Source organism: Paroedura picta, chromosome 2 (genome assembly GCF_049243985.1).
Source record: "Paroedura picta isolate Pp20150507F chromosome 2, Ppicta_v3.0, whole genome shotgun sequence".
NCBI classification, from domain to species: domain Eukaryota; kingdom Metazoa; phylum Chordata; class Lepidosauria; order Squamata; family Gekkonidae; genus Paroedura; species Paroedura picta.
The window spans coordinates 166,064,761-166,135,517 of NC_135370.1; the positions used below are offsets into that span (position 1 = coordinate 166,064,761).

General features: G+C 45.9%; 3 protein-coding genes across 10 annotated transcripts in view; 2 read left to right on the forward strand and 1 right to left on the reverse strand.

Moving 5' to 3' along the window:
- Positions 1 to 1,327: 1,327 nt before the first annotated feature.
- Positions 1,328 to 28,855, forward strand: SLC25A47 (solute carrier family 25 member 47). Of its 2 annotated transcripts, none has more exons than XM_077323678.1 (6): positions 1,328 to 1,517; positions 16,995 to 17,038; positions 18,804 to 18,875; positions 20,324 to 20,506; positions 22,286 to 22,562; positions 27,624 to 28,855. In XM_077323678.1, exons 1-6 carry the CDS (start codon positions 1,490 to 1,492, stop codon positions 27,902 to 27,904), a joined length of 885 nt encoding a protein of 294 aa, XP_077179793.1. In that variant the 5' UTR covers positions 1,328 to 1,489; the 3' UTR covers positions 27,905 to 28,855. The 2 variants fall into 2 exon arrangements, with proteins under 2 accessions (XP_077179793.1, XP_077179792.1); XM_077323677.1 differs by lacking the exon at positions 1,328 to 1,517 and adding an exon at positions 6,031 to 6,088.
- A 5,756-nt stretch (positions 28,856 to 34,611) lies between these two features.
- WARS1 (tryptophanyl-tRNA synthetase 1) lies at positions 34,612 to 55,524 on the reverse strand. The gene is made up of 11 exons (XM_077323687.1): positions 55,392 to 55,524; positions 53,720 to 53,925; positions 52,866 to 53,073; positions 52,050 to 52,158; positions 50,237 to 50,356; positions 48,124 to 48,306; positions 45,469 to 45,569; positions 42,600 to 42,712; positions 40,658 to 40,831; positions 37,089 to 37,229; positions 34,612 to 35,096 (listed from the first exon to the last, which is right to left on the reverse strand). Exons 2-11 carry the CDS (start codon positions 53,831 to 53,833, stop codon positions 34,938 to 34,940), a joined length of 1,422 nt encoding a protein of 473 aa, XP_077179802.1. The 5' UTR covers positions 53,834 to 53,925; positions 55,392 to 55,524; the 3' UTR covers positions 34,612 to 34,937.
- Positions 55,525 to 55,585: 61 nt separating this feature from the next.
- Positions 55,586 to 70,757, forward strand: part of WDR25 (WD repeat domain 25) — a 131,848-nt gene continuing 116,676 nt past the window's right edge. For 2 of the 7 annotated variants that reach the window (XM_077323679.1, XM_077323686.1), the window contains exons 1-2: positions 55,586 to 55,770; positions 57,708 to 58,466. In XM_077323679.1, the coding sequence (XP_077179794.1) occupies positions 57,768 to 58,466 (699 nt within the window). In that variant the 5' untranslated portion in view covers positions 55,586 to 55,770; positions 57,708 to 57,767. Of the gene's footprint in view, positions 55,771 to 56,727; positions 56,811 to 57,692; positions 58,467 to 70,757 lie in introns of all 7 variants that reach the window. The other 5 variants (XM_077323681.1, XM_077323684.1, XM_077323680.1 and 2 more) reach the window with 5 other exon arrangements.

The window sequence follows — 70,757 nt, forward strand, 5'->3', positions numbered from 1 at the left end:
CCTGGCAACTGGTGCAGGTGTTAATTGCACCCCGTTCAGGCATGGGAGGCACGCTTCCTGGTCCTGCCCTCTTCTGCCCAGCCACAGGACCTCAGTCTTGGAGGGGTTGAGTTTCAGGTGACTCTGCCTGAGCCATCCAGCTACCGCTTCCAAAAAGCTGGCAAATGTATCCGGGGTGGAGTCCGGCCGGCCGTCCATTAGGAAGTAGAGCTGGGTGTCATCCGCATATTGGTGGCAACCCAGCCCATAGCCCCAGACCAGCTGGGCTAGAGGGCGCATATAGATGTTAAAAAGTGTGGGAGAGAGTATCGCCCCCTGCGGAACCCCACAAGGGAGCTCACAAGGGCTCGACATACTCTCCCCCATCGCAACCCTCTGCGTCCGGTTCTGGAGGAAGGAGACCAGCCATTGAAGCGCAGTCCCCCTTATTCCAGCTCCGGCGAGGCGGTGTACCAATAACTCGTGGTCGTCCACATCAAATGCGGCCGACAGGTCTAGAAGCACGAGAATGGCGGAGCCGCCCCGATCCAGCTGGCGCCGGATATCATCCATGAGGGCGACCAGCACAGTCTCCACCCCGTGGCCAGGGCGGAAGCCAGACTGGTATGGGTCGAGGGCCGAAGTTTCATCCAAGAAACCTAGGAGTTGGTCCGCTGCGGCCCGCTCTATCACCTTACCCAAAAACGCCAAATGCGAAACTGGGCGGTAACTGGCGGGGTTACGCGGGTCCAATTATGGCTTTTTCAGTAAGGGGCGTACCACTGCTTCCTTGAGCCCCTTGGGAAACTCTCCAGATGTTAAGGAGAGGTTGACAATCTCCCTCAAGGGGCCTCCTATCCTCTGGTTGCCCGATTTGAGCAACCAGGACGGGCAGGGATCCAAGGGGCATATGTTGGGATATTGAGGAAGGCCATGTGTGGTTGTGATAGCTATAAACTCCCCCTTAAGATGGGAAGAGGTCTGGCTCCTAAAACATTGGCCTGGTACAGCATGGCTTCTCTTAAGTCCCTATGAATATTTTTGGCCACTTCAACTGTAGGGCAGTTCAGCCTCGTCAGTACCTGCTGAATCAAGAGGTTTTGCCTAAGGTAGCCATGCAACTTTATGCCCATTAAAAAACGTTCCCAGTACAATCTGACCCCAGCCATGTTCAACTTTGCCACTCTTTTGTTTCCTGTGCTTTGTGGGGCAAAAGACACAGAGGTGGAAGCTTCTATACCCTGTTATGGCTCTGTTCTTCCTTGCTGAGTTATACATTGACAACATTCTTCGGGTGGATTCAGCCCGCAGCCCAAGCAAACCAGCTCTGCTCCAGATGCTCTGAAACACATCTTTGGTGTACGGTGCAGAACTCAAGCGCTGCTCAGACCCTGCCCTGCCTGCTCACCGGACACCTCTCTTTCCTGGAAAGACGGGGTCTCGCCACCCTTCTTGCCCTGCAGCTAAAGCATTTCCATCGGGACAAGCAAAGGCAGCTGGCCCTTGGCAGATGGATTTCATTGCTGGAGCGATTGGAGGTAAAAATAAATAAATAACCCGGCCAGGGTCCTGATGAAAAGGGACAGCTGTGTGTTTCTTTGCGATTGACTTTCAGGCCGATGCCAATGCCAGAAATGGTCAGGCTGGAGCGGAGAGGGCCTCTGACGTGCAAAAGGCACCTTTGGATGGAAAGAAATGCAGGTGTGTAGCTAGCGGAGGAGAATAGCTAGTTCTTCATAGAGCATCTGATGCTTTAAGGATATTCTGATCATGCTAAAGGCAACCAGCAGAAGAGGAAGGGTTGATCCCATACATTGTGAACCAGTAACAGCTACAGCAAAATCTTGAGTAGAAATGTACGGCCAAAGACATCCCTGGTTATGACCCCTCTCAGTTCTTTTACTCTTAGTTTGCACCTCCTTTGTTCTAAAGCAGGGGTCCCCAACCTTTTGGCACATGGGGGCTGCATTAGTGTGCCCAGTGCCTAAAGAGGGCCACATCTTAAACCAAAAGGTAACAAATTATTAGCCTACTTATTTAGATCAAAAGTAAACATTGAAAGGTAAATGAAGAAATGTTAACTTTAATGCAATCCATTTTGGAACAATATTTTACTGTGGGATCCTTTTATGTAGCTACACATGCTTATCTAGTCAGTGTGATTTTTGTGGCTGTTTCCTGTTAGCCAAGGCATTGATGTCCAAGTCAAGGTGGGTGACGGACACTCTTAAAATGTCATGTAAATGTTCATCGGTAAGCCTTGACCTACACTTCAATCGCACAATTTTCATCTTGGAAAAGATTTGTTCACAGATATATGTGGTGCCAAAGACTGTGAACATGCCTACAGCAAATTTCTTTAGGTTGATAAATATATCAGAAGGATGAGAATAGAAATCTAACAGACTATTTTCTTTGTAGATGTCTCTGAGATGATCACTGGCTTGCAAATCAATTAATTCCATATGAAAAAAGTTAGTTACAGCTTCTGGTGCTACTTCAAATGGATTCTGAAACATTCTTATTTTCTTTCCATGCTTATGGCAATCTGTGAATCTGTTCTAAAATTCCACCTGCAATAGGTTTAGTGTTTTGATGCATCTTTCAACATTGAATTGTAAATTCTCATCCTTCTCAGATTTTAGTCCATTGATTGCAGCATGAGAAGGTTGAAAAGTTAGCTTCACTAACTTGCTTTACAAAATTGTTTAGTCTTGCTTCAAAAGCTTTCAGTTCAGTATACATGTCACACACAAGCTTTCCTTTCCCCTGCAACATTAGATTCAATGTGTTCAGATGCTCTGTGATATCTGTTAAGAAATCCAAATCAAAAATCCATTCAGGGTCAGAAAGTGACCTTTTCCTTTCTCCTTAAGAAAGACATCAGTTTCATAATGAAGGCTGAAAAAACATCTGAGGACTTTGCCTCTATTAAGCCACCTGACTTCTGCATCGTACAATACATCCCCACATTCTGCATCTATCTAACATTTGGAAACTGATGATGCTCAAGGCCATGATCCCTGATGTAATTAATACTGCATATAACAATACACATCACACTTTTCCACTGAAGAATCTTACTACACAAGGCTTGCTGATAGATGATGCAGTGAAACTGCATGGGAAGTGTACTGTTTAATTTCAACACCTCTTCATTGATTTTTACAACTGCACTAGTGTTACTTCCCATCATATTTCTTGCACCATCAGTAGTGATGCTTTTCAGACCAAGATTTTCTACTGATTCACACACCTTCAAGATAATGTTTTTTTTGAAGTTGTGGTGCCTTTCAAACTCTGCGATATATACAACTCTTCTGTAATTCTGTAAATACAAACTTGATTTCATTCTAGCATAAGCTTCTGTGGATGGCATGTCAATTGAGGTCTATGCCACTTTCCCCATGGCTTACCAACTTCAAGGTGGGGCCTGGAGATTTCCTGGAATTACAGCTGATCTCCAGATCATAGAGAACTGTTCCCTGGAGAATATGGCTGGTTTGGAGAGGCGGACTCCATAACATTAGACCGTACTGAGAGAGCACCTCTCCTCAAACCCTGCCCTTCCCAGGCTCCACGCCCAAATCTCTGGGAATTCCCCAGTTGGACTCTGCCAACTGTGCTTTCTCCCTAATAGTAGTGAAAAATACCTTACAGCTCCATTCTTCCCTATCCAGAGAGCCAGTTTGGTGTAGCAAAGAGCCAGCTTGGTGTAGTGGTTAGGAGTGCCAACTTCTAATCTGGCAAGCCAGGTTTGATTCCCGGCTCCTCCAATTGCAGACAGCTGAGTGACCTTGGGCTTGCCACAGCACTGATAAAAGCTGTTCTGACCAGGCAGTAATATAAAGGCTCTCTCAGCCTCACCTCCCTCACAGGGTGTCTGTTGTGGGGAGAGGAAGGGAAGGTGATTGTAAGTTGCTTTGAGACTCTTTCTGGTAGTTAAAAGCGGCATATAAGAACCAACTCTTCTTCTTCTTACTTGGAGGTAGGTTAGGTAGACAGCGACTAGCCCAAAGCTTCCATGGTAGAGCAAGAGTTCAAACCTGGTTCTCCCAGATCCTCGTTCCTATGCTCTAAACACCACACCATACTGGCTGCCTATATATGCATGGAGATATGGGCAACAGTTTTGAACAGTGTGGTCAAAGGCCTCTGAAATCCAGAAGGTGAGATGTAATTCTGTTAAATAATGTTAACTCCCAAAATTCATTTTAATTTCATTAAATGTATATGTGTATGTGTATGTATCACTTTCCTCCCCAATCAGGGACCCAAAGCACCTTTCCACATCACTACTCCCCTTAATCTTATAGAATCATAGAATCATAGAATCATAGAGTTGGAAGGGGCCATACAGGCCATCTAGTCCAACCCCCTGCTCAACGCATAACAATCTTATGAGGTTAGGTTCAGGTGTGTAGCAGCGTTGGACTGAAGCAACAGGACAGTGTTTGAGCCCAGTGGCACCTACATGGCTAACCAAGGTGATGAAGGTTAATTCTGAGAATAAGCTTTCGTGGGCATGTATCTGGTGAAGTGTGCCTGCACACGGAAGCTTATACTCAGAATTAAACTTTGTTGGTCTTATAAGTGCGACTGGATGCAAACCTTGTGAGGGTGAATTAGGATGAGATACTGTGATGGGCCAAAGGTCAACTGGCAGGTCTCCATGGTTGAGCAAAGGATTTCTAACTGGTCATCCAGGGTCCAAGTCCGACACTCTAGTTCAGCCTTTCTCAACTTTTTTACCACTGAGAAACCAATGAAACATTCTTCAGGCTTCGAGAAACCCCAGAAGTAGCACAGTCGTGCAGAATATGGTTGGGAAGCAGAGCTGTGGACACGTTCACCTGGACCCTTTCCCCTTCCCACCCCCTCCAGGCCCATCATTGGCCATTTGGGGAAGGGGAGGGCGTGGGTTGATATGAACATATATGATCATATCACCCAATAAATGTTTAACAGATTTAAACATATATTAAAAATTATCTCCCACCTATTCAGGAACCCCTTCCAGAGCTGTCAAGAAACACCAGGGGTTCACAAAACCTTGGTTGAGAAAGCTTGCCCTAGCTACACACCTTATATTTGAATTATACCTTATGCATAATCACATCTAAGCTTACCTCTTACCTATGCATTTCTAGGCCCTTTGGTCCTGCTGTTACATCTACTTGCCCCAGGTAACTTCATATATAAGTGTCTGTCTAATGAAGACTTATTACATGCGTTTGAGGAAGTAGCTCGTAGTCCTTGAAAACTGAAGCTAGAATTCTAAAAAAATTGTTAACCTTTAAGGTGTCACAAGACTCCTGTTTATTTTTTCCTCCAGTGTTATGAACACTGTTGAATCTTGCCTGTACTTGTCGTGGGGAGTTGGTAGATATATTGGAATTTTACGATTATTTTTGCAAAGTAAGGTGAGTAATGCTAGGTGGAAGTCTTAATTGAACAGGTATATCTGAATCTATGGGTAAGCAGCTTGGAAGGAAAGGCATTTCTGGCATGGCCAGAAGAACCAGTGCTCATGACAAAGGGAACCCTAATGTGTCTTTAATGTGTTTTCATTAATGTAGCTATTAGTGGCTCAATGGCTGCATGACCTTCAGGGGCTGGGTGATTCCCCCCCCCCCCGCCCCAAAGGGAGGATGCAGGTGTGTTTGTGGAAACAGAGCTCCACTTTTTAGATATTGAAAGAAGAAGAGAAGGAATCCCAAAGTGTCTTACAAGCAGCTTTCCCTTCCTCTTCCCACAACAGGCATCCTGTGAGTTAGGTGCAGCCGAGAGAGCTCTAAGAGAACTTCTCTGCAAGAACAGCTCTAAGAGAGCTGGGACTGGCCCAAGGTCACCCAGCTGGCTGCATGTGGAGGACGGGGGAATCAAACCCAGTTATCCAGATTCTCCTCTTAACCACTACACTAAGCCAGCTCTCTGGAAGGTGGGTTCTAAGGCATTAGGCCCCATTGAAGTCCCTCCCCTCCTCAGCCCTCCCAAATCTATGAGTATTTCCCAACACAGAGCTGGAAGCCCTAAGGGGACAGAGGCAGAACTCTAATGCTTCTGCAGAAGCGAGCAGCCTCCTTGGTGTTTTCAGATTTCTTCACAGGTTCGTGTGTCTATGAGGAATTTAATTCTTTTAAAGTTACATGGATGATGTTCTGGCATAACTCATTTTGCATTGTGGCCTCGATACGTGGATTAACTCTCCGGGTTTTACACTGCCTCGCCGTGCCCATTCAAAGCACACGAGACGGGTGAAGCTTGCCTTGTCTTGCCTAAGTGGAGCTGATAGCTGGCCCTGATATAAATAATTTGGAGGGAGGCCAGGCTCGGCTCCAGTTACACGAAGGATCTCGCAAGGCAGAAGTGTTCAGTGACTATGAAGGTTTGAAGAAATAGGCATGTTGTCATCTTTACTAGAGAGGGTTCAGGGGGCGTAATATAGGGTTGCGGGGGCTGCTGCAGATTCAAATGCATCAGTTGCAGCTCTTCCGGGACTTGCTGTTGGCTAATTGGCATAACTTGTTCCCCTCCCCCCTCCCACACACACACACGCCTGCCAATGAGCCATTAAGCATTGTGGGTCGATTGACACTCACGGGAGAATAACGCTGTGCAGCACTCCTGGGGCTGAACTTCCTGGAATATAATGGAGCGACGACGTATGAATAAATTCCACCCTGCCTCCCCATCCAGCTAAAAGTGCTCCACGTGTGTTTATCTATTTACATTATTTACGGTCTTACTGAGTCTCAAAACGGATTAACTTAATGCAAGTTGTATCTAACAAGCAAGGTAACAGAATCAACGTTATCCGAAAGGGATCCCACAAAGGGAATCATGGGGCATTTAAATACGTCAAAATAAGGGAAACGAATTGAAACCTATGTAGGGTAGAACACAATTTTTAAAATACTGTACTGATATTTATTTAAGTTCAAAGCCCAAGGCTTATAGATTCAAGTGGGTAGCCATGTTGGTCTGCAGTAGCACAACAAAGTTTGAGTCCAATGGTACCTTTAAGACCAAAAAAGATTTATTCAAGTATGAGCTTTGAAGAAGAAGAAGAGTTGGTTCTTATATGCCGCTTTTCCCTACCCGAAGGAGGCTCAAAGTGGCTTACAGTCACCTTCCCTTTCCTCTCCCCACAACAGCCACCTTGTGGGGTGGGTGAGGCTGAGAGAGCCCTGATATCACTGCTCGGTCAGAACAGTTTTATCAGTGCTGTGGCGAGCCCAAGGTCACCCAGCTGGTTTCATGTGGGGGAGCGCAGAATCGAACCCAGCATGCTAGATTAGAAGTCCGCACTCCTAACCATTACACCAAACTGGCTCTTTCATGGGCAGGCACACTTCCTCAGACAAAGGTTTATAGCATAGCCTCAATATAATCAATGCATACATGCATAATAACACCACTACTGACCAGACATGTTTCAGCATTACTTCCTTTATCAGTGGTCAGGCATCAAATAAAACCAGCATATATAAAATATAATACATACAAGAATTGTTATATAAAGTTAGCTCCTTTACATAAAATGATATGATATGAAATTATATGCTCAGGATACTATGGACCTTAGTCAATTCTGTGGAGCAGAAGGCCAAATAAAACTATTTGAGGCTTCTAATGCTTTAAAAGAGCCTCTTGTGGTGCAGGGTGGTAAGGCAGCCGACATGCTGTCTGAAGCTCTGACCATGAGGCGGGGAGTTTGATCCCAGTAGCTGGCTCAAGGTTGACTCAGCCTTCCATCCTTCCGAGGTTGGTAAAATGAGTATCCAGCTTGCTGGGGAGTAAAAGGGTAATGACTGGGGAAGGGAATGGCAAACCACCCTGTACTGAGTCTGCCAAGAAAACACTAGAGGGCGTCACCCCAAGGGTCAGACATGACTCGGTGCTTGCCCTGGTCAAGATAAGCACTTTCAGTGTCTAGTGTTTTGTAGGAGCCAAAGGATCCTCCTTCATCCAAAGGATGCTGCTGAAGTTAAATATACAGCAAGAAGCTGGGCAACTGCAAGATCTTTTTTACCAGCGCTTATGGGGTCCTTTCCCCAGGTAGAAACCCTTTTAAATAAAGATGGCAATTTAACCTAGAAGTTGATCAAAAGGATTTTTATTGAAAGCAAGCTAAAAAGGTCCCTGACAGCAGGCACATACAGGACATACATGTAGATGAACACAAGTAGGTTACATTTGGGTTAAAGAAAGTTAGTTACCATCCTATGAGTTTTCCCTATGAGTCAGCAGCCCGCCTGCAAACTGGCTTCTGTGCAAGGAAGAACCAAACACAAGAACAGAAATGGCTTGTCTCTGCTTCTTTTTATAGCAGATTTTGTAGCTTGGAAGCTAGAGGCAGGGACCGGAGTTCTTGAGACAATGTCTGGCAGGATTCATTGAGCAATGTCAAAGAAACAGGCGGTTCATTCATGGGCGAACCGGGCTTTGATAAAGAAACCCCAATGGCCTTATTGGGGAATCTCCGGAGCTGACATCAGAGAGAAAGGAGGAGCATGGGAAAAAAGAAACCAATGCAAGGAAATAGAATTAACCTAAGCATTTGTAATGATGCCCAGGGCATCATCCTGTTTTGAGCGATTTCATCCAATTGCTTTTGAGCCTCTCTTGAATGGGCTCGGCTAACGTAGAAGAGGAAGCCAGGTAGAGGCATTAGTAATGCAAATGAATGTTCTGGCAAGATAGGTTTCCTATTTGCGTTACAAATCTGTGGAAGGCTTGGAGCCTGCAGTTGGGAACACCCTGCCCGGAAGGTCCAACCAGCTCTTCTGCTGTAGTTTTCCTAGATCAGTTTCCCAGCCACCCTGCAGCGGCTATGATGAGGGCTGCCAACAAACTCTGTGAAAAATGTCCTCTCCTTTCAACAGAGGAATAATGGGATGTTATTTATTTGTGGATGTTAGTTACCGTCTTGCCACGACAAGCTTTAGCTGCCTTGCAGGGATATTGAGCAGATGGTAGTGCAGTAGCAGCTTGGGTTGCCAGCCTCGAGGGGTGCCCAAACTGTGGCTTTCCAGATGTCCATGGACTACAATTCCCATGAGCCTCTGCCAGCATGCAGCTGGCAGAAGCTCATAGGAATTGTAGTGCATGGACATCTGGAGAGTCACAGTTTGAGCACCCCTGGAGAGTCAAGGAATACTACCAGGCAATTTGCAAAGAGCGAATGCAGAAACACAGAAAACCAACAGTGGGGCTCCATGCAGTTCATTAATGCAATCTTCTTCATTCCTTGTTGTGTCCAACTGAAAGAGTGGGCAAGTCTTTCAGTTGGACACTACAAAGAATCAAGAAGATTACATTAATGAACTGTAAGTAGCCACACTGTTGGGTTTTTGTGTCTCTGCATAGACTTTAGGTCAGGGGTGGCCAAACTGTGGCTCTCCAAAGGTCCATGGACTTCAGTTCCCATGAGCCAAGCTGGCAGGGGATCATGGGAAGTGGACCTCTGGAGCGCCACAGTTCGGCCACCCCTGTGTCTAGGCAGAACCTGGAGTTCCCCTGGAATTATAGCTGCCCTCCAGGCCACAGAGATCAGTTTCCTTGGAGGAAATGGCAGCTTCAGAGGGTGGTTGTTATGGAGCGACATACATGCCAAGCTCCTTATCTTCTGTCAAACACCACCCTTTCCAGGGACCATCCCCAAATCTCCAGGGATTTCCAAGCTGGAGTTGGCACCCTTAACACCAGGGTTGCCATCCACCAGGTGGGGCCTGCAGATAGAATCATAGAATCATAGAGTTGGAAGGGGCCATACAGGCCATCTAGTTCAACCCCCTGCTCAACGCAGGATCAGGCCAAATCCAAAGATATGGAGTTACAACTGATCTCTCCACCGTAAAGGCCAGTTCACCCAGAGAAAACAGCCACTTTGTGAACCAGCTTGGCGTAGTGGTTAAGAGTTGCGATCTCTAATCTGGAGAACCAGGTTTGATCCCCCACTCTTCCACATGCAGCCAGCTGGGTGTCCTGCTCCCATCACAGTTCTCTCTTGAGCTCTCTCAGCCCCACCTACCTTGCAGGGTGTTTGTTGTGGGAAGAAGAAGGGTAGATGATTGTAAGCCACTTTGAGACTCCTTCGGGTAGCAAAGAGCAGATTAAAAAAAACAAAAACAACAGATCTTCTTCTTGACTCTATGACAGGAGTGACCAAACTGTAGCTCTCCAAGTATCTCTTTGACATTATATCCCATTGAAGTCCCTCCGCGCCCCTCCCCTCCCCAAACCTTGCCCTCCCAGTGCTCCAGCCCCCAAATCTTCAGGAATTTCCCAATGACGAGTTGGCAACCCTGGCCAGCAGCCCAGCAGTTTTCTGGAGAGGGGACAGAGCAACATTCCTGACTCCAGTGCGTTGGCTCTGCAAACCTCTTTGCAGTGTGAGTCACTTAGGATCCAACCCTGTGTCTTTTGAGACGCCTGTTCTGCTTGGTTGGTTTTGATTTTCGGAAAAACAAAATGCACCCCACCTTGTCCGCGTCAAAACGCTCTGATCTTGTGTGTTTTTCAGTTGTGCAAATATGTTGCCAGTCCAACAGGTTTGCATTAAACAATAAAAAATAAGTAACTGTGATAACAAAAGAACGATTGTGAAATAAACGATCTCTTGGGAACCTTGGAATGTACTCTGGATATCTCCCCCCCCCCCGAGAGAAAAACCTCGTGTTGAGAAGAAAATATCAAAGTTACCGCTGCTGCCTGCATTTGCTGAAACACGATAGCTCTCGATATCCTCTCCGTGGAACATCATGATTATTTTTTTGATATTAAAAGTGGATTTTTTTTGTTTTTAACAATGGCCTTTGCACGTTCTCGTTTTGCAATTCGTTTTTGCTTTCTGACACCCCCCCCCCCGCCTGATTTTGTGTTAGGCCATTCCCCACAGATGGCCCCAGACAGACAGAGAGAAGAAGGGAATGCACGAAGTATTTAATTTCTCCTTGCATAATTGCCCCAGCCTCCCAAGGATCAAATTAGGGGAAGGAGCATCCCGGACAAAAGATGGTGAGCCCCAGTGCTTCTCAAGTACTAGGATGATCATTCTCCCCCACCCCACCCACCCACCCTGGTTTCCATCTGTTGATCGGTTGAGCATTGGCAAGCAAGGACTAAAGTTCGCTGGAGGTCTCCCATCATAAACAACTAAATGAGGAACCTAAGGCATGCCCAACCAGAGTGATTTGCAGGCAATGATGTTTCAAGCGCTAGATATGGCACCCCCCCCATCACATCCAGGACCACAATTATTTTCTAGCTGGAAATGATGCAGATCCTACAGATGGACATCCACCCACCCATTTATGTCTCTAACAGCCTTTCTTGAATGGTTTAAATCAAATTTACTCCTGTTCTCTTCCTCTTTTCTGTGGGAGAGCACATCAGAGTCTGTCACTTGAATCCCTGCTCACTCTGAGCCAGCTTGGTGTAGTGGTTAGGAGTATGGACTTCTAATCTGGCGAGCCGGGTTTGATTCCCCGCTCCTCCTCCCCATGCAGCCAGCTGGGTGACCTTGGGCTTGCCACAGCACTGAGAAAGCTGTTCTGACCGAGCAGGAATATCAGGGCTCTCTCAGCCTCACCCACCTCACAGGGAGTCTGTTGTGGGGAGAGGAAACGAAAGGTGATTGTAAGTTGCTTAGAGACTCTTTTGGGTAGAGAAAAGCGGCACATAAGAACCAACTCTTCTTCTTCTTCTCCCTTAGTATATCAACATTTCAGGACATAAGGATTTTGCCTGAAAGCTGACCTGGCAAGTTCGTCAGGGGCTGCCCAAATCAGAGAGGACGCTCTCACGCTCCATAAATAGACTTGTGAAATCAGCAGCCTCGGCCAGCAGTGCCTTGTTGTGCTAGTTTGCAAGGAGAACCATGCAAGTGCAGCTCTGAATCACACGGTGCAGAAGACAGGCCGTTTAAGAAAGGCACCATTCAGGCATGTGATTCGTGGCTGCTACAGATGGTTCAACAGTGAATGGCCAAGAGCCCATGAAAAGCTCAGAGCATGGCTCCAAGCTTCCTTTGAGCCATCAAGCAGGTTGAAAGGCAAACACCAAGTTGGCGATGATGTAAATAGGGACTGAAAATAGAATGGCCAGTTCTGTACTGCCTCTGTGTACAATTCCCCATCTCCCCAAAAGGATATTCAGTACTGGGGAAAACATGCAGAAGAGAGCGATCAAGATGAGGAGAGGATGAAGAATCTGGGACTTCTCAGTTAAGATTGGTTTGGGGGGTGGACATAATAGAGGCGTATAAAATTATGCATGGGGTAGAGAAAGTGGCTAGTGGTACTAGAATTTATCTGTATATAGCCATAGGCCTTTACAAAATATGACACAAGTGTATAAACAATAAAAGAGATAAAAACAAAATTTTTTTTGTATAAAAACAAAATTTAAAACCACAGAACTATGAAACGGCATGCGAAAATACAGAGATGCAAGAGTAAGGTGACCAGATTGTCCCACACCTCCAGGAATTTTCCAACCTGGACCAGAGACCCCTAAAGTATATAAGCCACTATTTCATTATGGGAATGTACGATTTACAGTCAAAGACTTTGTTTTCTTCTAATGTTCTTTCCAAGGTATATAGTAGTTCCAGATCTAACATGCTGTCAGGGTCTTCGATGTGATCAGGGATCCCTTCCATTGATCCATCCAGTAACTCCAAACTGGGCTGCTTTCTGCATTCATCTCAGCAGGGCATCTCAGGGGAATGTTGGAGCATTAAAACTGGAACTTGAGTGGCATTTGTTAGGGAGTAGGTTCCACCGAGCACTGCAGGACTTGGTCCTGAGTAAACGCGCTCAGAAGCGGACTGTAAATGTACTTCCTTGTTAGCAGAAGAGAAAGGTCATTCATTCAGGTTGTGGCTGTTTGTTTTCCTTCCCTGATTGTGGCAGCAGCTTCAAGCTGCCATCTCCGGAGACTATTTTGGGCCTTGGCAAACCTTATTGCTTGCTATATTCGGGGCATGGAAATCCCTGGCGAATATGAAATGACCTGTCTTTACTGTCACGCTCGCTGCATCCAAGAAAGGTCAACCAGTGTATTCCGTGGACAAGGCTAATTTGTTGTATACCCATTCATTTTGCGTCATTTCAACAATCTCTAGTTGGGATAGGGTTCTATGTCCATGAAGGGCTCTACCTAAAGTCAATAGTGCCAACTAAGAGGGATTTGTTCCCTACACCAGGGGTAGTCAACCTGTGGTCCTCCAGATGTTCATGGACTACAATTCCCATGAGCCCCCTGCCAGCAAACGCTGGCAGGGGGCTCATGGGAATTGTAGTCCATGAACATCTGGAGGACCACAGGTTGACTACCCCTGCGCTACACCATTACGTCATGCCAGAACTCTCTTTAATCTGCTCGTTCCATTCTTGGATGTCTCTGCTTTTGTTCAGTTCTGGCACCCTCTTTTTCAGCATACTTTGGGTGAGCAAAGTATGGGGAAATACAGTGCTTCAAGGGTCACAGTTGGAATCCGTACATTTAGCACATCTATATTGAGTGGAGACAGATGGAGCTAGCAACAAGTGTCTTTTAATTACTTTTCACAACTGAGAAAACGCCTGCCATTAATCACTAACTGTAACATTTTTATTCCCCTTATGGTTTTGTGAATCACAATTGTACCCAAAGGACTGATCTATTATTCTAGCAAGGAATTATCGTGCTGCATATTAGTGGATGTTGTGATGCTGTTTACTAATTTGCTTCTAATATATTCTCTCCTCTTATCTGTACTGTTATAGTCTCTTTTCCATTGTCTGAGGAACTGTGCATGCACATGAAAGCTCATGCCATGAATTAACCTTTGTTGGTCTTAAAGGTGCTTTTGGACTCAAATTTTATATAGTATACCTCTAATGCATGCTATGGGGAAGGCACTGGCAAACCACCCTGTATTAAATCTGCCATGAAAATGCTAGAGGGTGTCACCCCAAGGGTCAGACATGACCCGGTGCTTGCACTGGGGATACCTTTACCTTTACCTAATGCATGCTAAGAACGTAACCCTGACTTGAAGGTCTTCTTTAAACGTCCCTCTTGCTTGTTTTATTTATTTACTGGGGTATTTATACCCAGCTTTTCTCCCCCTGAATGGGAACTCCTTTCTCCTCTCCTCCTTCTTCCTAAGTCATGCAAATTGGATTGACAGCCAGTGCCTGGAAACCAGCAAGGGACCAATGCGGTTTACACTGGGACGATGTCATCTAGCGATTTGGATGTGATGCCTTTAGCCTTCTATTTCGAGTGATTTATTACAGAGCTTCTTAAATATGTTCTCTTGCTGATCATTTGAGGCGAACTCTACCACCTCATTAAAAAAATCATATGGTAGGGAGGATATTTTGGGTTTGAAGTCTTGAGAGCGGAGTAGCTGTGTTGGGTGTTGGCAACCCTAGGCCCAGACAACAAAGTCCTGCTCACTATTACTCACCCACTGTAGCCATGATGAACAGAAACTGACCTTCTGCACATAGCTGGTTCCACATTTTGTTTATTTATTTCGCATATTTATATGTCACTTTTCTCCTGGATGACTGAATACAAAGTGGCTTAGAAACTTGAAAATAGAGCACAGAAGTCTCTCAAAATACTGCATCATAACACCCTTTACTCACACGGCCCTGTTATTCCCAAACTCAAAACTGGGGCAGGAGCAGGAATTGAGCATATGAAAAAGACCACAAAGAACATCACCTCTGAAGTACAGGTTAATGTACATTGCAAATGAAATTGGGCTTCGGTGGAATGACTGCATTGATGGCTGGATAACAAGCAGGATGCAGAAATCTGGAGATGGGAGAGCTAAACCACATCTGATGCTTGTATTCTCCTGTGCTGTAATTACCCTTGGCTTCTTTAATCATCCTGAATTACACTGTAGCAATATTCTGCTTTATGACTTTACATTTGAAGGTGTTCACAGAAGCACTCGTTCACCTTTCCTAGCCTCTGCATAAACTATTAGAAAATATGTTGCATTTTCCTAACATCTTTGAAGTCATGTTTTATTTCATTTCATTTAGAAAATGTCTGTGTTGCCTCTCCAGGGTACCTGGCTGAGTATCAGCTTGATTAATTTGTTTTCACCACCTCGATCTGCAACATACCTGCAAAACTGTGTGTTTATGACTATTCGTTTGTATATTTTTGGATTCTTTTTTTGGTTCATTCATTTTTCCCCCCCTCACAGATATTACATATTTAAATCTTTTAATTTGCTCAGTAGCAAAGACATTCTTAGCAGACAAAATGCAGCATTATTAATTATCATTGTTGCAGTTGTTTCACGCTCCCAACTTCTCCAAGTTGTGAGAAGTTACAGAGAACTCATCTAGGGTGGTTCCTTTAGGAAAAGAGCATATTGCCATTTTTATTTCACTTTCTATATTCTTTATGGATGTAGGCTTGCATCAAACCAGTTTTTCTGCTGCTTGAAAGGGGAACAAGAGTCTCCTTTGGCCACCCCAAAATGCTGTCCTCTACCTGGGAATTCTTGGGGGTGGGGTAATGATCCGCAACAGTGTGCAATGTCACTTCCGTTCACATAACAGGAAGTGATGTCATACACTTAATTGTTTAAATTGTTATATGTTTAAATTGTTATATGATGTATTATTGTTAACCGCCGAGAGCCCGCTTTCTGGGAGCAGCGGTATACAAATCCAACAAACAAACAATCAAACATAGCAGGGGGTTGGACTAGATGGCCTGTATGGCCCCTTCCAACTCTATGATTCTATAGCAGTGACACTCTAGCTATATATATACATACATACATACATACACACACACACACACACACACACACACACACACACACACACACACACACACAATAGCTATATTCAAAACTGTCCTGTCCAGTGAGAGCCCGACTGCCTTGGACTGTGAATCCCTCAGCTCGTCCCCACCATCAGGAATTCCATGGGCGTTTGCTCCAGACAGCGTTGGGCATTGCACTGTGAGTAGCTGCACTGCCCAGCCTCAGGTCTGCAGCATTAGGGCCTGGACTGCCTGCAACTGGCGTGTGCACTGCCAAGCTGTCCTCTGGCCGCTGGGGGAGGGGTTGTTGGGCGCGGGCTGGTCAGAGCATGCAACTCTCAGTACCCGTGTGAGCTTGACGGGGCCCTGTGTGCCCCCATCAAGTATGGCACCCTAAAGATGTCATTGACCACAGACTATAACTGTAACTGGGGACCCTGTAACTGGGGACCATGGGACCTTCCTGGACAAAAGCCCTGCTGGATTGGTCCATAGTAAAGAGGAGAATTAGTTGAGCTTGGATGGAAAAACCTGCCTGGATCCAATCCATAATAAGGAGGACACCAGTGAAGGCCCACTGACATTCCAATGGGGCAGCAGATTCAGAGAACCCACATTGGACTTTGAGGGAATGAAAGAGAGTGAGAGAGATTCTGTGCCCCAACGTGTTCACACAAACATCCGTCTCTGTCTTTGCATCTTAAAAACTACTCTTCTTGACTCATTACTGCCCCCTCCCTGAGGAGCTGTCCTCTCCAAGCTCTGATGGATTCTTCAACAGAGGACATATAATTGGTTACTAAGTCTGCCCCCCCCCCCAAGCCCAATTCAATACTGTGATGGTGCTAAATGTAATAGAACATGATAGTGATGCGGCTTGCATCCATTTATGGGTGGAACAAATCCACCCTCATTATACTAGTACAGAACTTGACATCCTGAGATTTGCATGGGGATGCAAAGTGGTTTACAACTTCCTCCCTTCCTCCAGTTTATCCTTACAACAACGACCCTGTGAGGTAGGCAAGGCTGAGAGTGTATAACTTGCCCAAGGCCAGTTTCCCAGGCAGAGATTTGCACCAGGATGTCCCATCTCCTAGTTCAACTCTAGAACAGGTGGGATGATTGATGAGCTAACGTTTTCTGCTTAACAGAATTTGTTCTGACCTTTGTGAGATTTGGATGGGAGATAATTATACTTTTCAAAACCTCTGTTTCAGGTGGAGTTAGTGCTGCCGTAGGATATCCACTGGACACTGTAAAGGTAGTTAAAATTGTATTTTTCTAAATACTGCTGAAACAATAGCATTCCTATAGTAATTAGAATGAGTTAAACTGGGGAGACCCCTTTCTCTCTCCTCACAAGAACAGAAGCTAGAATGGGAGGTCATGGAGCAGAAGCAAATGAAAGGTTGTGGTTATGAAGCCATTAATAGAATACCTCTGCCAGAAATCTCCATGACTGTGGGGTAAACAGTTGGACAGGATTCCCAAACTTTCCTACCACTGTGTGCCTGCCCTGTTTTTTTCTCATTTCCCAGTTTCTGAGGGCCATAATTGGCTAATTTGTGCACAAGGCAAGAATTGTCTGTCCTTCAAAGCAGCCATTTTCTCCAGGGAAACTAATCTCTCACCTGGACATCAGCTATAAAACCAGGGCTCCCCAAGTCCCACCTGGGGACTGGTATGCCTAAATGCATAAATAACAAGAGTAATAACAATATAACATTTATTTTAGTGATGAGATGCTTTCTTTGCTCCTCAGCTTTGTGTGCCCTTGATACAGCCCTGGCTTTTAATGGCATACAATTTCTCATATTTGGCCGAATTATAGAACACCCCCCCTGACAGGTTGATTCATTGATAAGGGGAGGAACAGGCCACACATACAAACTGAAGATGTGGGCACTTTGCATGTATACAAGTGAAAAGAGTAACACGTCTTTGCCTCACTCTGTCAAGGCAGACAAACAAAATACAGAGTTCCAACTATATAGAACTTGCTTTGTTTTGAAAACATGGCACAGCCATTTTTTAAAACATGAGCTTTACAAAAGCAAAACTTGTAAAACTGACATGAGAAAAAATTAATACCCAGACCTTGGTTAGAACTCATAAACGTCTGTCTTACTGATTGAGCTATATAGCCTAGGTTGGATTCTGGAGCAGATAAACAGTATATAAAGGTTTCTCTGATGGGTTAAAAACAAACAGCAATGCAGTGCTTTGCTAGAACTTGACTGTATCAAGGTCTTTTCATTTTTAAAATAGAAATTGATAGGATAGGATGGGAGATGAAAGGGGAGGAAACGCCCTTTGGGAGTGTTCCCTCCCCCACTGTTTGATGCACATGTCAGGAGGAAGAAGAGTGGGAACAGCTGGAGGAGATCCACAAGAAAGACTTGTCTATAGTTCTGACATTGACACTGAACCCCAGTTTTTGCAAAACTTAAGGGGGCTTATAAAAATTTAAATGCTGAGGCAGTACTGGAGCTTAGGCAAAATGAAACCGGGAAAACCAATCTCTCCTTACAATTTCAAAAGGCAACCCCTGCCTAAAACTGACCTATGAGCAGATACTGCATCACAATGCTTGTGGGGGAAGGCATGGCCTCCCAAGGAGGGAAATCTGATAGTCATTCGGCTTCTGTATTTCCTGCATCTTGGGAGCCATGAAAAGAGAAAAACTAGGGCAACAGGGCTTTTAAAAGGAATGGACATAAAGCAAATGGAATATAAATTGAGCCCTGACGAGAGTTAAATCCATACAGAAGCAAAATGAAAGCTTGTCCCACCTGCAAACTGAGTTGGCATGCAGAAGAGAAAAATATACCCGAGAGGAATGCAGGCCAAAGCCAAAGGGAAACACGAGTGCATAAAATACCTTAGTCAAGCAGAGTTTAGGGATTTCAATGCATAAAGGAGATGGAGTTATTTAAGATCTTGTAGAATGCTTTGGGAGGTGGAACCTGACTGGAATCCAACTGTTGTCTTTCATAAGATGTTAACTTCAGTTTGTGCTTTCACAGGTGAGAATACAAACACAAAACAGCTATCATGGAATACGGCACTGTATCGTAGAAACTTACAGAACAGAAAAAGTATGTACTGTAAAATCCCTGTTGACTAAAGGCTAGTTCAGGGGTTCCCAACTTATGTGAGCCAGTGCGCACCTTTGGCATTTTAACAAAGTGTGGTGGGTGCAGCCTCAAAATGGCTGCTGTCAGAGGCGGAATCAGTTACAAAATGGCTGCCAGTTCACCTTCAATCACACGGTGAAAATCCTTATGCTGTGGTGGCAGCTGCTGCCAAAGCCATTAAAAAAATCTGTGCAGCCAACCAAATCTCCAGTGGCCAATCAGAAGCCTTGGTGGGCAAAAGCCCTACATGGCACCACCAACTTTCTAAAAGCATTTGGAGTGTCCCAGGAAAGGTGTCAGCAGGTTCAAAGGTGCCCACAGTGCCAAGTTGGAGACTCCTGGGCAAGTGCATAGATTTTCCTCTTTCCTGTCCTCTCTTTATCATTACCTTGAGTTTAGGGAGATATGATGGGATAGACATGTTTTCAATAAATAAATATCCATCCCTCTACCTCACACCCACAGACACAGGACTTACTATCATGTAGTCCCCCCACACCTGTCTTTGTTGGGCTACATTCTACATTTTCCAGAACCCAATTTTGCTGTCTGGGGGTGGGGGGGGGGGGGAAAGCTAGCCACTATGATGTTCTCTGTAGTGTTATCTGTATATGCTTGTCTGTTTTCTCCGAAAGCCAAATACCCATGCCGGCTCATTGACATCAGGGTGTTAACTCTCTGGTGTGAATTTGCTTTGAAGATAAGGAACTGTGTTCTGTGTGCTTTGGTATGCAAAATGTCTGATTGGGGGGAAAGGAGGATTGTCTATAGCAGTGGTTCTCAACATGGGGGTTGTAACCCCTCGAGAGGTCATTTGGCCCTTTCCCGGGGGTCACGGGACAGCTTGGCAGCGGTGGAATGGCGCTGGACTCCTCCGCGCCACCTTGGAGCTCATGGATGTCACGAAGATCACGAAGGCTGCGCGGAGGAGGCCAGCACCATAGCAAGTGCCGTGGAGAGCAGGAGCGGCAGCGGCAGCACATGTGCCTGTGTGCCTGCATGTGCTCATGCACATACACACATCTGTGCACTTGCTGCTGCCACCCCTGCTTTAGGGGTTGCGGCATTATGGTGGTTGAGAACCGCTGGTCTATACAAACACTGATTAAACTGACAAACTGTTCTGAGCAAGCCTGCTTATTATGAAGACACCTGCAGTGCTCTCTGTGGACTCCAATAAAACAAATGTTGGACTTTTCTCAATGATATGCCTGAGCTTGTTTTCTTTATTCCTGGGGTGGCATCTGGATTCATTACAATTACCTTTTTTTAATTTATTACTAAGCGCTCAAGCAAAATTGCTCTTTATAAGCCCCATTTTCTCCCAGTTTTGAGCGTTAGTCATGCATGTGACTCATCCTTCTCACTCTGTTTATAAAAGTCATTGTTCTCACTTTGTGTTTCAATAGGTGCCTGGATTCTTCAGAGGTGTCTCAATGACGATTGTCATGGCATCATTTATTTCCTCATTTTCATTTGGCGTCTACAAAAACTTCCTCTATAACATCTGCCGGTTAAGATATGGCTCTGCACACAGCAAGCCATCAAAAGTGGATGTATCTTTCGCTGGATCTGCGACTGGTGCCGTCCGGGTAGGTGTCAAGTAACTGGACGGAGGAAAGAATTTGGGTAGCAGAAGTACTTTCAGAACTATTCATTCGTGTTTATTCCAATCTCCCTCCAAAAAAGGTTCAGTCTGCTTTTTTATGAAATGTAGAAAGGAGGACTGATATCACCATTTATTTATTTATTTATTTATTTATTAAACTTCTATACCGCCATTCCCTTAGGCTCAGGGCAGTTTACAAGATAACAATTGTATAAAATCCATAGTTAAAACCATTAAAACAATTATATACAAAGTCAATGGGTACTAGCTCTTGGCCTGTTGTGAGCCTTCCCTGGGGTTGATCCTGCATTGAGCAGGGGGTTGGACTAGATGGCCTGTATGGCCCCTTCCAACTCTATGATTCTATGATCAAAGCCCACTGAGGTTTAGGGATGGCACGCTCCATGCAGGATCTGGGGAATCACCTGTAATTACGGCTCATCTCCATGCAACAGAGGTGAGTCCCCCTAGCACCCCTAGGCTGCTTTGGGGGGTGGACTCCGGGGCATTACCACCAGTCAGGTGCCCAAGTCACGCCAAGTTGGAGGGGACAATCTCTCCAACCCTCCCCTTGCCCCTTGACAGGTGGCCTGGGGGCTTTGGCTGCAGCCTACCTGTAAAGAACTCTTGCTTTAGGATGCTTTGGGCTGATCCTGCGTTGAGCAGGGGGTTGGACTAGATGGCCTGTATGGCCCCTTCCAACTCTATGATTCTGTGATCTGCTGGTAGATTCTGGAGTGCTGTGGTGGCAATAGCTCCAAGGAGTGGCCAGGCTCCTCTTTGGGCTCTGAAAAGGAGATGGTGGAGTGGTGATCATGGCGGCACCCAAAATTGGCCCAGTTGCCCACAGCCTGTCCCTGGATGGGCAGCCTGTGGCCCGCCTGGGATGGTGACACCGCTGTCATGGCTGGCTTCCTTCAGGCAGCAGCAGGGGCTCCAGGAGGCAGGCAGGACAACAGGACAACCTCTTTCAGGATGTAGCTGGGCTGTGAGGCCGGCCTCTGTCAAGTGGTGGCTGCTGCTCCATGGGGTGTCAGGCGGTGTCCATGGCTGCAGCGGGCAGGGGGCCATGAGGCCAACCTCTGTCAGGCAGCATTTGTGGCTGCAAGGGGCAGTCATTCTGTGAGAAGATCATGAAATGCTTTAAGAACAGCACATTAGTCCATGCCAAAGGCCTTCCCAAAAAGTAAAGTTGTCACAGCCCATAGTGGATGCACTAATGTGCATTTCAAAATGCTACCCTCTTAAAACACTTTCCTCCTTCCCCCCATGTTCTTTCAGCAGCTATATATGGGCATGTCAGTGTAGAATCTTTTCTTTTAAGTCTCTTATCACATGACAACTTGGAATGAATTGTTCTAGTCCTTTCCTCTTATGAACAGGGGCCCAAAGGTGGGACGATGTATTTCATGTTGAGCTCCTTTCTTCTGATAATCCTAAGATCCTAGTACTTTCAATACAACATGCCGCACTCATAAGTGCTGTAGTACACCCATACCCTGGGTAGAAATAAATGTACAGTGCACCAAGCATGACATCTGGGGTTGGCAGAAAGACTGATAAGAGAACTGAGAACAAAACACTCTCTCAGGATCTCTGAGATCTGAATGGGGATGCTTGAGTGGAAGGAAACCATCTTTAATGGTGGTCAGGTCCACCCAACAACCGTTGTTTGCTTATCAAGGACCTATTTTCTAGTTCTTCAGAAGGCCCAAAGTACAGCTGCAGGTTGTTAACTTTAACTCCTCTCCTTCCCAATAAGGTTGTGCTTTTGGCACCTGCAGAGATCGCCAAAGTGAGACTGCAGATCCAGAAGGAGCCCCATCACGTGCTGCCATCCACCCACCTCGTTGCCACCCAGCCTAAATACCACGGTGCTGTGCACTGCTTGCGGACGATAATAAAGGAAGAAGGCCTCGGGGGTCTGTACAAGGGATCTTTGGCTCTGCTGTGTAGAGATTGCCATTCATTTGCCACCTATTTCCTCACTTATTCTGCCCTCTGTGAATGGCTTACTCCAGCTGGGAAAGAAAGACCAGGTATGTGAAGGAAACACCTTGGGGTGGCACATAAAACCAGTTCTGTTTGTTAATACGTTTGCAGGAATGGTGCAAGTCACAAGCTTTAATCTGCATTTTTGTGGCTGGCGTTCATTACAGAATGGTGCACTGTTCATTCGTCACGGTCAATGCATTTATATTTCATTGTGGAGTATTACATGTGCGTGTTGCATGTAACGGTGAAGAATGCAGGAGTGAGAAATGCAGGGAGAAAGTGAGAGGGCACTGCATTGTGAAAACACCATAATCAGATGCATCTGTGGTTAAACGGTGAATCAGAACATTCCTAAATTAATGCCATCTACAAGATCCAGGGAAAACCAACAATCGATGCCCGGTTTAATATGAAGTCTTGCTAGGGTTCCAGGTTGGGAAAAACCTAGAGCCTTTGGAGGTGGAGCCTGCAGAGGGTGGGGTTTGGGGAAGGGAGGAACTTCAGTGGGTACAATGACATGCAGTCCATCCTCCAAGGCAGCCATAATCTCCAGGGGAACTAATCTCTGTTGCCTGGAGATAAGCTGTAATTCTGGGGGATCCCCAGGTCCCACCTGGAGGCTGGCATCCCTTAGTCTTACTCATTCCAGAATTCCCTTGGCTCCTTGGAGCAAACTGACTAAAATAAGAAGTCGTCTTTGTCATGGTTTTGTGGAGTTAGGCAGTGGCAAAGGGCAGATAGCAAAAGTTGATTTACAGCTGGTCGAAGTACCTCATGCCAGTGGGCTTCCAACTTTGGCTCAGGAAAGTCTAGGCATTTGGGGTCAGTATCTGGGGAGAGACTTCCATTTCCCCAAAACTGCCATTTGGTCTTTGTAGTCCAGAAATTATTTGTAATTATAATGGGACTTCAGGTCTCACCTAGAAGTTGGTAACCCTACATGGAAGAAAACTTGGTCTGGATCCAGAAGAAGAAGAAAAAGAGTTGGTTCTTATGTGCCACTTTTCTCTACCCGAAGGAGGCTCAAAGTGGCCTACATTTGCCTTCCCTTTCCTCTCCCCACAACAGACATCCTGTGAGAGAGCCCCGATATTCCTGCTCAATCAGAACAGCTTTCTCAGTGCTGTGGCCAGCGCAAGGTCACCCAGCTGGCTGCACGTGGAGGAGGAGCGGGGAATCAAACCCCCTTCATCAGATTAGAAGTCTGCACTCCTAACCACTACACCAAGCTGGCTCTCCACCCCAATAGGTAACTATAGAGCAAACATCTGTAGCATCTAGGTAACCAACTCCATTTGAGGGAGTTTCTGCAAGTATGGGGATGGAAGGATCAAGAGAGAGCTCTATACAGATGTGATGCTGTAGCGCAGCGGTAGTCAACCTGTGGTCCACCAGATGTCCAAGACTACGATTCCCATGAGCCCCTGCATTTGCTGGCAGGGGGCTCATGGCAGTTGTAGTCCATGAACATCTGGAGGACCACAGGTTGACCACCCCTGCCTAAAAGCACAGACTACTTAAGAAAGTGGAGAAGAAAGAATGCAGCCAAAGAGAACACCCACACACGCTCTAATTGTAACAGGGAGGAACTTTTCATCCAAAACTCTGATGATTAAGATTCCAGGAACCTTTCAATAATTTTTGCTTCTTTTCAAAGACATGATGAGTAAACTATGGGAATGAACCGCATTAAAGAAGATAAACAGCTTATGAGCTTGAAGACATACATTTAAAGAAACAGAGGTGCCCTGGCCCTGAAACACACACCCACACACACCCATATCTGCATATTTCCCAAGGTGATTACTCAAAGGCATCATTATTTATTTTCACTTACACCAGGATGCATATTTAAAAGCTGGCCTGTGAAAAAAGGAAAAGGTCTCCCAGGGAGCAAGCCTGAGAACAGATAGAGTTGTGAGGTGAACTCAACACCTGCTACACCCCTCTCCCCCCTCTGCTGTGCACAAACACAGGAAGGGCCTCCCAATCGAATGTTGACTATTTTACCCTACGTTTCCCCCCGTTTTTTTTTTAAACGTTCGTTTAGTCATCTTGCATATTTATCTGATTTATTCTGCGCACAGCCTCTTTGGCTGTGACCCAGAAGAACAGGTTTGCTCTGGGCTTGATTTGGGAGAAGGGGAAGTTAATGCACCTGCCCAAAGTGACAGAATGCACCTAGAGGCTTGGTTGCAACATACTAACAGGGGTGGGAATTGCCCACATTCCATCAAGCGAATTCACTACCAAAATGAAGAACATTTCTTATGTGTATATGCCTTCAGCTTAAGATTGCCTCTGTGTGGTTATATTTAATTCAACTAGAGGGTATTGAAAGCTCTCAGCCTCTCAGACTGATAAGGAAAGAGGTTGTTTTCATCATTTCCTGGATTTTGTTTTCCATTCTTGCTTTTAATCTTAGAATCCTAGAGTTGGAAGGGGCCATACAGGCCATCTAGTCCAACCCCCTGCTCAACGCAGGATCAGCCCAAAGCATCCTAAAGCAATGGTGACAGAAACCTTGAGAAACTAGAAAGGCTTGTTTTGGGGGTTTACTAAACAGTCTAAAGGAAATGTTTGGTGCATTTGCCCTATTCTTCATGAGGGATTTGTAATCTAATTCTGAGCCAGAGTTAACAGGAGGCTGTGCTTGGATTATAATGCAGAGTGTGTTGTGAGAATCACACAATTATAATGCCCCAAACACAAATTGTTAGTCATAAACACATTGGAGATCGGTTGTTTTCCCAGGAAAACTCCAGCTATGACCTGGAGGCTGGCAACCCTAATAGACAGTAATGGAGAATGCCATAGTATGAAGCATCTTATATGTGCAAAACACACAATAATAAAGTAATAAAGGGGAATCAAAGATTGTTACCTAAGTTAGGATTTGCTGTGCTTGGTTTCACCTATTTGTTGAGAAAGTTTTCTTTTTAAAGTCTTCAACCACTGATGAAGCCTATAAGCATCACCATGGGTTAATGCAGTCTTTCTGAATCTTTCTACTCTTGAGAACCCCCTGAATCATTCTTCAGGCTTCGAGAAACCCTAAAAGTTCTACAATCGTACAGAATATGCTTGAGAAGCAGAGCTGTGGACATGCCCATCCGGAGCTCCTCCCCTTCCCACCCCTCCAGGCCCCTCATTGGCCATTCTGGGAGGGCAGGTCAACATGACCATGTACGGTCATATCACCCATTAAATGTTTAACAAACTATATATATATATATATATATATATATATATATATATATATATATATATATATATATATATATATATATATATATATATATATATATATATATGTGTATGTATGTATGTATGTATGTATGTATGTATGTATGTATGTAAATAATTAACTCCCACCCATTTCGGAAACCCTCCCAGGGCTGTGAAAACCCCCCAGAGTTTCACAAAACCGTGACTGAGAAAACCTAGATTAATGGCTCTGGATGACGGTGGTACAACAGTTAGAATATGGCACATTAAGTTGCCTTATTATACAGCAGGGGTAGTCAACCTGTGGTCCTCCAGATGTTCACGGACTACAATTCCCATGAGCCCCTGCCAGCATTTGCTGGCAGGGGCTCATGGGAATTGAAGTCCACGAATATCTGGAGGACCACAGGTTGACTACCCCTGTTATACAGTATCAGAAGACTGGTCTCTCTAGCTTTCTGCCACCTGCTGCCTCCAGCAGTAAGTGGAGATGTCGGATGTTGAACCTGGGGCCTTCAGCAAGTGAGGCCAGGTGTTCTTCCACTGAGCCAGGCCCCTGGAATAAGTTGGCAAGGTCATGCCAATTGCGTGATGTGGTCAGAGTACCCATTATGAAATTCTGTTTGAACTTCTGTTACAAAATCAGTTAACTAATAGAACATATCTTCTGACGTCACCCTGCTGCTCTTCCTCTCTACGAGGATTTAAAAAAAAAAAAGAAAGGAGAAACCAAACACACAAATGTGTCCCTGGTTTCTTAATAACTAAGCCTGTGCTTGCTTCTAAATGCACAATTAAACAGACATAACATTTAAGAAGGGCTCCGAGAGTGCTGAAAGAGCATTAATGTATTCATCCAGCTCTTCGTGCTACCAGAGGCACAGAATAGTTTGGCCGATGAGTCACTTGGTCAAAATTGGCAGAAAATGGGGCTTATAAAGAGCAATTATGCTTGAGCTCTTACTAATAAATCAAAAAATTGGTAAGGGTAATAGTCTGGAAAGAGCCTCTTGTGGCGCAGAGTGGTAAGGCAGCGATATGCTGTCTGAATCTGTCTGCCCATGAGGTTGGGAGTTCGATCCCAGCAGCCGGCTCAAGGTTGACTCAGCCTTCCCTCCTTCCGAGGTCGGTAAAATGAGTACCCAGCTTGCTGGGGGGTAAACGGTGATGACTGGGGAAGGCACTGGCAAACCACCCTGTATTGAGTCTGCCATGAAAACGCTAGAGGGCGTCACCCCAAGGGTGACTCGGTGCTTGCACAGGGGATACCTTTACCTTTACCTTTTTAATAGTCTGGAGCAGTGAGAATTGCATGAGTCTTGCCCCTTCCCAAATGATGAACTATTGGATGGATTTTTTTTTTAGCACTTGACTCTTGCTGGAACCCAGAGACCAGCACTTCTTCCTGCGGAAGAAGAAAGAGGGAGAGGAAACAAAGTTTGCTCCAGAGGGTTGTGGCTGGACTGTCCTCTGCTTATTTTTTAAAACAAAAACAGGAAACATGCAGTGAAATGCAAAGCTGTTTAAAGATGGAAAATCGGTTTTACGAATTATAGTCTTACAAAACAGTGAAGCACTGTTTCAGGGAGAAGGTCCCAGGGTCAGCCCTTGTCGTTTTCAACCATGTGGTACTCATGTGGTGTCACTCATTGGGTCTCAGGTGGCTGCCCAGGAGTGGTGGTAGCAAAATGGGGGGCATGTAGGAATTACCAAATGACTGTGTTTCCCCCCTCAGCGTTTTTAGGGATTCCTAGAGTTGTTTCCCCCACTATCTGTCCTCCAAACTCCGCCCCCTCCAGCTTTAGAATCTGGGATTTAAAAAAAAAAAAGGATTTGCTGAATGCTAATAACAATTCATTTCTGCCACATGTTTGCAGACCTCTGGGCTATACTCCTTTCTGGTGGCTGCGCTGGAGTTCTGGGATGGGGCGCAGCGACCCCCATGGATGTCATTAAAGCCCGGATGCAGGCGGATGGTGAAGGGCAGCGCAAATACACTGGCCTGATGCACTGTGCCAGGGAGAGCATCAAAGAAGAGGGGCTGAGAGTTCTTTTCAAGGGCCTCGGACTCAACTCTGTACGGGCTTTTCCTACAAACATGATGATCTTCTTTACCTATGAAGCTGTCCTGAGGTTTGGGGAACGTCTGGCAAAGTGAAGAGGCCAGTCATCTTTTGGCAGTGTTTCTCAAGATGCTGAACTTCCTTCCTCTCCCCCAAAAAGAAGGCATTCTATGAAATGAGAAAGGGAGGGAAGGAGAAAGCTGGCATTGGAGATGCACAGAGAGTCGCATACCTCCAAGTGAGGCCTGGAGTTCTTTGGTGATTACAATTGGACTTCAGACTGCAGAGGGAACCATAGAGTCTAGGAGAAATGGAAGTCCTAGAGTGGCTGCAACAAGTGTATGCCCTCGGGCTTCCATTTTGTCTATGGGACACCACAGAGACTAGAAGAAACAGATTGATAGTTAGGTGTAAAAACACTGTAAGGCCAGAGGCCAGTAGGGACTGAGAGGGGGGTGGAAGGACTGTTGACAGTTGTCTCCTCAACCAAAACCCTGAACAGGATCTTTAGAGGGGTTTCTTTTTTTGAAGGGGGTAGAGTGACAGGAGGAATGCAATATAAATTTAAGAAGTGAGTTTGAATGGGATGACCTCACAGAAAGGAGGGCTGATGAAAGAGCTGCCTTTAGACCTCATGTGACATCACATCTATGCTGAACTCTCTTCCCTCCCATCGGTCTAACTTCCCCCGTAACGACTCTGAAATCTCCAGGGTTGCCAAATCTATACAATCTGGATTTGTCAACCCTGAAGGAACAGCCAAGTACCCCATCTATATCACAGATGGAAATTATTTGGTTTGGAATTAAATAGCCACCAAAGGGTTTCCTGGCCTTTTTGGAGAGATGTGAATGACTTTTATACTGGAATGCAGTTTATAGAATTGATATTCATTCTGCTGGTGCTGAATTGCCTTTAGATACTTGTATTTTGGGTATTATTGGAGTCACGTTTCATATGAATTGCAGATCCCTTCTCTGAGCCTTTCATCTGAATGTGTGTCTTGGATTCCTATAAATATATTCAAATAAACTAAACAAATGTATTTCCCATCTGAATGTGTTATTACGCAACACTGTCTAGGCCTAAAACTTCTGCTACACCAAAATAACTTTGGAAAATCCCTGCAACCCACTGTCCTAACATGCTGAGAAAAACCCAGTTTAAGAAATTCTAAAATGATCTTGGATCCATCCAATTTTGAATGGAGCAAATGCACAGAAGAATCCCCCCCCCCCATTCTCTTCCTACTGCAGCCCTTCTGATCATCATGGGATGGCTTCTGGAGGCCAGGGGACTCCAGAGAAAAGCACAAGGGACTTACGTACGCACAAAATCGCCTTATACTGAGTCAGACCATTGGTCTATCACACTCCTTATTGTCTGCTGATTAACAGCAACTCTACCTTGACTCATAAGAATTCACGGACTAGCCGGGAGTCTGGACCTTCAGCTGCAAAACTGATATTCTGTCACAGAGCTGCAGCTCCTGCCAGGAAACTACAGCAAGAAGGAAAAGTGGATAGAAATTGCCCTGAACATCTGTTGTGTGTGTCAGTGAAGTCAAGATGGCACAAGAGTGTGGCGTTAAGATTTCTGCTAATTTCTCTTTCCCATGTCAGCCCTTTGTGCTGCATCCCACACCGTTTCCCATACATGTCTCCTAACACTCAGTAATGTCTACAGGGGTCATGCTCCTGCCTTCAGTGGCTCCTTTATCCATCATGCCCTTTTCGTTCTGCTTGGGCTTGCAGGGTCTCAGAACTGGAGAAAAGAGGGGTTATGCACCATCTAGTTCCTCCACCTCTCCATTGGGTCTGTCTTGCACTGGTTGGAAAGAGAACCCAGACAACTCTTCACTGGCCTGCATCTAAGCTCTTTATGACCCTGTACAAGTCTAGACTTAGGAGCATATTTGAATATTCTCATGTAAGGCTTGAGTCAACTGGGAATAGTATATTTCTATTTGGATTCTCTGTGACTGACAGAAAAAGAAACTCGAAACAGACTTATTGCCCGGAATGTCTGTTGCCATGTGGAAGCCAACAATATATTGAATCTTTAGAATCACAGAATTACTAGTAATTTTAAAAATGGGCTTTGAAAGGGGCGGCAGGCAGGAGGGCGTCAGAGGGTGGCCGTGGTTCCCTTTGGCCTGCAAAGTGGACTAAAGGTAGTGGAAAGCCTCCCCCCCCCTGGCGGCGGGGAACCCTAACCCTTTGGCTCTAAAAGTGGTCTTTCCATGGCATTATATCTACTGATACAATTCCTGGGCCTATAGAGGAAATCAATAAACAGAAGAGGAGCAGTCTGAAGAGCATAAAAATATGCTGAAATACTCAGAACATGAGATTTCACTGTAGTACAGAGGTTTGAGCATAACACATTAAAGATTCATTAAGTGTTTGAGGAGGAAAGCTAGATACCTTTCCCTGCAAGACAAATGGTAAGCAGGGGTGGGGGTGGGGATGGGATTTGCTTTAGGAAAATACAAGACAGAGTTAAACCATCTTCTACCAGAACCATGGCCCGGCACACATCTTGAGCTGCTTCTAAAAACTATGGCAAATCTGTTCATCTTGTCTAGCCTGTCATTAAAGAGATGTATATTTTCAGCCTTAGAATTACAGGAGGAAAAATAACATGTAATAACAAGGACAGAAAACAGCTGATTTCTCACATCTTGTGACATCCAAAGGAGGCTCAAAGCGGCTTACATTCACCTTCCCTTTCCTCTCCCCACAACAGACACCCTGTGAGGGAAGGGAGGCTGAGAGAGCCCTGAGATTACTGAAGAAGAAGAAGAGTTGGTTCTTATATGCCACTTTTCTCCACCTGAAGGAGTCTCAAAGCGGCTTACATTCACCTTCCCTTTCCTCTCCCCACAACAGACACCCTGTGAGGGAAGGGAGGCTGAGAGAGCCCTGAGATTACTGAAGAAGAAGAATTGGTTCTTATATGCCACTTTTCTCTACCTGAAGGAGTCTCAAAGCGGCTTACAGTCACCTTCTCTTTCCTATCCCCACAACAGACACCCTGTGAGGGAGGTGAGGCTGAGAGAGCCCTGATGTTACTGAAGAAGAATAAGAGTTGGTTCTTATATGCCGCTTTTCTCTACCGGAAGGAGTCTCAAAGCGGCTTACAGTCACCTTCTCTTTCCTATCCCCACAACAGACACCCTGTGAGGGAGGGGAGGCTGAGAGAGCCCTGATGTTACTGAAGAAGAATAAGAGTTGGTTCTTATATGCCGCTTTTCTCTACCGGAAGGAGTCTCAAAGCGGCTTACATTCACCTTCCCTTTCCTCTCCCCCCCAACAGATACCCTGTGAGGTAGGTGAACCCTGATATTACTGCTCAGTCAAAAGAACAGCTTCATCAGTGGTGCGGCGAGCCCAAATTCACACAGCTGGCTGCACATAGAGGAGCGTGGAATCAAGCCCTGTGCACCAGATTAGAAGTCCGCACTCCTAACCACTACACCAAGCTGGCTCTGGATTGACTCTTGCCACAGCCTTTATGACAGATTTTTTCCCCTCCTACCTTTCTTCTCTCACAAGGGCCATGAAGGTGACTAACAAATTAAAACATACATAATAATAACCACCCTAAAAACATTAAAGACCCGCCTCCCAGCACACATCATGACAACAATTTAAAACACAACAAAAATACACACAGAGACATGAAAACTGCAATCAGTCAGAAGGAGGGATCACTGAAGGAACACCGAATACCCTGTTGTTGACCAGCGAGCTTATTTATCGCTGACTACGGAAACCTCCCCAATGAACATGCAGAGTCATAAATGAATTCCAGCAGAGATGCTGATTTGTGCATCGCAGGGGGCTGGTATTCTCCATGTTGCACTGACCCTGACTGACTAACGCCTCCTTTACAGGAGAACGGCTGTGTTGTGTCAAGGGCTGAACTCCCAAGGACACCAGACAGGATGAGGAAATCACATTTAACCTTCTTGGTGTAAACTTTGCTTGGCTGAAAAGGCAGCCCTTGGTGTCAAAATCTGTTGCATAAGAAAAGGTTAATGGCATTCAATTAACCATTGTGTTACTTTTAGAGAGAACAATTTAGGGAGCAATGCTTACCTTTAGTGGTTTTCCTGTCTGGGCCATTCGAAGCTCATTGATTGCCTGATGGGACATCTTATATTTGTCAAGGATAATTGCAGGTTTTGTGTGTGTTGTGGGCATGTTGTGACATCACGTGTGACAAAGCATCCTGGACACTTTCTGAGGACAGGACAGCAGGAAAGGGGAAAAGAGGAGGGTGCTCTGTGATCCAGAGAGGGACTGAAGAAGAAGAGCTGGTTTTTTAAACCTGCTTTTCACTACCCAAAGGAGTCTCAAAGCAGCTTACAAGCACCTGTCCTGTCTCCACAACAGACACCCTGTGAGATAGGTGGGGGTTGAGAAAGCTCTGAGAGAACTGGTCTGTAAGAACAGCTCTAAGAGAATTGGGACTGGCCCAAAGTTACCCAGCTGGCTGCCTGTGGAGGAGTGGGGAATCAAACCTGGTTTTCCAGATCAGAGTCTGACATTCTTAAGCACCATGACACGTTCTCCAGAGCCTTGGAAGGATGGGAAGAACCAAGATGCCAACTCTGAAGTTCAGTGCTGTGGCAATAACAGGGCTTCTCTGTTAGGTGGCTCTGCTTTTAGTTATCTATCGATAAGCTTTGGGTGTGTGTCTGTGTGACCTGGACAGCCCAGTCTAGACTGATCTTGTCAGACCTCAGATTGCCAGCTTGGTGTCGTGGTTAGGAGCTCCTACTTCTAACCTGGTGAGCTGGGTTTGATTCCCCACATGCAGCCAGCTGGGTGACCTTGGTCTTGTCACAGCCCTGATAAAGCTGTTCTGACCTAGCAGTAGTCAGGGGTCTCTCAGACACCTCTTTCACAGGGTGCCTGTTGTGGGGAGATGAATGTAAGCCGCTTTGAGACTCCTTTGCATAGAGAAAAGTGGCATCTAAGAACCAACTCTTCTTCTTCAGTAAGATCAGGGCTCTCTCAGCCTCACCTCCCTCACAGGGTGTCTGTTGTGGGGAAAGGCGATTGTCAGTTTGAGATTCTAGTAAAGAAAAGCGGCATATAAGAACTAACTCTTCCTCTTCTTCTAAGCCTTATGAGGAAAGGCTGAGGGACTTGGGAATGTGCAGCCTGGAGAAGAGGAGGTTGAGAGGGGACATGGTTGCTGTCTTTAAGTATTTGAAAGGTTGTCACTTAGAGGTCAGGGAAAGGTTCCTGTTGGCAGCAGAGGATGGAACCCGCAGTCATAGGTTTAAACTATGTGTAGAACGATATTGGTTAGATACCAGCCTTTCCCCCCCCAGTCAGATTAGTTCAGCAGTGGAAGGGGCTGCCTAAGGGGTGGTGAGCTCCCCCTCACTGGCAGTCTTCAAGCAGCAGAGGGACAGATCCTTATCATGGATCCTTGAGGCTGATCCTGCATTATGCAGGGGGTTGGACTAGATGGCCTGCATGGCTCCTTCCAACTCTAGGATTCTAGGATTCCTATCCTGGATGCCTGAGGCTGATCCTGCATTGTGCATGGGGTTGGACTAGATGGCCTGCATGCACCCTTACAACTCTGGGATTCTATGATTTCTATTGTGGATGCTTTCGGCTGATCCTGCATTGACCAGGCGGCTGGACTACTAGATGGCCTGCATGGCCCCTTCCAATTCTAGGATTCTATCCAAACAAAATAAACAAAAGGGGACTCACGAGGGGAAAAGGGGAGATTTTTTAAAAAGATAAGGGGAAAAAACCCACTAGAAGGAGGGCTTATGATAATTAGCAGATGATAGATATTAATAGCAGCAACAGCCCCTAATGAGTTTCCATTAATAGGGATAGGTATAGGAGAAATGTTCATGCTGTCCCTGGAAACAGACTCCCCACCTCTGATGTTTTTCTTTGTGTTTTCTGAAGTCAAGTTATCTTTGAACATATAAATGGATTTAGAGTCAACTTCTGAAACCGTCTCTCCCCATATGCCCCCCCAAGAGCAATTTGCTCTCCAAATACCAACACGTTGTTTGCCCCCAGCCTCAACCAGCCTGGTGGAAAGATTTGCTGTCAGAGATCTGGGCCCTTACGAGGCTCTCAGAGCTCCAAAGGGCCTGTGAGATGGTCCCCTTCCACCAGGCATTGGGTTGAGGCCAAGGTTGCACACACTGAAAGGGCCCCCCGTCTAGCCCTCTACTCAGGCTTTGCCTGAACTATTTCCCTGCCCTTAAAGCCTGGCCTATTATTTTATCCTCGCTGATTTTAACATCTGGCCTGGGTGATGCTTTACCTGGCAGGGTGATTGTAGTTTTTTAAATTCAATTTTATGATTCTAAAGATTTTATTGTAAAAGTATGTTGCAAGTTGTCCCAAGACCTTTTGGAGAGGGCGGCCTAGGAAAGGAAGGAAGGAAGGAAGGAAGGAAGGAAGGAAGGAAGGAAGGAAGGAAGGAAGGAAGGAAGGAAGGAAGGAAGGAAGAAAGAAAGAAAGAAAGAAAGAAAGAAAGAAAGAAAGAAAGAAAGAAAGAAAGAAAGAAAGAAAGAAAGAAAGAAAGAAAGAAAGAAAGAAAGAAAGAAAGAAAGAAAGAAAGAAAGAAAGAAAGAAAGAAAGGCAGATTCACTGGCTGACACAAAGAATGAACTATTGAGCAGACACAATACCAAGAGTCATATCCCCTTTACACGTAAACTTGAAGAGAAGGCAGCCTTTGGAAAAGAGCTATCTTTGAAACAAAAACTCCTCCCTGCTAAAAGCTCTCAAGGTAGTAGACTCTGATGTTAACATGATTTTTTTTTTTAATTAATGTGATTCCAGCATTTTCAGACACCAAAGTTGACAAGACGAGGTTCTGCTGCTAGCCGGTATTATAGCCCGAGGGAGTCTTCACCCAAAGCTAGTCTTCTTCTGACCCGTACAGAGAGGATCTTAGTATATTCTGAAACAGTGACCGATGATGAACGAGTGATAAACTCTGGAGGTTAACTACCTTAAGATGCTGACTAGGCCCATAGATAAATTAGGGAGAGGCAACGTTAACGACTAAAAAGCTAACATGGGTCCATTGCTCTACGGGTACGGACAAATTAACATGCACAGTCCGGAATCAGTAATCGAATGCCAGCTTCCTTGGAGTCATGAATTCCTTCACCGTTTCGCTCGTGACTTGCTTTCGCCGCTGCTGGTGAGTCGCGATCAAGGGCTGAAGCGTTTCTATCAGCGCCTTCTTCAGCTCGCCTGTGAGGAGGGCTCCGCTAGAGTAGGCCTGTCAAGAGAATGTCGGCAATTATATCCAGAGACATCTGGAAAAGTGCTCTTCCCTGTCTCCCCTGAAAGGCATGCAAAGCTCCCTGCCTCATCCAGCTCAGATGCTTTTCGGTTTGGTTCCCACAAAAAAGGGGGCGCTTGAGACAATGGATATCTAGACTTAGAGCAGGAGGCCTGCTCAGGTGACTTGGGGAATGACCTAGTGCAGGGGTGGGACAAACTGTGGCTCTCCAGATGTCCATGGGGTACAATTCCCTTTAACCCCTGAGGGAATTGTAGTCCATGGACCTCTGGAGAACCAGTTTGGCCACCTCTACCCTAGGGGGGACATCAACTTACTCTGGACGCAACACTTATTTTCTATCCCTTAAGCCATTGGTTCTCAACCTGGGGGTTGGGACCCCTTTGGGGGTCAGATGACCCTTTCACAGGGGTCGCGGCAGGGCAAGCAGCATGGTGGGGGGAGCATCTACACAACAGCCTTGCGGGGCAGACGAGATAGTGTTTGTCAGTCTGGAGCAGCAGCAAAGAGCGAGATTGGCATGGTGAGACAAGAGGCAGAACTGAACTGAAAAATCCCGGGAAAAAACCCAATTTTATACAATCATGAATAATGGATCTTCATGCCATTGGTCAGTTTCGGTTTAATTTCTGTGAAAGAACCCTTGCATAATTTTATGGTTGGGGGTCAACACAACATGAGGAACTGTATTAAAGGGTCGCGGCATTAGGGAGGTTGAGAACCACTGCCTTAAGCCTTTAACCCCCCCTATTCTCCCTCCCCCTCCCTGCCTGTCTTCCCCCCCCTTCCCCCCCAAACATGATGGCCTTAAAGGTGCTCCGGGCCGGATTTTCCTATAGGCTAACTAGGCTTCAGCCTAGGGCCTCAAGATCAAGAGGGGCCTATATTCAAATTGTTAGCAAAATTAATATTACACTATTACACCAATCGCAACATGTTTCATTTAACATATCGATATATATCACAGTAAGGACGTATTTTATTATCTCTCATGTAATTTACAAACTTAAAAATGGGAGGTGAAAGGGCCACATAAGTGGAATAGCCTAGGGCCTCTTTTCATGTTAATCCGGCCCTGAAGGTGCTTCTGGACTCTTCCTGCACACAGACTAATGCGGCTACCCATCTTGATCTCTCTCCCCTCCCTTATATAAAAAGCCTTGGTGGTGGCAGAGGGTTTTGCCATCCCTGGAGGTTGAAGAGATGATAAAGGGCGTCTGTGGGGGATTCAAGGTTCCCAGGTCTGGCTGTACCCCATACTGCATGCTGTTTGCCAGGCTATGCCCTCGGAGTAAGGCTGTTACCCAAGTGCATAACCTTATGACAAAGAAAGAAGAATCAGCCCTGCCTGTCAGGTTTCTCAGGAACGATCTTGAAAGAGACTAAGGGACACATTTCTTTAGAGGCAGTTCAGAACCACCGGTCTTCGTAGCCCCTGGATTAGAATCATAGAACCATAGAGTTGGAAGGGGCCATACAGGCCATCTAGTCCAACCCCCTGCTCAACGCAGGATCAGCCCTAACCATCCTAAAGCATCCAAGAAAAGTGTGTATCCAACCTTTGCTTGAAGACTGCCAGTGAGGGGGGAGCTCACCACCTCCTTAGGCAGCCTATTCCACTGCTGAACTACTCTGACTGTGAAAATTTTTTTCCTGATATCTAGCCTATATCATTGGACTTGTAGTTTAAACCCATTACTGCGCGTCCTTTCCTCTGCAGCCAATGGGAACAGCATTCATGCAGTTCCTACTATTCATGCAGTCCCTACTATTTCAACGGGAGGCAGATGAGCTTTCCCTAGTGGAGTAAGGCCCTTAAACGATGGACACACACATGCAAAAAAAGTAGGAAAGGGAAATGCAAATGCTTAAGGAGAACTGCAGAATGTCGATTGCTTCTGGGTCTCTATCACAGTGACGGTGGAGATGCATCTCCGTGGGGAGGCGGTGGCGGCCCAAGAGGCTTACCTGTTTGATCTGCTCCAGCTTGTCATCATCTTCAAGGAAGAACGTGAGGTACATATAAGAGACATCCACATCGCAGTTGCCCCCGTACTTCCGGTGCTCTTCGACAGTGTCTTTCCCGCCAGAGAAGGCATGCTTGTTGATCTAGAAAGGGGCCCCAGGATAGGGTGAGGTGATCGTTTTGATATTGCAAGCTTGCTTTGCGCACACACGAAGTTTGGCAACCAAGGGTGGGTGGGTCAATATGACGGTACATAGTCATATCACCTGATAAATGTTTAACAAATTTAAAAAAATATCCAAAATTAATTAACGGCCACCTATTCGGGAAACCCTTCCAGGACTGTCAAGAAACCCCAGGGTTTCATGAAAATCTGGTTGAGAAATCCCGGGCTAGTCTTTTGTTTGCCACTCTTTTTCTGATACTGACACCCATGGCTAGTTTTACCCTTCAAACCACTGGAGCCCTTGCTCTTAAGAGAAGGCGAACATATACAGCTGCCAAAGTATCTTGAAGGTATTTCACAACATACCTGAGAATCATGTTTTGTCCTGTTGAACATTGTGTGTGGGGGGTTTTTTGTGTGTGATTCACCATTTTGTACAAATGCCACAGCACCACACGCCCACAGTGCATCAGGTTGGATCCTGCCAACTTTTTTGTGTGTGCCCTCAGTCTAGCTCGACTTCCCAAAGGATGCTTAGGGCTGATCCTGCGTTGAGCAGGGGGTTGGACTAGATGGCCTGTATGGCTCCTTCCAACTCTAGGATTCTGTTATTCTGTCTCAATACGGCTCCTGTCCATGGAGGTCCCATGACCCTGTGCATACCCTTTTGGGTGGTCAAAGGGCGCTTCCCTCTTCCCCAGTTTGCAAGTGGAAAAGGTGGCTGGATCCAACCTATGCAGGAGGTAAAGACGCTATGCTGGAAAACACCATGCCATACTGACAAACTTCAAGGGCACAGTAAGCAGGCTTCTTCAGGCTGGGAGTGTGCAGGGCAGTGGCTAAGCCACAGACTGGCACAGAAAGCTTGGCTTGCGTAGCAACTGTTGCCACTTCTGGTGCCGTGGAGGAGCAGCCAATAGAGACGGACGGCTGGGTCATCTGATTTACAGCAAAGGCTGCCGACTCCTGACGCCATGGGAACCTGCATGGTATTTTTAGAAGAAATGACATCACCAGACCTCAGATCTACGCCAGCTCTCGGCGGAGGCCAGGTGAACAAACAGGGTGGATGGTACATTAAATATTACTGTTAGCTTAGTTGCCAGGATCAGGCAGGCATGGTGACGTGGGTGGGCGTGACATCCAGAAGTGTCACAATATGTTTTGGTACAAATTTGCAATGTATGGCTGCGAAAGTTGGACCATAAGGAAGGCCGAGCGTCAAAGAATTGAGGCTTTTGAACTCTGGTGCTGGAGAAGACTCTTGTGAGTCCCTTGGACTGCAAGGCGAACAAACCTGTCAGTCCTAGAGGAGATCAGCCCTGACTGCTCCTTAGAAGGCCAGATCCTGAAGATGAAACTCAAATACTTTGGCCACCTCATGAGAAGGAAGGACTCCCTGGAGAAGAGCCTAATGCTGGGAGCGATCAAGGGCAAAAGAAGAAGGGGACGACAGAGAATGAGGTGGCTGGATGGAGTCACTGAGGCAGTAGGTGCAAACTTAAAAGGACTCCGGGGAATGGTAAGGAAGGCCTGGAGGATCATTGTCCGTGGGGTCGCGATGGGTCGGACACGACTTCGCACATAACAACAACAACAACAACAACAACAAAACATACGGAAACAAAGCAGGAAAGAACTGGAGGGGATGTTTCCATGCCTAGCAATGGTGTTCCCCAACCATTGGGTTGCGGCCCAGTAGTGGGCCACAGCGGTGGGGACAGAGGTGCGGGTGCCAGCTCACCAGCCAGCATGCCTCCCCCCCCACTGCCTCCCGGTGCAGCGAGCGGCACACTGCGGGGAAGGGGGAGATGCGGGACCTGCCACACCTGTGCGTTTGTGGGCGCTGGTGTGCTGCCGCCTATGCTCCCCTCCCACATTGCAGTGCTTACTATGCCGGGAGGCGGCTGATCTCCCTGGGGGGGGGGGGTGGCACGCCTGCTGGTTTGTGGGTGTCGGTGTGCTGGTGCCCACATCTCCCTCTCCCCCGGTCCCCAACCCGAAAAAGGTTGGGGGCCACTGACATAGGTCACCCCTGCTGTCTTACTCAAAGAGGGTGAGCAGGACTTGGCTTTGCTTTCACTCTTCAAATGAAGAGCCGTTTCCACTCCACCTGGCGGGGTTTTTCTTTTATTTGAAGCACCGGTTACTTATATGGGCATAGAGTGCCTCGTGTTCCTTGAAAGCCCAAGAGCTCCTCTTAAGCTGATAGTCTGCTTCACGGAGCGGTGCATCACCTGTGACGTCACAGTTGCCCAGCCAATCGGCACTCTTCATAGGCACTCCTGCTGCAAACGGGCGGAACGTGTTTCCCCTAAGCTCCAGGGGAGACTGAACAGAGGAGAACAAGGGGGCCAAACTGAGCTAGCCAGAAGAGAGTAACTCTTGGCATGAACATCTAGCCTTTGCCCTTACCAGGTAATAAAATGAAGACAACATCCCACCATCTACTTTTCACTGGTTCTGCAGTCTACTGTTCCACCAGGCCTATGGGAGAGGTCAGGAATTGAACACTGAGGAAATCCTAGCCTCCCAGCCTAAGTACCCCGCCCACAAAGTACTGACCTGCACATTATAACCTAACCGCCCTCAGTAAGGTTTTTAAAGAGGTGGTTTTTAACACAGTAAAAGACCCCTCAATAAAACCCCCTCTATTTATTTATTTATTTAGCCGTATAGCCCGCCACTCCCACAAGGCTCATGGCGGGTCACGTATCATAATAAACCCCATAAAACCCCTAATACAATAAAACATCCTAAAAAAACCCACAACCCAACCTAACCCAACCAAACCAAGGGTGGCAGCATTATACCACATAACTCATAACCTAGGGAAGGAATAGAGAATCACTGCAAATATCACCCTAAAAGGGAGTCTCTATGGACTGCCAAAAGCCTTGTGCCTCAGGGGGCAACTGGAAAAGGTGTGGTCAGTTCTAGTCTCTCTGGAGTGGGGCCACAGACCTCATTGGCCTGGCCTCAACCAAAGACCTGGCAGAAGAGCTCCATCCTGCAAGCCCTGAGAAAGCTCCAACAGGACCCTTAACTCTCACGGAGGCTCATACCACCAGTACTGAGAAGGCCCCGGCTCTGGCCAAGGCCAGGCATACTTCCTGGAGGCCAAGAATCACCAACAAGTTCTCACCCACCAAGCGAAGAGCTCTGCGGGGGCCATAAGGAGATAGGCGGTCCCGCAGGTATGTGGGGCCCAGACTGTGAATTTTCATTTATATATATTGTTTTTATGGTCCTATGTTGTTTCTATGTTTTGTTTTGTTGCTGTCTGCCTTGAGACAACCCTGGAGGGCAGGCTACAAAAATAAACTTATTATTACAATAATAATAAAATATATAGCTACTATTTGCTGTTTCTGCGTGTGGCACCAGGGAGAATCCTCCTCTTACCTTGGTTTTGATCTGTTTGGGGGTGTCGGTGAGAAAGATGGACGAATTGGGGTCACTGGCACTCATCTTCGTTTGCGCCCCTTGCAAGGCGGGGAAGAAGACGGAATGCATCAACGCCGGCTTGGCGTAGCCGATCCGCGGGGCCACGTCTCTGGTCATTCTGAAATAGGGATCCTTCCAAAAGGGGAGGGGGAAGAAGCAAACATAAATGGTCTGGTGTGAGAGAGAACACACACGCTTGCCTTACTGGCACTCCACTGGCTCGGTTTCTGCCTACTGTATGAACATCTCGTGGTTAGTAACATCAGCCACCTAGACCTGGAAGATGCTGCAAGGCTTACCAAACTTCACAGAATAAGCCTGTGACACAAGGCTTTTTGTACCCGGATTTTACTACCCAAAGGAGACTCAAAGTGGCTCACAATCCCCTTCCCTTTCTCTCCTCACAAGGCACCCTGTGAGGCACGTGAGGCTGAGAAAGCTCTGAGAGAACTGCAATTGGCTCAAGGTCACCCTGTTCTCCAGATTAGAGGTATCTTAACTGGTACACCAAGCTGGCTCATTGGCCAGGGCTTTGTGTATCCTGCATCAAATGGAAACCCAAGCATTGGACCAATCCTAAAGAGAATTTTGGCCCGCCAGAAAATTCTTCTACTTGACTGCTCTCTGGTGGTTCAAACACAGGGGTGTTCTCTCTGCCTACTGAGTGACAGGTTCTTTGAAGAAAGAATTAGGCCAGGGACCAGGAGGCATAGGCGGTGTTTCTGAGTTGACGCCTAAAGCTGGTTGCTATTGGTGTAGAAATGCCTAACTCCCAAGCTGGACATTAAATTGGCAGGAATGCACTGATGGGTAGGGCTCTAAGGCAGCGATCCAGGACAAGTCACAAATAATAACCAGGCCAGGTCACAGACTGCTGTTTGATGAGGAGGAAAAATCCACAGGTGGGACAATTTCTTGTGACAGCCCACTTCCTGACAGCCCACCTTGAAGCTAAGCCCCAGCTAAACATCCCTAGCTGAAACTTGAAGCACGATAGGTTAGGAGTAGAGGGGAATGCCCTTGAGGAAGTGGAGAGTATATTTCCACAGCCACTGAGTAGTCACAGATGGCCTGCGCACAAATATAAGGGGGCCTGCAGGCTTAGAGCAGAGGGTGCTAAATCAAGGCTGTGGGATTTGCCTCCTCTTTGGAAAGGGTATTTTACAGAGTCTGCTTTGTGCTCCCCAAATGGCTTCTTCTTTCCCTCTCCATTTTATCCTCACAACCCTATGAGGTGGGCTAGCTGGATTGGCCCAAGGTCACCCAGCTGCTTCAGGCAAGCGTTCTCCAACCAACGCCCCCTGTCCCTGGGGTTGGTTGGAGAAAGAGTGGCAGGTGGAAATGATTCAACCCGAGATCGGCACGCCAAGCAGATCCTCTACCTGTGAACCACAGTCTCTTCCCAATTCTCAGGATACTGAATGCTACATGCCAGAATTAGCTTCTCTATAATTAAGGCTGCAATGAAACATACTTGCAGTCTTCAAGCAAAGGTTGGATACACACTTTTCTTGGATGTTTTAGGATGCTTTGGGCTGATCCTGCGTAGAGCAGGGGGTTGGACTGGATGGCCTGTGTGGCCCCTTCCAACTCTGTGATTCTATGATTCTATACGCAGAAAATATCTAGCCCCAGTATTTATAAAGCTCTTTTGCCATACCTATTTAGAGATTTATGCTCTGCTTTTCTCCCCATTGGGGACCCAAAGTGGCTTACAACAGCATTCTCTTCTGTGTTTTATCAGCACATCGCGGTATGTCAGGCTGAGAGTGTGTGAGTGGTCACCCAAGCAGGCTTCCATGGCAGAGAGGGAATTTGAATCTTGGTCTCCCAGGCAGCCCCACCATGACAAAGAAGGTTTCCATCAAGCCTACAAGATCTTAAACAACCAGCTCTGTACCTGATCAATGGCGCAGGGGATCAAACACTGAACGTCCTTCCTGTTGCTGAAGATCTGTGGAAATGACGTGCAGAAGGCTGGAGCAGCTTGAATAGCAGGAAAACTGATCTTTCCTAGAAAGACACAAACATATATTTGGGAACTTGCTTTCCACAGTGATCAAGTTTCCCCTCCCTTGCCTTAATAGTAACATGTTTCTACAAACTGGCTCACTCATGTTCTCCAATCTTAACTGTACAAGAACAACTATTTATTGATGGCCAGCAACCTTTGCAGAGTTAATGCCAATGCAGAACAAGATCCAGCTCAGCTGCAAGGGACACAGCTGTAACAACAGTGGGCTGGATCCTGCCTTTCTGGATTACTAGTGCCAGGTATGTTCTGCTAGCAGGAGGACGTACATCACCACCAGTCAAAAATAGTTGTTGGATTTGACTCATCAGTTCTGAATAACGCATCACCTCATTTTTCTGGGCTCCCCCTGGATGCATGGCCTGCCTGCCATCCATCCATCCATCCATCCATCCATCCATCCATCCATCCATCCATCCATCATAGAATCATAGAGTTGGAAGGGGCCATACAGGCCATCTAGTCCAACCCCCTGCTCAACGCAGGATCAGCCCTAACCATCCTAAAGCATCCAAGAAAAGTGTGTATCCAACCTTTGCTTGAAGACTGCCAGTGAGGGGGGCTCACCACCTCCTTAGGCAGCCTATTCCACTGCTGAACTACTCTGACTGTGAAAACTTTTTCCTGATATCTAGCCTATATCGTTGTACTTGAAGTTTAAACCCATTACTGCGTGTCCTCTCCTCTGCAGCCAGCAGAAACAGCATCCTGCCCTCCTCATACCACTCAGGGCCAGCTTCTTACAGCATTTCTTAAGGCCTTGGGCCAGAAATCAACACTAGGGGCATAAAGGGATCCAGAAATGGTGAGCTTAATGAAGACTGAATTGAGAGTCCACACAGGTAAAATGCTGGCTCCTATGAACTGCAGTTCAGAGACAGGGAGATCACTTTGGGCTCCCATTCCCCTTTCCAAAGAGAATCTGCTCCCAACATACATTCGATCTGTAGCCGGGGTCTAGCAGGTTTCCCGCTTAACCAGCAACAGAATTGTAGTTTGAAGTCTGATGCCATTGTTATCCTTAGCCATGATTAAATGGAGGTATGTGTGGGTGTGGGTGTGGGTGTGGGGGTCATACCAAAAGGGTATGAGGCAGGAAAAAGGGGCACTGATTCCTAAGGAGTCTCTTAATTTCTTAAGAGCAGTTAAGAGGGAGCAGGTGTCGCCATCTTTAGCCACACCAAAATGCCACTTAGGACTATAATGCTCACAGAGACAATCCATCCTACAGACAGAAACTATTCAGGGACAGGCAGCACAGGACAAACAGTCGAGCAGCTCTGATGCACATGCCATAAATACATTTCACTGCTGACCAGAGAAGCAGATTAATGCAGAAATCAGAGAAGGAATGACTCTTTGCCCTGCATGCTAACATGTGTCATAGGGCATCTTATATTTCATAAGCGATGGCTGCGGAAGGCCAGGGCAGAAGAGCTGTATTGCATCTAAATAACGTGATGTTTCAAGTAGCTGGTGCAAACACTCTCAAAGGAGTAATCTGTAATATCAGAACCTCATTTTTTATACATGTATGTATATAAATTTATCAATGTGCACGGTGTGGGGCTAATAGAGATTTAATAGAATGTATTCTGGCAATAGTTTCAGGTGGGTAGCTGTGCTATTCTGCAACAGCAGAGCAAAATCTGAGTCCAGGAGCAACCTAAATGCCAACAACATGTTCCAGCTGGGTATAAACTATGAGTCAAAGGTCGCTTCATCTTATCGTCATAGAGTTGGAAGGGGCCATACAGGCCATCTAGTCCAACCCGTGCTCAATGCAGGATCAGCCCAAATCATTGCAGGATAAGGATCTGACCATTCACTGATTGAAAGCTAGCAGTGAGAGGGGGCTCACCATCTCCTTAGGCAGCCGATTCCCCTGCTGAAATACTCTGACTGCAGAAATCCCTCCCACTCCCCAATATCTAGCTGGTACTATCCTAAACATAGTTTAAAGCCATTACTGCGGGTCCTATCTTCTGCTGCCAACAGAAGTGAGTGTTGGTGGGCGAAAGCTTATACTCTGGAAAACTTTGCTTGTCTTTAAGGTGCTACTGGCCTCAAATTTGTATGCTGATACTTAGATTACTGACTGCACATCTGATTTGTCCTCTATCCTTTAATGTTAGACATTCTTTTTTTTTCAAAATAAAATTCTGTTTTTCATGTTGGGTTGCAACACCTGTATTTGTAATGGGATATCTACACTTGTAGCTTAAGCACGACAGAATAGAATACAGAATACATATTGGCATAATAAAAGATTGGCATTATATTGGCATGATAAAAGATAAAACCATAGATACAATCCTTTGATGATGTTTAAAGCAGTAGGCGCTGGATTACGAGGCGGTCATATCTTGTGATGTGCGGTTTACAATGGGGCACACGGAAATTTGTTATTTAGCTGCTACGGGGTTCAGCTATGAATGATTTCCCCCCAGCATTGTGGATAAAGCAAGACAGACTGGTTTTAATTGCAGAGCTCTTATTATTCTTTTAAGTAATTTGTCATTCTTAATTTTGTAAACCTCTCTGAGAACTTTTCAGGGCCCTGTGGCAAATGCAGGCAGAGACAAAGGATACCTAGAGTCGGGACTGTGGGGGCTATTTCTGATAGGGGCTTTCTGACAAAAAGAAAAAAAGTTGCCCTTTGTTTGATTTGTGACCCCCTGGGCTGGTTCCCGGTTACTTGTCTTTCTGTGCTACTACAAATAGCCCAGGAACTCACCGATACAGTCACTGTCTGTAAAGCCAAATATTCCTTTCACCTGGTTGAACGTCACGTGCTTTTGAACTTTTATGATGTTCTTGTAGAATTCTGGGCTTGACCTAGCAAAGCAGGAGTGGAGACAGAGAGAGAGAAAGGGAGAGAGAGAGAAAGAGAGATGTTTAGAATGCGCAGGGGGATCCCACTTCCCACAGAGTGCTTGCAAGTCTCAACTGCAATCTGTTTTCCAAAAATTGAAATGCTTTTGGCATTTTGCATGCAAATTTAAGCAATAGAAGATTTCAGCTTAAATAAAATCTCTATGTAATCTTGATCAGGAACCAGCTTGGGTGTTCTGGTTAAGAACCAGTGGCCTCCAATCTGGAGAACCGGACTGGATTCTCCACTCTTCCATGTGCAACCAGCTGGGTCACCTTGGCCAAGTCACAATTCTCTCAGAACTCTCTCAGACCCACCTATCTCACAGGGTGTCTGCTGTGGAGAAAGGAAGGGAAGGCGATCATAACCACACTTCAGCAAATAACTTACAACACAAATAAGACTCCCCCCCCCAATGTACATGAGTCCAATAAGAGACCGGGCCTGTACAGATTCCATAATACAATAGAGAATCTCTTCACAGCCCCTAAATTATAGACAAGTGGAAAACCACTCGGGCCAGATAAGTGGGAATGATTATGTTCAGTATACATGCTAACTCCTGAGGTTAGTACTAAACTTCCTGCTGCTAAAGATACAGAACTTAAGTGTAGCCCAAGTCAGGCTTATTTATAAGTCTTGTGGTCTGCCTCTGTTCCATATTAGAGTGTCTGGAAATAAAGATCTCCAAGTTCCAGCCCCACATCGTGAATAAGACAAAGCCATCATTAGGGAGTCAAAAGTAAGTGAGCAGAAAGTGTCCAGGACTGAAGCTACATGGATGCAAGTATACTTTTAACTGTTCATGGGCCTGAATGCCTTTGGCTGTTAAACAACTTATAATGTACAATGGCAGCATCCTCTTTAGCCAGCTGTATGATCAAAAGTTGGACCATGAGGAAGGCCGAGCGACAAAGAATTGATGCTTTTGAACTCTGGTGCTGGAGAAGACTCTTGCGAGTCCCTTGGACTGCAAAGTGAATAAACCGGTCAGTCCTAGAGGAGATCAGCCCTGCCTGCTCCTTAGAAGGCCAGATCCTGAAGATGAAACCCAAATACTTTGGCCACCTCATGAGAAGGAAGGACTCCCTGGAGAACAGCCTAATGCTGGGAGTGATCGAGAGCAAAAGAAGAAGGGGGCGACAGAGAATGAGGTGGCTGGATGGAGTCACTGAAGCAGTAGGTGCAAATTTAAATGGACTCCGGGAAATGGTAGAGGACAGGAAGGCCATTGCATTGGCCTCATTGTCCATGGGGTTGCGATGTGTTTGACACAACTTTGCACCTAACAACAACATGATCAAAACACAGGGCACCTTATTCTAAGGTTGATTACAGAGAGCTGCAGCTACCTCTGAAGATGAAATAATTTCAACCAGTTGCTGTAGCTATGAACTCCCTACTGGGATTTCAAAGGGTAATCGGATACACATGATAACACTGGTGATTATTCGGTTGTTTGCAGTCAGGTCATAGCTGACTTACGGCAACCCCTTTGGGGTTTCAAGGCAAGAGACATTCAGAGGTGCTTTGACCCTAGAATTCATTGGTGGTCTCCCTTCCAAGTATTGACTGGGGCAGAGATGACATAGGTGAAACTTTTCATAACACCCCAAGGCAATAATTGTTTTTAGATGCATTCCTTGTGTTTATTTTATGCTGTTTTAAATATAAGTTTCATTTGATAATCGCAAGAATAAATAACATAGTAAAGAACTAGGGTCTGTTAATATGAGCTTGCTAGCTCCTTCTCCATTTTTCTTTTTCATTCCTTTTGTTTATATAATGCTCTTTTAAATATAAGTTTCATTTGGTAATAGCAAGAATACCTAGCAAAGAACTAGGGGTCTATTAACCAGAACAAAGTTTGAGTCCAGGGGCTCCTTTAAGACCAACAAATGAATAAAGCTTTGTTGGTCTAAAAGATGCCAGTGGACTTAAATTTGTTACCTGGTTTTTCATCCTATTACAAAAATAGCCATCCTTTTGTCCAAAAAAGGTAATAGAAGAAGAGTTGGTTCTTATATGCCGCTTTTCTCTACATGAAGGAAACTTAAGGGGGCTTACAGTCACCTTCCCTTCGTCTCTCCACAACAGACACCCTGTGAGGGAAGTGAGGCTGAGAGAGCCCTGATATTACTGAAGAAGAAGAGTTGGTTCTTATATGCCACCTTTCTCTACCCAAAGCGGCTTATAATCACCTTCCCCTTCCTCTCCCAGCAACAGACACCCCATGAGAGAGGTAACGCTGAGAGAGCCTTGGTATTACTGCTTGGTCAGAACAGCTTTATCAGTGCTGTGGCGAGCCCAAGGTCACCCAGCTGGCTGATACTTCTGATACTTCTTGTGCAGCTATCCAACTCATTAATCTTCAACTTTTCTTCTTCTTCATACAACAGTACAAATGAGCATACAAACAGTACTAACATAATTAAAAAAAACACACAAAAGAAACAGAAAAGAAAAAAGGTCACAGAAAACTACAAAAGATATCAGATCATGCAGCTCTTAAAGTACCCCAAATAGTCCAGATCAGAAAAGATGAAGGTTTTGTTGACGTCAAATCCACAGGCTATGATGTCCTTGATGTTTTCTATGGAATACTGGTAGGCCTTCTCAACCGTTAGATCTTTCCAGAGGTATTTTTCATCATCAGTCAATTGTATGACTAAAGGAACATTAAATATTTCCTGCAGCCACCTAATAAAATGAAACAAGATTTCTTGCAGTGTCTTAGGGTAGCATCCGTATATATTTCATAAGCTGTCGCAGTCATCTATAGTTCAATCTCATTTATTTATTTACTGGATGTCCTCTTGCAAACATGTCTCAGGTTTAAAGACACTTTTCCAGGTTTCTCTCCACCTGCTCACCCCCAAGACTTGTCAACAGGTAGGTAAACGTCACAGCCATTTATTTCACTGCCCAGAAAACCATCCTCATACACATTCAGTGACTTGTCCTACCTGGAATAGGGACCAATAACATTTAGACGAGTCTCTCAGTGTGTGTACTAGGTGCTTGATGGACATCGTAGTGAATAATCCAGGTTAACTCACTGGAGATAACAGCTTCCCATATACTCAGAAGAGTGATTAATTAGTGATTTAAAAAAATAACACAGATACTTGTCCCAGGCCTATTCAGAGTATTCGAGGAAGGAAATCTCCACTGAGCAACTGTGCCAGCACTGTGCATATTCCTTGATCATACAGAGATAACACACATAGAAAATGTGGAAGAGATTGGAGAATTCAGTTTCAGAAGAACTTCAGTTTCCAGTAGGTGGATGCAGAGGAGAAATCAAATCCCTTTTCCTAACAGGCTTCCAAAATATGTTTTAACATATGTGAGATGTGCTGAATAAAATCTCAGGGGGAAGGAGGAGTTATCAAGACTATATATCAGTGGTCCCCAACCTTTATGAGGCTGGGGACCGGCAGGGCATCGGGGACCGCGCCCGCGTGGGCCGTGCCCACGCATCGGGCCGCGCCCGCGCTGGCCACGCCCGCGCATTGGGCCGCACCTGCGGGCCGTGCCTACGGATCGTGCCGTGCGGCCGCGGCCCGGCCCTGATTCCCTCTCCCCGTCCTCCCGCAGTAAGAAGCTTCCCGGGCCGCAAGCTTGCGGCCTGGTAAGTTTTTTACTGTGGGGGCGGGGAGAGGGAGCCGCGGCCCGGCGCCATGGCCTTTGCGGCCCGGCACCAGGCCGCAGCCCGCAGGTTGGGGACCACTGCTATATATCATTAGTGCCCCTCTAGCTCAGGCTTTCTCAACCTTTTTACTGTTGAGAAACCCCTAAAACAATCTTCAGGCTTCGAAACCCCCCAGAAGTGATATCAGCAAGTCACAGCTTCTTGCCATGCCCCTGGAAGTCACATGTCACCAGAAGTGACATCGGCCAGACACTCCCACCAGCTGTGACATCACCGGGGCACTCACACAGCACAGGAAGTGCCAGCACAGAAATATTTTCAGATTATTGTTGAACAGAACCATACCTGCACTCTGGGCTGCTTGCTCTTCTTCACCAAAGAGAGCCTGGGAGCCTGTAGAAAAAGGACCGTGGCAGCCCCCCCCCCCCAGTTAAGTTAAATGAGAGTACTTACCTCTCTGCACTCCAGTTGCTACCACATGCAACGAGCTTCAGCCAGCAAGGATTTGTATGGCTGGGGCCCCTCCTCTTCCCACCCCCTTCAGGCCCATCTGTGGCCACTGTGGAAGGGGGTGGGAGGGTGACATGACCATGTATGGTTGCATCACCCAATATAATTTTAATTTAAAAGATATCAAAAACTGACTCCCACCCAATTGGCGAAACTCTTCCAGAGTCATCATGAAACCCTGGCTGAGAAAGCCTGCTCTAACTGAACAGAAGCAGAGTCAAGGTGAAACAACTAGACATGAGGAATGTATATAATTTGATTTGCAGAATCCAGCTGTTCTTAGTATACATTTTTTTTGTAAAGGCACAGGACACAGTCATGAGAATAAAACCCTTTTGCAGCACAGTTCTCTGAGTCAGGGCTGCTGGAATGCAGCATGACTCATTAGCACCGATCACTTCACTTTCAAAATAATAAGTAAACATCTGATGCAAAATGAACTTTATTCGGACAGTTTTTACTTACTTTGTAAAAATAAATGGGATAAGGTGGCCGATGTGCATCGCCTCGGACGAAGGACCTCTGCCTGTGTAAAGGTAAAAGGGCTTCTTATTTTCATATGCGTCCAGGATTTGGTTCATATCTCTAAAAGCAGGAGAAAAGAAATATGGGATGCCTTTTTCAAAAGAGTGGTATCAAATCAAGAAGACTGAGAACAAGTGTTGGATACATGCTTCTGTACCTGAAATTTGTATTTTGACAGACAAAACGCGTGCATTAAGTGCCACAAAGTCACTTTTGACTTGTAGCAACCTTATGAATTAATGCTCTCCAAAAAGCCCTATTGTTCACAGCTTTGCTCTGGTCTTGCAAACTGAGGGCCGGAGCTTCTTTCACTGAGGACGCATCCCGATTTTATGAACTTAGGCAGCACAGTTCCTCAGTGGAACAGGATTCCTAGAAAGGTGGTGGGTTCTCCTTCTTTGGAAGTTTTTAAGCAGAGGCTAGATAGTCATCTGAAAGAAATGCTGATTTTATGAACTTAGGCAGATTGTGAGTGGGTGGGCAGGAAGGGATGGGCCAGTGTTTGTCTCTTGTGGCCCTTCCTTGTGTACCCAGGGAATTGCTGATTGCCACTGTGGGATGGTAGGTGAATTTCTTCCAGGTCAGGCTAGATTCTGGAGATTTTTGGTGGTGGTGGGGATCACTTAGGCATGAAATGGGGGTCACTGTGGTTGGGCAGGTAGTTGTGGGTGTCCTGCATTGTGCAGGGCGTTGGACTAGATGACACTGGAGGTACCTTCCAACTCTATGATTCTATGATCTCATGTTGGGTTTTCCCGTTTTACTGCTGTCTTCAGCACTTCCTAGCATGACAGTTTTTTCCAGTGACTGTTGTCTTCTCATAATGTACAATATGCTCTGTTTAAATCTTTTTAGCTTCCAGGGATAGTTCAAGCTCAATCTGAGAACTAGAAGCCATTTATTTGCAGTGTGATTTAAATAGTAAAACAGTAGGGGTTAGGAATCAAACATTCCACTAGTGAAATATTAAAATAAGTTGAACAATTGCTGGGCAAAAACAAATGACTGATTTTACATAGTACAATTAGAAGGCATTGCTGAGCCACAGAACTACCATATTTGCCGGCGTATAAGACTGGGCGTATAAGACGACCCCCCAACATTTCCACTCAAAATATAGAGTTTGTTACATTACATTACAGTACTATGGGCCACTATGGGCAGCTATGTCTATCCCAACTGAAGTGCACCCAGCATATAGGACGACCCCCCCACTTGGAGGCATGTTTTTCAGGGGGAAAAAGTAGTCTTATACGCCAGCAAATACTGTAGATTAATGTTTTCCTCCTTGCCCAGATCTCAATACTCCTATGCCATTAAATAGTGGCTTCAGACCATGTTCTAGGCCAGAAACTGAACCTAGACAATACAGTGCAAGACGGAAGGATTTTTACCTTTCTCTTGAAATTCTGCATGGCATAGCTGCAGGGGGAAATACAAGTAGGATTAGGGACTACATGCCTCATGGAATATATTCTCTGACTCCGAATGCTTAGTGCAGTGGTTAAGAGTGGCAGCCTCTAATCTGGAGAGCAGGATTTGATTCCCCACTCTCCCACAGGCAGCCAGCTGGGTGACCTTGGTCTAGTAACAGCTCTATTACAGCTGTTCTCACAGAGCAGTTCTCAGAGCTCCCTCAATCCCACCTACCTCACAGGGTGTTTGTTGTGGGGAGAGGAAGGGAAGGCAACTGCAAGCTGCTTTGGGGTATAAAATTAACTCTTCTTTTGCTCAAACAAATTGACACACCCACCGATGAGAGAAGAAGATGCCCCTGCGCAGGAAGTGATGTGGTTTCTGTCCCGTAACTCTCTCTATTCGATTGATCAGATCTTTATCTATTTTGCTGCTGCCAAACCGAACTGAAAATAAAAGGGAGATTAAAGTTATATACAAGGCTAATCACATTGACATTCATATGAGCACAGCACAACACCGGAGAAGTTTTTTGAAACTTTTTTTAAAATTAGGGATTGTTCTCACTTTTGAACTAGGACACACCTACAAAATATGGAATTTATTTGTCCTCTTTCACTATTTCAAGGCTAAGATCCCCATGGTTAAACTTACTCCTTCCGTTTTTACTTCTCAAAAAAAGCCTCTTTTTTCAAGGAAAAGCTCAAGCATGTTTACTCAGGAATGAAGTGTTCAAAGGGATCTTGTTCCCCAATGGGTTCAAAGGGGTCTTGTTCCCCAATGACTGTCTTTAAGACTGCAGCTCTCAAAGCAAAGAATCTTCCAATGAAGATTTCTCATTTTCATTACCCATCACTCACTTCATAGGGCTCTGCTTTGCATGCAGAAGGGCCCTGGCATCTCCAGTTAAAAAGGACCAGGAAATGGGAGATGGGAGACCTCTGACAGAGATCTTGGAGAGCCACTGTCAGTCTGAGTAGATGATACTGACTTTGATGGACCGCCTCAGTATAAAGTAGCTTTATGTGTGTTCACTATAATCATTTTAGGAAGTTATTGTGGCCAGAACCAAAAAACAATGCAAACAAGCTTATTCTACTGGTAATTGCCATTAAAAATTATAGTTTTGAAAAACAGATATAGCGACACTTACCAATAAGTTTATCGTAATCTACCCCTTTGGCATTGGATGTCTGCACTGTCCATGGGTCTACAAAATCTTCACCTTCAGTATCTCCTGGACCGTTACTGACTGGAGTGAAATCGGTCGGAGGGGAACCAGCTTTGTATTCCTGGCCTGTAGCTGTTTTATAGCTAAGCTTTAAGGACAATAATAACTTAACTGCTGCCTCAATTTCATCCTGGAGGGGAAGGGGAGAAAATTAAAGCACAACTGTTAGTTAAGGAAGTTTAGAAGCCTGACACTGCTTCTTTGTCTTACACACTAAAGAAGAAGAGTTGGTTCTTCTATGCCACTTTTCTCTACCAGAAGGAGTCTCAAAGCAGCTGACAATTGCCTTCCCTTCCTCTCCCCACAACAGATCCTGTGAGGTAGGTGAGGCTGAGAGAGCCCTGATATTACTGCTTGTTCAGAACAGCTGTATTAGGGCTATGACTAGCCCAAGATCACCCAGCTGGCTTCATGTGGAGGACCAAGGTATCAAATCTGGCTTGCCAGATTAGAAGCTGCCATTATATTTCAACAGAAAAACAGTAATATGCTTGAAATCAATTATGCCACATGAATAATGACAAATCACCCGTTTCTCTCTTGCCTTGGAAGCCTTACAGATTTCATGGTACTTTCTATTACCTCTTGGGAGACCTAGTCCAGCACTCTAACCACTGCACCTGCTGTCCTGATTAACTGTATACTTTTGGGTACTAGGCTTATTCAAGAGATTATGTAACTGGATTCTGCAAATCTGAAGATTGTTAACTGGTGTATTAAAAACATCTGTCATTGCAGCGCTAACGTTGTGTTTTAAAATGTTTAAAAATTCATACCTTTGGCGCTTTCTCCATTTTCAGTGATCTGACTTTTTCTCCTTGTGCGGTTACTTGTTCAAACAATTCAAGTGGGTTACGAGAACAAAAGCTGCTATTCTGAATGTCTGCCATTTTCAGGAGTATAGAAGACCTTTATTATTATTTACAATGTACAGTGCCTCGTGCAACTTCTTTCCAGGAATTTCCAAAATATGGTGCCGATTCTAGGAAATAAGAGAATCCGCTTTCAATCTTCTGGGGCCATTTTTAATTGTAATAGCATTAAAATAGCATTCTTCAAGTATACTTCTTACCTCCAAGTACAGGGAATATGATTAACATTTTCAGATATTCTTCTTACCGACAAAGAAAACAAAGCACCCCAAGGATCAAGGGTTTGTACTACAGCCTTACCAAATGATAAGGCCACAGGCTGTTTCACAACAGAGTCAATGTGCTACTACAATTAAGTATGAAACTTATTAATTTGATGCTACTACAGTTAAGTATGAAACTTATTAATATGCCACCCCTCACTGCAACAGTTGTTGAATATAGCAAAGTTTTTAAAATACACTTTTTCTACCCCAGAAGAAGTAATCTAACCTCACAAATGTTCATTTTCCCAAGCTATTTAAACAAAACATCACTCCCTTTCTATAGTTACATAACTGTGAGCCTTTGCATTCTTCCACAGCTATTAAAGATTACAGTAATACAATGTAAACAGATGAGCATTAGTTCCATTACAAAATTAGTAAAGATCAAAATATACTTAATATACAATGGTACAGCTAATCAAAGTTCTAAAGAAGATCCTTAAAGGTTTCTCTTAGCGTTCTTTTCAATGGTACATTAAGACTACTACTACAACTTTCTTCTCATTATTATTATTCTACTATTACTATTATGTTTCAAACTGTATTTCAGTTACCCAGGGTCCTTTGGGAGCTTACCAGACATTCCATAATCAGAAAAATCTATAACAGCTGGCATATGCCTTTCTAGAAACAGCTTCCCTACTGCAATGTGCAACCATAGAACAGAGCAAGGCAGCCTCAAACCTGGACCAAATCTCTAGATTTGGGCAAAGCTGGTCTTTAAAACTGAAAAATACCCTCTCCCCCCTCTGTGTGGAAGATTATCGCTGCAGTGTGACAGAGACGGCTGGAAAGGAATACTTCATCCTCCGGCTCACCACATCAGAACTGATAAATCAGTATGTGACCCTACAATGACACGATCCTGAAAAACACTGAAAAGCTCAAGCGACCCCGAAGCAGCAACGCGGCAGAAACCCTGTACTGAGTGCGTCAACGCTGTGTTCAGCAGGCTCAAAGGCAGTTGAGTGGGGAAAGCTGGCACCCTTCTCGTTCAGCATGAAGAAAGAAGGGAGAGACCACCTTTCTCCTTCCTGCGCTCCTTTATCTGCCCACCTTGGATGATGCACTTTCAATGCACTCCAGAAGCAGATTCTCCTCTTTCACAGGGGAAAACCCAGCTGCAAAAGCGCATACCTAAGACGCTACTAGTTTCTGGATGCCAACAGCCATTGCCTGTCAAGTGGGACTCCTCCACCCACCGCCGCCCAGCCAGGCGGGTCTTATCGTCCCCCTTCCTCGCAGCACTAGCAGAGAGAGAGAGGGAGCCACCTTCGTGACCCCCATTCCGCCCCACGGCGGCTTCCTACCTGTTCCCGGGACCGGCCGCTTCCCTCGTCGCCTGCCAGACCGGCAGCCACCCGGTTGCATCAGCAACGCAGCCCGGCGCGTCGCGCCTCTCCATCCGGCTAGGAAACACGGCCGCTGCCCGGAACCAATGAGAAGGAGACGAGAAGGAGGAAGGTCCGGCCGGAGAGGAGAGGAGGAGGGGCAGGAGCGCGCTAGGAACGTGGGAGCCCGGGGCCGAGTTTCTGGGCGGGACGTTGCGAGGATGGACCGGCCTGAGCTCCGCCGTAGGGGGAGAGGCTGGAGTTTCAGGCGGTGTTTCAGGGAAATGCGCCCGCCCGGGAAGCGGTGCTGAACTCGCTCGAGAAGCGGACTTCCAAGGCACGGGGTGGGTTATCGGGGGTAAGTCCCAAGCTCAGGGGGCTGCCTTTGCCTCTTGGAAGCGGGAGGATAAAAACCCGTTTTTTTGGCCGTGCGTGATCCTATGTAGAATCCAAGTGGAAGGACGCTGCGTAGAATAACTGGACTCCTTTAGAGTAGCAAAATTTAGAAGATAGATTCAAGTGGGCAGTAAGCAAATGCTTCCCCCCCACACACACACACACACGTTGAATACCTTCAGTGAAGTCAACCTGTGGTCCTCCAGATGTTCATGGACTACAATTCCCATGAGCCCCTGCCAGCAAAGGCTGGTAGGGGCTCATGGGAATTGTAGTCCATGGACATCTGGAGGAAAACAGATTGACTACCCCATGTAATTGGTTCCATTGTCAAACTACTGTAACTCTCAGGAAATTTCACCTAATAATTCAATTGAACTCCCTTAATTAGATCTAGTTTTGTCCTTTGGAGCAGTGGTCCCCAACCTTTTTATCACCGGGGACCACTTAATGCTTGACAATTTTAGGCCCGGTGGGGGGGGGTAGTTTACTCCTCTACTCTCAACCATTGCCCTAACGCTCTCTGACTCTGGTCGCTATGGTAATGTTTAAACATCCCTTCAAAATAAGATACAGACACGCCACAACAATGAACATAAGGAACATTTTATTTTCAAGGAAATTTTAACTCATGGCAATGACAAATCAATGGGAACCCTGAGCTTGTTTCTCTGCAACGAGATAGTCCCATCTGGGAGTGATAGGAGACAACCGAAGTATGTTGTAAAGGGCCCGGGGGGGGGGGGAGGCGTCCTTCAAGGCCCACCTCCAATTAGTCGAAGGACCACATGTGGTCCACGGCCCACAGGTTGGGGATCGCTACTTTGGAGCATCAGTGAGCAAGTGTTGGTCCTCTTCCATGTGACAGGCTTTTAGATACCTGAAGAGTGTGATCATGTCTCCCTTAATTCTTCTGTAGGCTACTTAATTCCTTCAAACTTTCTTCATTGGATTTTTCCACCAGAACCTCAACCATCTTTGTTACCCTCCTTTGAACCCACTGTAAGCAATCCTTCTCAGTTTTAAGTTACCTTCACAATTGTATCTTTATGCTGTCCGTTCTTCAAAGACCTCAGGGTATATGATAATCCCCTGCCCTGTTTAACCTCACAAACCTCTGGGCTAGATCATTATTCCATGTGAAATGTGGATGGATGAAGACTCTTGATACTAGACGATAGCAGCTGGGGCAGGCAGAGACCCTCTCCATTGTCAAAAATTGTCTCACCAAGTTAAATTATGATAGCAGGGTAATTTGTGCTTGTAGAGTTTGTTTGACCCAATTCTATGGCATTTTGCCACCTCAGTCCTTCACTTCCTTTATGTGACATTTAACAGTTCTTCATTATGCTGGGCCATTTGCTCAAGCTTGTCTTAACACTGACTCCTCTGAAGAAATACATGGGAGGTTATGTAATATTCCATATTCAGATTGTCCTTGCCCTTGTGGCCAGGGTCAGAGAAAGGCAGGTACTGGGGCTTAGGGTTCCAGGAGGGGCCCACTACTCCCTCCACCTGCCCTTCCCCTGCTGCTTGGTTGCCCTGCGCGCTCAGCTGTGCAGACTGCCCAGCACAGTTGGGATAAAGGGCATGCAGGGTATGTGAACATGGGAAGTGTGAGGGCTTGGAAGTGGGTGCAAGAAGGATGCGCAGGTGAGGGGCATGTAGTTTGTTGGGAAAGAAGTCACAAAAAGGGGACGGTGGGCAGAAGAAAGGAGGGGTCTCCTGGATACTCTGCATCTGGCCCCCTATAACTTGGAACCAGCCTTGAGATGAATGATATGATATATGCATATTGAATTAGCAGGTGATTGTAAGAGCATCTTGTGTTAGTTTGACTGTCAACAGAGTTTTGTATATTGAAAGACTGTTTTGGAATGTCAGTTCTTTTCATTGCAGAAATTGCCCACCATGAGGCTCTGAAAGCAGAAGCTCAAGAATTTCCGAATATCTGACTCAATGAACTCTTTAGTTGCGTATGACGATTCGGACTCTGAGACGGACGCTGGCAAGTCTGAAGATGTTCTTATCAGTAAAGAGAATCTTGAAAATCCTGCCATGTCTGCTACTGGATCCAGGGATGGATTCAACACAGTTTCTAAGAGCCAAATCCATTCTGTAGACTACATGGCTGGTTCCAAAAGGAACGTCTTCCACATTGATCCTTTTTTGTATCATGGGGAGGCTAATAACAAGTCTTCAGCAGTAGTGCATCCTAAGAAAGCTTATCCTGCTGCTTTCCAAATGGCTACTTGTAGTCCGGAGCAGTCATTCAGTCCTTTGCTGAAACCTCAAGTGTTTTCTGCAAACGAGAGTTATTCTCAGAAGAGGACCCATGAGGACAGTGGTGTTACTTTAGAGGGACTGAGGCCATATATTCCTAAAAGACTGAGAAAGGAAAAATATCCTGAAGCTGAAACTGGGGAAGAAAGCACAAGTTACTCAGCTAAGTTTGGTGTTGCAGGAGATGGAATGTCCATTAAAACTTCCAAATACATCATGCCATATTTAGGATCCGAATACGAGGCAACGGAAATTCCCACAAACTTGGTGTTTCGCATGTCTGAACACAGAGGTCCCGTCAACGTTGTCCAGTGGTGTCCTGAACAGAAATGGAGCCACATGTTGCTCTCTGCATCCATGGATAATACTATCAAGGTAATATGGTGCAGAATGGATGAGTTGGCATGGATGCTGTTTGACATTTCATGCATTTTGAGAGTCACTATGAGTCTTTTTCAGTGGTGTGAAGTATTTTTATGGTGAATGACTATTATGCAGGCTGTTTTTGTGTTGTGTGAAGTTTTATGCAGACAGACTTCTTTGCTAGTAAGCCAATGTATCTGTGCAGGCTCAATAAATAGTTTACTGAGAGAACTTCCTAATAGGAGAGTGCCAATTTCCAACACAGTGTTCAGCGAACAAGTCCCGGTGAATTACCCTTGTTTGATATGCTTCGTCAGTGTATAATATAACAATCAATGGATGAAATGAGATACAATTAGCAAATGTTCTATGTTCTCTCTGTCTCCAGGAATTCCAGAGGAATTGTATCTCATTTTGCCTACTGATTGTTATATTATATACTGATGAAGTATACCGAAACAAGGGTAATTCACCGGGACTTGTTTGTTGAAAATTGTGTTGGAAATTGGGTTTCTCCTGTTAGGAAGTTCTCTCATTAAACTTTTTACTGGGCCTGCACGGATTCATTGGTTTACTTATTACATTCTGTGCACTCCTTTTATTGTCTGCATTAGACTTCTTTGCTAGTCTTGAAATTGAACTTCCGTATATTGAGGAGGTGGATAAAAGAACTGCCACTGCGTGATCCTATGATTAGTGCCAATTTGAGTTGGAGAGCAACTGGGGTGTGACTGAATTGGAGGATTGTAGAATGCTGTAACTCCTTTCCACCTGTGTACTGAATAACTGGGATGTTTTTCAAGCTCTACGCTTGCTTATGGCAGTGGAGGATAGTGGTGGTCGTCTACTCTTTGTGTAGCTTCAAAAGACCAAACCCAAGTTCAGAAAACTTTTGTCGCTGATAAAGAGCTGTTGACTAGAATGTGTCTCCTTGATTTCAGCCCCCTTCCCTTTTGAGGAAATGAAGGTGTTTCCAGTCCCTCCCCCCACCCAAGAGTGTTAATGCCAAACAGGATAGCTACAGCAGCAGCAGTGGTATTACTAGAGCTAAGATAAAGGGAGTTGAAATAAATGTATACAAGCTAATTTGGAACAACTTGCGCTGTTAAATAAAAAGATAAGGGGTAAGTGGGAGGAGAGTGGGTGGCGCCTGCCTGATCTTTGGGCTATTCGGGAGGTGCAATGCGCCTCCCAATTGGCCCACAGCCTGAATGGGGCCCGCCCCTCCTGGACTTTGGCACAACACGATTGGGCCAAAGTCTGGATACAGCCCGCCCCCACCAGCCTGGCCAGGAACGCTCTGGTGACCTTACAGCCAGTGTGTTCCTGGCCCACTGGTAAGTGTGTGTGTGGGGGGAGGGAAGGCGGTGCTCCCCCCTGGGCTGGTAAAGCCTTTTGAAGTGTGGGGGCAGGGGAAGGGGGAGGTTGCACTCCCCCCGAGGCCACGGAGGGCCTTCCTGGCCCATTTATCTATGCGGGCAGATGGGGGAGGCTGCACTTCCCCAGGGGCCAGGAAGGCCCTTCATGGCCTTGCACAGGCTGCGGAGGGCCTGCACAGCCCTAATTAGAAGTGCAGGGGTGGGTAAAGAGAGGGGGAGGCTGTGTTCCCCCCCAGGGCTGGGAAGGCCACAAAGGGCCTTCCCTGCCCATTACAGTACTGATGGTCAAATAAAACATACCAGAGAACAGTTTAGGTACTTGTGCTTCAACAGGTAACGTCCTTTGAGACATCACCTGCAAGCCAGATTACTGTGAATGGTTAGAAACTGCTACAGAATTCGGAATCTTGATAACTTTCCTGTATTTTGTTGAGCGGGAAATAATATTAGGAGTGGGAGGGAATTTTGTTTAGTATTTCACTTATAGACCTCCCCTCTCTGCTAGTGGGCTCGGGGCAGCTTTCAACAATAAACAAAACATTCATAGGCAGTTAAAAACTTCCTTTTTAAAAAGTAACAAAGTAGCAAGGCACTTATAGTGCTGGTGAGAAGAAGAGACTATCATAGAGTGGAAAACATGCTGTAGGTTAGGGAAGGTGCTATTATATTATGGTGTAGTGGTTAGAGCAGTCTTCCTCAACCAGGGTTTTGTGAAACTCCAGCGTTTCTTGACAACCTTGGGAAGGGTTTCCTGAATTGGTGGGAGTTAATTAATTTTTGGTATACTTTTTAAATTTGTTAAACATTTATCAGATGATATGACTATATATGGTTATATTACCCCCCCCCCCATCCTAAAATGGCCAATGATGAGCCTGAAGGTGGCTGGAAGGGGGGGGGGGGGCTTGTATACAGTTCTGCTTCCCAACCATATTCTGTACAATTGCACCACTTCGGGAGTTTCTCAAAGCCTGAAGAATGTTTCAGGGGTTTCTGAAAGGTACAAAAATGGAGAAAGGCTGGGCTAGAGTGTTAGACTAGGATATGGAGAGCCAGGTTTGGAGCCTTACTCTGCCATGGAAGCTCTCTGCTTGACCTTTGGCCAACTGCACAATCTCAGCCTAACCTGCCTCACAGGGTTGTTGTGAGCTAAAAGGGAGGTGAGGAGAACAATGTAAGGCATATTGGGTCCCCATTGGGATTCAAGGCAGGATATAAATGAAATAAATAAAAAAGCCCCTCTAATCCCTCCAAGAATGCCTGAAACGTTTGGACCCTAGCCTCTTGTTCACTCCTAAACATTTTGCCTGCACAGAATTTGGCTATGACATGGATCTTGGAAGCTAAGCAGGGTCAACCCTGATTAGTTTTTGGATGGGAGAGCACCATGGAAGTCCAGGGTTGCGATGCCAAGGCAGGCAGTGGTGAACCGCCTCTGAATGTCTGTTGCCTTGAGAACTTCACGAGGTTGTCATAAGTCCATTGCAACTAGACAGCACTTCCTACCACAACCACAGAACTGGCTTTTCTGGGTTAATCTAGGATGTTGATGACAGCTGAAATTTGAAGGGCATAATCTTGATGTTTTTCTTTTAGTTCATCGACATCTTTATGTATCCCACCTTTCCCAGACAGCTCAGGGTGGGTAGTTTAACATAGTTTAAAACAATCACTTGATAAAATCAAGTATTAACATTAAAACGTTTTTATTACATGCCCCCATCTATTTCTTTTGGAATTTTTATATCGCGCCTTAGTGAATAATTGCCTCGGGTCGTTTACAGTGGATTTATAAAAAATACATGTACTCAATTATGAGCAGTCAGTGGAGATAAAGCATGAAAAGAACAATTATTAGGTAACACTACTTAGATTGGCTGTTTTTAACTTGTTGGGGGGTAATTTAAAATCATTGCAGTAAGGAGAGCTCTTGAGAATGTGAACTCATAACTGATGTTGGCAATCCAGAAATAGTTTTAAACGGCTCTGTAATAGTGGAATTATATCTTTAGGAGCATTCACGCATGCTAATGTAAGCTAGTAATAGTAGCCTTCTGTACTAGGGGGTTAAGGCAGGCTCTTAATACTCTTGCACTTTGTACTCATGTATACTGTTTCATGTATGCTGTAAGAGCCTCTTGTGGCGCAGGGTGGTAAGGCAGCAGAAATGCTGTTTGAAGCTGTCTGCCCATGAGGCTGGGAGTTCAATCCCAGCAGCCGGCTCAAGGTGGACTCAGCCTTCCATCCTTCCGAGGTCGGTCAAATGAGTACCCAGCTTGCTGGGGGGTAAACGGTAATGACTGGGGAAGGCACTGGCAAACCACCCCGTATTGAGTCTGCCATGAATACGCTAGAGGGCATCACCCCAAGGGTCAGACATGACTCGGTGCTTGCACAGGGGGTACCATTACCTATGCTGTATCAGTTCTTTGCTCTCAAATTTTATATTTTATACAGTTCTTTTATTCTATTTTACGGTTTATAAATTTTATATTTTGTAAAGGCATATGGCAATATACAGATAAATGTATCACTACAGTATAGTATTAGGGTGTTGAAATGTTTTGATGTCCACTGCATTGGGGACCTGTCTGGGTGGAAAGGTTGCATACAAAGAACAAAATAAGTAGTCTTGGCTCACTAAGGACCTCAAGATCACACTCCTGGATGAGTTCATTTGCAGCCCAACCTCACGCCTCGTCCGAAGGGCAAGGGGGTTGGAGGAAGTATGCGAATCCTTAGAATTGTACCCAGGGGTGATATTTACTGACTGAAGGACAAATTTTTCTTACGGTCTCTTACTAAGGTTTTGTTAAATCTCCAAGGTAAAAAAGCCAGCAAAGTGATGGGATCTTTGAAATGAGGTAAGCTGGTATAAGCTGCCCTGCAAAGAGCTATCAGTAGAGTCTGTAAGATGAATAGACTATTAATCTTGGAACTTTCCACCATGCTGACTTTTCATGAATCTGTGTGAGTAACAGAGATTGCAGATTACATACCTTTATCAGGGGGCTTGATCCCATTCTCTGCTTTAGTTGCTCCGGGGGAGAATTGCATTGGAAGAGCATAGGCCCCTGGGGCAGAGCTAGCATTTCTCAATTTCGAATGCATACACCCTTATCGTTCCATATAAAAATCTGCACGTTGGCTTACAATAATGAGGATTCCCAAAACAACAAAACAAGAAAAAGAACATCAGCAAAAAAAAAAATCAAGCACGGATGCAATAAAGCCGCTGAAAACAGCATCATTTATATAACTGAAGTAGCTCATGGAGTCCTGAGCAGCCAACTTAATTGGACAAAAGGATGCTGTGATCAAAAAGAAAAGGAGCAAGTACAGGGGAGGTAGATCTAAATGGCCTGGGAGGACAAAAATGTCTTTGCTTGAAGCCTATAGACTTTGAAATTATACGGTAGGGAAGGATTTCCTGAGCAATGGTGTCACTGCAGAAAAGGCCCTGTCTCTGACCTGCCCAGCCTCTCAGAATGGTGGCACACAGAGCAATGTCTCTGTTGAAGGCCTTAATTGAGAGCCAGCATGGTGTAGTGGTTAAAGAATTGTGGACTCTAATCCAGAGGACTAGGTTTGATTCCCTGCTCCCCCACATGCAGCCAGCTGGGTGACCTTGGGCTCACCACAATACTGATAAAGCTGTTCTGACTGAGCAGCAATATCAGGGCTCTCTCAGCCTCACCTCCCTCACAGGGTGTCTGTTGTGGGGAGAGGAAAGGGAAGGCGACTGTAAGCCCCTTTGAGACTCCTTTGGGTAGTGAAAAGCAGGGTATAAAAAAACAGCTCTTCTTCTAATTGGTGGTGTTCTGAGGCCAGGTTCTAGAGACTTTGAGTATTGGTACAGAACATAGGAAGCAACCTCTAGTGTGCCAGAGTACTGGCACCTGTTGTCCTGGATCCCCAAACGGTGTTGGTATTGCTGCTACAGGTGGCTCAGTGGAAGAGCCTCTGCTTTGCATCCAGAAGGTCCCAGGTGCAAGACCCAGCCTTGCTGGGTTAAAAGGACTAGGCAACGGGTGACATGAAAGATGTCCATCTGAGACTCTGGGGAGGTGTCTTAGTAGACAATATTGACCTTGATGGACTAAGGAAGCTTTTTTCCAACCTTCGGACTATGGAGGAACCTCTGAAATAATGTTTCAAGCTTCAAGGAGCCCCTGAAGTGATGTCAGCTGGCCATACCTCCCTGCCACAGCCCTTTAAGTTACATATCACCAGATGCAACAAAACCACCTGCTTTAACAGGCAGTCTTGAGGAAAATGGAGGTGGGGGGGGGGAGAGACAGGAGGCAGTTTATGGCGTGGAGGCTCTGCCCCCTCCCAGGGACAGAAGCCAAAAGAGAACTCATTCATGCTTGGGGAGGGAGGGAACAGTGGAAGTTGCTGGTTCCCTAACTTGTGGACAAGTGGGGGACCACGGGCCCCTGGCTGGGAATCCCTGGACTAAAATTTTGATTAATTATAGCTTACTCCATCTGTTCCACATAATATATTTCTGTTAAGACCTTGGAGGAGGAGGGTATCTCATGGCTTAAGTGCTTAATACCCACTCAGGGCAGCTGTCCGATCCCTGAGTGCCTCCTCTAACTAGGTTGCCTGTCTGTCCAGTGTCCAGCCAATCGCCTTCCGTCCCCCATCCCTGACCACCCCCTCCTCCTTCCACTTCCCTCTGAGGCCTGCAGGCTGCAGATCCCTGCTGCGTGAGAGCTGCCCCTGCCAGTGAGTTCCTGCAGCCTTTCCAGGTCCTGGGGGGAGAGGGAGACCGTCCGCATAGTTCTTCCACCCCCCTCCTCCCCAATATAGTGCCTGGTGTATTCCTCAATGCACCGGGCTTGGCCCCTAGTGGTACAATAACAGCGCAATCCTAAGCAGTGTCACACCCATCTGTCCATTGCAGTCATTCGGCTTGTAAAACGGAGCTCTTCCTCCAGCTTGTTTGTTTGTTTATTGTATTTATATACCGCCCTCCCTGAAAGCTCAGGGCGGGAGGCTGGGCAGCAAGGAAGATCACCCCCCCCCTCTTAAAATGGTGGTAGCAAAGTCTATCAGCATCCTCTACTCCTCCCCCTCTAGATCTGGGTTTTAGGTTTAGGAGGATGTGTTTTTTGCCGCGGTTTCTTGGTCTATGAGATTTTGTATTATTTGCATTTCTGGTTTTTATCGGTTTTAACGGGATATTGTGGGTTTTTTTAAGCCGAATTTTGTAACCCGCCTCGAGCCTTTGGGGGAGGCAGGCAATAATAATAATAATAATAATAATAATAATAATAATAATAATAATAATAATAATAATAATAATAAAGGGTAAGTGTGCTTGCGCTGCACTCTTAGGTCCGTGATACCTGCTCGGATCAGCAAAAGCCTTGGAAAGATGTTAAGCTGAAATTTTTCCCATCCTTGGAACCTGAGGTTCTTTAACCGGAGATGCCTGGAACGGAACGCGGCAGATTTTGTATGCGAAGCGCGGGCTCTCCCACTGAGCCGTGTCCCGCGAGCGTCTACCCCCAACGGCTGCTTTCCCGCAGTCCGCAATTATTCCATTCAGTGCACCGTAGGTTATCCCGCCAACAGTTCCTGCCTCCTGCCTGCGCCCAGCATGGCAATTGTCCGTCCCAGCGGCTTCTTCCAAATCCGTCTCCGTCTCCTGGCGCTTCACGTGGAGGAGTCGGCACAGCCCACCCCGAGACGTGCTCTGCTCGTCCACGTGTGGAAGCAATTTGGCCTTGAACGCCAGAATTAAAAAAGATTTTTTTGAAGGAAGAAAAGGAACTAACGCCCCATGTCATACACAACTTCTAATTTCACCCTGCCTTTCTGTGACCTGCTATAAGGTATAATTTTCTAAAAACTCCACTCTTTCTGTGGAATCGAAATGACGGCTCATAGGTTAGCCTTATAATTAAAGCCTTCTGGCGCTTCCTCGGCTTGCTGCAGCCTTGTTGCTCTGCGTTCCACGGCTTTAGGCGGAAGACTTTTACGGCGTCCTGCTGCTCGTGCGAATTCTCCCCACAGCTCACATTTGGCCAGCCCCGGTGATTCTCGCTTGGCTCTTAAAGGATTGTAAATGGATACAATTATTGCTTGGGCTTTGATTGATAGGAGATGGAGCTTTTCTGAGCTACCTGTCAATTAGTTAATTAGCTAGGGAGAGGCAATAGTGAGCAGGGGACGCATGAACAAAAATGCCTTGGCATAATTATGCAAACCTGGAGGTGCTGAGAATTGAACCCATGGCCACCTTCATGCCACGCAGATGTTCTGCTACCGAGCCGCAACCCCTCCCATTCACACTTCTGTGATTAGTTTATAAAAGTGAATGGGAGAAGGTGCTGCTCAAAAGTGGATGAATAAAGTAATTCAGGGAAAGACCACTTAGATTCTTGCCTACTTTCCAAAAGAATCTCTGATTTTGGGCTATCAAGTTGCAGCTGCCCCGTAGGGTTTTTGAGGCAAGAGATGAGCAGAGGTGGTCTGCCATTGCTTGCCTCTGCAGAGCAACCTTGGACTTCCTTGGTGATTTCCCATCCAAATACTTTCCAGGGCAAATCCTGCTTAGCTTATGAGATCAGGCTAGACTGGGTTATCCAGGCCAGGGCAATAAAAGTCTACCCACATGGAATACAACCATCTACCTTAAGTTGGATTGTTGCTTTGTTTTGAGATAGTTGGGCCTGTTATGTTGTGAATCAATATGAGTCTGTCCGTGATCAGCTGTTTCCCTCCTCTGTGAGGCCACACTAATTGAGCTGAAATTGGTGGGCATGCATGGCTGAGCTTTTTGCTGACTCTTTCTCCTGGCTTAAGAAATTTCTACCTCACAGAATCATACAGCTGGAAGGGGCCATACAGGCCATCTAGTCCAGCCCACTGCTCAATGCAGGACCAACTTAAAGCATCCAGGATAAGGATCTGTCCAGCTGCTGCTTGGAGACTGCCAGTGAGGGGGAGCTCACCACCTCCTTAGGCAGTCGATTCCACCGCTGAACTCCTTTGACCGTGATAGTTTTTTCCCCTGATATCTAGCCCAGTACCTTTCTACATGTAGTTGACACCCATTACTGCAAGTCTTATCCTCTGCTGCCAACAGGAACTTTCCCCTCCCTTCCTCTAAGTGGCAACCTTTCAAATACTTAAGGAGAGCCATCCTGTCCCCTCTCAACCTCCTCTTCTCCAGACTGAACCTTCCCAAGTCCCACTGCCTTTCCTCATAGGGCTGGGTCCCCAGGCCCCCCGGATCATCATCCTTGTAGCTCTCCCCTGAACCCTCTCAATTATCTCCACATCCTTATTGCAGTAAAGCCTCCTGAACGGTACACAGTACTCCAGGTGGGGTCTGACTAATACCATATACTAAGACACCTTGCAATTTTATTAATTTTATTTACATTTACATTTGTTGACTGCCACTCCCGGACCCTCCTGGCTCGTGGTGGTTTACAGTAAAAACAGTAAAACATGAGGCCCACCTAAATACCAAACACTGGCGGCAAAACCCAATATCTCCTCTGCTCCCCACCCACCCAAATCCACCAGTAACAGCACCCCACCAAACAAGGGAGGGGGTATATTCTGCCCAGGTGTCCGGCCACTGTATATTGATGTTATGCCTCTGTTGATACAGCCCAAGACTGCATTTGCCCACGAAACCTATCTGCTTTCTATCTGCCTTCCAGAAATCTGTTAAGATTGTTTTATTCCTCGTAGGTAAAACCAGTCTCCTGTTAGGGTGCCGATTTGCACTTTCCTCATGCGGATTTGTATAGATTTTTGCTGCTGTTTACTGGTCTTGTTCCTTCTGTCACTACATTGTTGTTCATTGCTGTTTTCATGGCTGCTGCAGTCTGTTTTGCCGTTGCCAGGGCTTTAGTCTTTTGTATTGTCTTCATCTTTAAAAGTTCACTTAATGCATTTTTTAAAAACTAGCAAGGTGGAGATGAGCGTTCTCTCCTTTTTTGGGCTTAGACGTATGGCTCCACTCCTGCACGGAATGAAATTAAGGTGCCCGTGAAGCCTTGCCCCTTCTTGGCAGTTGTCTCGGACTTGAGAACCTGCAAGCAAATCCTGCCTACCATCCCTGCTTCTGTAAAAAGGATCCTTCAGGCCTGACTGCCTTCTCCCTCCTTCTTCGTGTCCACAGAGATAGCACCTGTCATAGCAGACACAACGATGGCTTCATCCCAGTCCTTCCTTTTGAGATCTCTTTTTTCTCTTACAACAGCGAGTGCTTTCACCTTAAGGTAGAGGTGATCTTCCTGGTCTGATGGGTCCTTCCGAATTGAGTGGGGAGTGGGTTCTTGAACCCATGGCTCTTTCGCAGCATGCTTTCATTGGTATTAAATTCATGCATGGGGTTGGCATTTAAAAAGCAAAGCAGCTTGACGGCACTCTGGCGGTGCCCTGTAGGCTGCCATGCCTCAAGGCTGTTCGTGGTCTGGGCCCAGTGTATCCAAGGGACTGTCGGTCTCCTTGTGCCCCTAGCGGAGCTTTGTGCCCTGTGGACTTGAACAGGTTGGTAGTTTCTGGCCCAATAGACGTCCGCCTGGCTGTGGCCAGAGCTAGGACCTTCTTGGTCTTGGCCCCAGCCTGGTGAAATGAGTTCTCAGGAGAGCTAAGGGCCCTGTCAGAGATACCACGGTTCCGCAGGGGCTCTTCTGCTAGGCATTTGCTTGAAGCTGGGTGGTGGAACATCAATTGGGTCCCTCCTCCCTACCCAACCTTGTGTGGGTGTTGGCATGAACCATCCTGTGCATGGCAGGAGAGGACATGAAGGGCGAAGGTAGGGTGGGTTTGGTTTAGTTTCTTTGTATTGTAGACTTTTATTGTGATGTGAACCATCTCTAGCTGGCTGTGCCAGGATTGGCGGTATAGAAATGACATAAGAAATTAAATGAAAAATAAAATAAATAAAAACAGCTGGACGCATGAGCCAGTGGCCACTAACTGTCTTTGCTTGCCACAGCTCTTAGCAAGCCTGATGATATCTAGCCTGCCCTAGAGTGAGCTCGTTGTTTCAGAACTGCCAAGTGACGTAGTTCTCTAAGAACTGCATTAACTTAAAAATAAGTGCCGGACTCCTTAAAAAAATATCTGGCCTCTGATAAATTCAAACAAATATGGCGTAACATTAATTTAATCAGTATTAGGGATAGGTCGCCCTGACCTGGATGGCCTGGGCTTGAGTGATATTGTCAGATCTTGGAGCTAAGCATAGTATTTGGATGGGAGACCACCAATTGCTGTGCAGAGCCAGGCAATGACAAACTGCCTCTGCACTTCTCTCGCTTTGAAAACCCCATGGGATTGCCATGTCAGTTGTTATTTGACAGAAAAAAAAAGAATAAAGACGGAAGGAAGGCCAGAGGTCTGAATGAACCCATGTAGCCCAAATTTGTCAGCGCTCAGAAGATAAGCAGGGTTGGCCTGGGTTAGCACTTGGATAGAAGATCCCCCAGGAAGTCCAGGGTTGCTACGTGGAGCCAGATAATGGCAAACTCCTCTGCTCATCTCTTGCCTTGGGAACCCCTATGAGGACTGCCGTCAACCAGCAATTACTAGATAGCAAAACCTTTTAAGTAAAGGATAGGTTAATATTGACAGCGATCCCATGCGGGTGGTTTTAAGTGAATCCGCACCAGCTGTGGAAAAGCATTTCTGGCATCGTGGTTTGGCCTCTTCCACCAATCTCCTTAGTAACTTTTATCCTGACCCCTCCTTATAACCTGAGCATTGATGGTTTTTATGTGACTAGTGCAGTCAATTGTCCTGTTCTTGGTTGCATTTCAGAGAATGAACATCTATCTGTCTCTGTCTCTGTCTCTGTCTCTGTCTCTGTCTCTGTCTCTGTCTCTGTCTCTGTCTCTGTCTCTGTCTCTGTCTCTGTCTCTCTCTGTCTCTGTCTCTGTCTCTGTCTCTGTCTCTGTCTCTCTGTCTCTCTCTCTCTCTCTCTCTCTCTCTCTCTCTCTCTCCCTATCATCTATCATCTATCATCTATCATCTATCATCTATCATCTATCATCTATCATCTATCTATCTGATTACAATGCAAGCTGTTTTGGAGGGAAGAGGTAGAAATCCCCCCCAAAGCAGGATATGAATAAATATTTATTATTTAAAAGTTTCTGATCAGTAGGGTTAAAGTCTTAATTGCGTGGCAAAAAGTCCTTGAAAGCTGTTTCGTTGTTATTCCTCCAAACTGTCACGGATGGGTCTGTAAAAGGAATGTATTGATTTTTTTTTTTTTTGTTCAAGGGACAGTTTGCAATATTTACTCTGGGCTTCTTTGATGTGCTTTTCGTACCAGTAGAGGGCACAGTTAGATTAAATATGAGTAGGACACCTACAGCAGTTTAAACGTCTTGGTATGGATGCCGTCACTGTGGGAATGCTGCTTTCTAGTACGGATCACAGCAAATGACTCGAGGCAGGAGTGTCCAGGCAGCACCCGCAGGCTTGCTTTAGTTCAACAAGACTGGCTCTCTGGAACATCTTGTCCCCCTTCTTCTAGGGAACAATCCGTCCATGGGCATGTCACCTGTAGGTCAGGTATAAATGCCCTTGTGAACCTTTTTTCCTCTTTGTAGGCTGCTTTTATTTCTTTATAGTCTTTGTTGTAGAGACCAAGAGTGGGTTGTAGAATAAAACAAACAAGAAGAAGAAGAAGAAGAAGAAGAAGAGTTGGTTCTTATACGCCCCTTTTCCCTACCCGAAGGAGGCTCAAAGCGGCTTACAGTCGCCTTCCCATTCCTCTCCCCACAACAGACACCCTGTGGGGTGGGTGAGGCTGAGAGAGTGCTGATATCACTGCCCGGTCAGAATAGTTTTATCAGTGCCGTGGAGAGCCCAAGGTCACCCAGCTGGTTGCATGTGGGGGAGCGCAGAATCGAACCTGGCATGCCAGATTAGAAGTCCG

Excerpts from the sequence above, each read along its gene's own strand:
- WARS1 (XM_077323687.1), bottom strand. The coding sequence starts at position 53,833 with ATGGCAGACATTCAGAATAGCAGCTTTTGTTCTCGTAACCCACTTGAA. Across the intron at positions 45,570-48,123 it reads TCTGATCTGGACTATTTGGG|GTCAAGCCCAGAATTCTACA; the intron begins GTACTTTAAGAG and ends CTGCTTTGCTAG. Across the intron at positions 40,832-42,599 it reads TCCCCTGCGCCATTGATCAG|GATCCCTATTTCAGAATGAC; the intron begins GTACAGAGCTGG and ends CCCTTTTGGAAG.
- SLC25A47 (XM_077323677.1), top strand. The coding sequence starts at position 6,037 with ATGCTTCTGCAGAAGCGAGCAGCCTCCTTGGTGTTTTCAGATTTCTTC. Across the intron at positions 17,039-18,803 it reads ATCCACTGGACACTGTAAAG|GTGAGAATACAAACACAAAA; the intron begins GTAGTTAAAATT and ends GTGCTTTCACAG. Across the intron at positions 20,507-22,285 it reads CTGCGACTGGTGCCGTCCGG|GTTGTGCTTTTGGCACCTGC; the intron begins GTAGGTGTCAAG and ends CTTCCCAATAAG.